The 72,089-nt window shown below is 34.5% G+C and overlaps 1 protein-coding gene and 3 pseudogenes across 1 annotated transcript in view; 2 read left to right on the top strand and 2 right to left on the bottom strand.

Moving 5' to 3' along the window:
- The first annotated feature begins 15,714 nt into the window (after positions 1-15,714).
- On the top strand, positions 15,715-17,939 carry LOC143627066 (pectinesterase pseudogene; annotated as a pseudogene).
- A 1,657-nt stretch (positions 17,940-19,596) lies between these two features.
- Positions 19,597-23,543, bottom strand: LOC143627064 (uncharacterized; annotated as a pseudogene).
- A 26,412-nt stretch (positions 23,544-49,955) lies between these two features.
- Positions 49,956-55,170, top strand: LOC143627063 (DEAD-box ATP-dependent RNA helicase 38-like; annotated as a pseudogene).
- A 14,128-nt stretch (positions 55,171-69,298) lies between these two features.
- The window catches only part of LOC143627094 (T-complex protein 1 subunit theta-like), a 5,842-nt gene continuing 3,051 nt past the window's right edge, over positions 69,299-72,089 (bottom strand). The window contains exons 4-13 of the mRNA XM_077096993.1: positions 72,052-72,089; positions 71,801-71,878; positions 71,566-71,699; positions 71,387-71,459; positions 71,234-71,314; positions 71,031-71,153; positions 70,866-70,960; positions 70,572-70,781; positions 69,657-69,714; positions 69,299-69,509 (exon numbers count right to left, since the gene is read on the bottom strand). The exon at positions 72,052-72,089 is cut by the window's right edge and continues 124 nt beyond it. Coding sequence (XP_076953108.1) covers positions 69,438-69,509; positions 69,657-69,714; positions 70,572-70,781; positions 70,866-70,960; positions 71,031-71,153; positions 71,234-71,314; positions 71,387-71,459; positions 71,566-71,699; positions 71,801-71,878; positions 72,052-72,089 — 962 coding nt within the window. The 3' untranslated portion in view covers positions 69,299-69,437. The remainder of the gene's footprint in view (positions 69,510-69,656; positions 69,715-70,571; positions 70,782-70,865; positions 70,961-71,030; positions 71,154-71,233; positions 71,315-71,386; positions 71,460-71,565; positions 71,700-71,800; positions 71,879-72,051) is intronic.

Here is a 72,089-nt window from a genome sequence, read left to right as displayed (position 1 = left end):
GCAATCAGCAGCATCGTTACCCGTGCGATTGCATGATTCACATACTTTAGGAGGCGAGACGAAATTGCAACGTCCCTTGTGATACCTCCTACAAGTCTTGCATTGTGGGGCGTTTGAACTAAATCGGCTTTGGTTCACGCCCTTTCCCTTAAATCGATTATTCCCTCCACTTGTTCTTCCTTGAGTCGTTGGTGTCGTAACCTTCTTGTCTTCTTCTTTGTTATGAACCATGCCGCTCATTAGATTACCGGCCAACTCCATCGCAGAGTCAGCGGTTTGTGGTAGGTGAGACCTTACCATGTCGCGGATTTCCCGCGGGAGTCCCCAAATATATCTCGTGACTTTGCTGGACTCGGGGTGAACCAGCTGGGGAACAAGGCGACAATACTCATGGAATTTGGTATTGTATTCGCGTAGGTTTGTCCCAACGACCTTGAGATTCAAAAATTTCGTTTGAATCTGATCGGTCTCGTGCATGGGACAGAACTTGGCCATCAACAAGGCTTTAAAATCTTCCCAACTCAAACCATACATAACATCTCTCCCTTTGCTCATCAACAGAGCATTCCACCACTCCAACACTTCACCCTTGAACATCAAAGCAGAGTATTGAATTTACTCCTCCTCGGAGCACTTGCTTGTTATAACAATAGTTTCCATCTCCTTGAGCCATCTCACAGTTGTGATGGCCCCTTTGTCACCATGGAACTCTTTCGGTCCATAATATTTAAAGTCTCTGAACGAACAGCCACTTACCTTGAGTTTCTTGAACTCACGTCTAACTCTGCCGTCGACGTTAGACTCATGCACACTTTCCTCGACACGAGATGGATTCGGTCGAGACCTTTCGGATTTTCGAGAGGGATGAACGGAAGGATTAGCAGTTCGAGAATGTCTAGATTGTCTAGATTGAGATCTAAACGTGGATTCTTCCCTAACAACATCTTTAATCATCTTTTGAATTTTATTCATATATTTCTCGGGAATTTCTTCCTCTCGCTCGTTCTCGGGGCCTTTCCCCTTGTCTTTCATTTCTTTTTCTTTACGAGCATTCTCGTTATTATTGCTTTGTTCAGACATTTTCTTTTTATCTTTTTCAATTAAGTCTGAAATTTTAACAATATTTCTTTTTAAAACACACATTTTATTACACACACATATATATATATCATAAAAGATATATATATTTTCTATTACACATACATATATATATATCGTTTCAACGATATATATAAGTGGTCCTACTATTACAAGAGAACGTTTCACACGTTCTTTATTGTACACACATTACATACAAAACTATTTTACACATATAGCTTCACATCGAATTCCACCATCTTCAGTCCTTCAAGAACTTCTTCACAACCTTCGTTAGTTTGTTGCACTTACGAAGGAGTGCTTCTCCAACTTTCTTCTTTTTCTTCTCTTCCTCATCTACCTTCTTCCTCCAGTCGTCGGTCTCATGCAATGCACGATCCAGATGTTCCTCATACGACTGCGGGACTATGTTGGGATATCCGTACTGTGGAGGTGGGTCGCGATAACCCAATGTTACCATCTCGTAATGGTTCCGCGGTTCAGGATATGAAACATAAGTCTGATCAGATGCAAGGTAGAGGTAGGTCTTGGCAGCTTGGTTTTGCTCGCGAATTTCATCGGCTTGTTCTTGAATTGAAGGAATTCTCCCTTGAAATGGCGGGAAGCTTGACGAAGCTTGGTTCCTTAGTTGCTCCAGATATTGGATATATGGATCGACGGAACCATAGCTTGGATTCTTGGAAGTGAGTGATCCATTCATTGAGCTTGACATCTCGTTAGAGTTCTCAGGATGCTCTTCTTCCATTTCTTCCACGGACTCCTCCACAGGGTCCTCATCTTCTTTGGGATCTTCTTCTTCATTAAGATCCTCCTCTTCATTGGGTTTTTCTTCCTCCGGTTCATCTTCATATTCCTCCATTGGTTGTGCAGTTTCGTTCTCCATTGGGGGCATCTTGAAACTCTCGTAGGGCATTATTACCCTCATTTTGGGCTTGCGGGACGACCCTTCGATATTGTTCGGTTGCGAGCTAACATCATTGAAAGTAGAGCTTCCGGTAAACCATCGACATGGGTCGGAATGACGCTGCATCCAGTCGGAGGATGGGCTTTGTGGTTCTTCCTTTATGGGTCTGGTTGAAAGGAAGTTATAGGATGGGTGTGCATTTGGGAAATATCCAGTGGGATAGTTTTGTGGTTATTGTGATGGTTGATACATCGGCATGGTTGGTGGGTGATAGCTGGAGTGTCTCGGTGGCTCAACACTTGGCTTGGGTGGACTATCGGGTACTTCTATCAGATAATGCTTACTTCCGGGGTAATACAAGGGTTTGGACAAGTCTCGTTCCACGTCTTGATCAAAGAACGCTTCATAATATCCATCGCTCATGTTGTCTTCGGGGTAAGGTTCGGCTATACCGGTTTCCTTGGCCTTGCGAACAAAATTCTCCATAAGAGCTATGAAGGACATCTAACAATTTTAGGTGGTTTAGAATGTAGAGAGGGATAGAAATGATACCAGCCTATCTTATCCTTAAAACAAATAATCAAATAATTTCCTACACTCGGATCGAAGCTTAGGTATTGTTTTATGATACCCAATTCGCTAAAAACCTGGCTCTGATACCAAGCCTGTCACACCCCCATCTAGGGCCTAGGAGTGCGACCCACAAGTTGGTATCGTGTTTGTAAATAATTCAGAGTTGCTTAAATTTGTGGAAGACTTATAAAACTTTAAGGATCGAAAGTGTAATTTATATATACATTCAAAAAACGGGAATTATAAAATACCCGTTTAAAGTTGTTAACCAAAGATTACTTGTTTATGTTTTACAAACCATCATATTAAACTTATACAAAAGAAATCCGAGCCATCGGATATTAGTACCTCGTCATTTCCAAGCTCTAACTTTGTTCACCTGCAAAATGTAAGAAAATACGTCAGCAACGAATGCTGGTAAACACGCTAACGCAAAAATATTTCTTTTACTTTATTACCCCTCGAGACTACGCCTGCCTCGGCCCAACGTGGCTTAGGAATAACAAAGTCAAATAACACATTATAAATATGAGCCTCTACTCTAGGTCACCTCAGCAAACACGACAGCGTTCGATTTAGTTAAGTACCCATAAATATACACATAAGGTCGTACTCCCTGCAGGAGAGCGTCCTACGACCAAGGGTGGTGCGATCATGCCCATTCATCGCATAGTACCACCTATGTAAGGATCCAGACATACGTATACCACAGCCTGAGGGCTAGTTTATACCCTTATTCATAACGGTTTTAGGAACACATAGTTCCTTGTAAACAATTTCAAATAACAAGTTTGACTCATTTTAAATAAGTAAAAGTTTGGGGGCGTATTCACCTTGTCTCTTAAGGATCGGCTTCACTCACCGTCCAAGGGTCTTTCCCTTTCTTTATCTTGCATCTATAGTACGAGTATAAATATTTGTTAGTCGGATACACGATCTGGCTTAAGATCTTTAGTCTTATATCTCAATCCTCGATTGAACCTTTAGTTCAATTCTTATTTACTTGAAAACCTTTAGTTTAAAAGTAATTTATAAACCTTTAGTTTAGATAGAAACCCGACGATTCTTCTTCTCCAAGAAACGTAATCGTTTTCTTTTATTATTTAAAAATACTCTTTATTCAATAAATAATATTTCATAACAAAGAATATTTACATATATACTTACACACATATATACGTATTCAACAATAATCATAATCACACTTTCATTTGTTTCTTTGTTATGTTTTCTTTTCTTTTCTTTTATCGAGGTATCGAGTATATCCTCGACTTAAGGCTTAAGCCTTGAATATAATATTAAATTATATTGAATTCGATATTACGCCTAACCTTAAGTGGCGTATAGAAACTCTAGAGAATTGAGCAGCACTCCGACGCCGCTTTACTTTTCTCGATCAACTTTGATTTGCCAACTTCAACACTCGTCGGCACGTCTTTCGGGATTCTTTGCCATAACAACGCCTTCTTGATGAATGAGGGTGGAGGGTGGCACGCTTATCGAGTCAAATCGTTTATATGATTGTCGATTTGTAGAGAGAGGCTAGTGAGAGTGTGAAAGCAGGTTTTGGATGTGAAATTATGAACACCCCATGGCTGCTATTTATAGGTGAAATTTTGGTCCCTATCGCAATACGCGATAGGTTCCTCAGCAGGCCTATCGCGTATCGCGATATAGGCCTGATGACGCAGAGGGTAGCTCTGCCACGTGTCGACACGTGACAGTCACCGCTCCACGTGGCAACACGTGGCGACACGTGTCGGCAGTGTTGCCACGTGGTGACACGTGGCAGCACATGGTGCCACCGTGTGCCACGTGGCACACGTGTCACACTGTGTCAGACTCCCCATCGCGATACGCGATGGGAGTCTCTTCTGACTCATCGCGTAGCGCGATGTGTCAGGAAAAATCAGAATTTTTATTTTAAACCCTCAAGTTTGGAACTTGGCAACTTTAGTCCCTAGACTTTGGAAAGTTGATACTTTGAACTCGAAATTTTCATGTTGTTACAGGTGAGTTCATAAGTTGTAGTTAAAAGTAGTATATGTATTATAGATAGTATACGTAGCATAAGTAGTGTAGGTATAAGTAGATTTAGCACATTTCAAATATACCAGGGTAGCTAACCCATTTACAAGCCACTAGAAGTTTGAACCAAAGCTGACTGTCTGTATGCCTTCTTACCAGGTATATCAGAAAACGCTGGCGCAAGTATGTTAGGACAATTTACACCCGTCCGACCTACAGTCGAGTTTTAGCAGGTGGGGTTTGTCAAACCAAGTAGTACTACTTAAATTTCCACGTGATCCCGTCCTAACGGTTCAAGGTATGTAAGGACTTTAAGTGATATGTTGGCATCTAGTATACACCTGTGATATATATAAAATTACATAAATCCAAAATAAGCTGTTGCGTTTTCCTCTAGAAAACCAGTATGTAAGTACGACCGTGTTTTCAATCCAGAAAACATGTATAGGCAAATGTTTTGTGTTTTCAATACAGAAAACAAGTATACGAAAATAGTTTAGTGTTTTCAATCTAGAAAACATGTATACGAATATAGTTTAGTGTTTTCAATCCCGAAAACAAGTAAGGAAATGTTTGGTGTTTTCTTTCTAGGAAACAAGTATACAAAAATAGTTTTGTGTATTGTGTCCAGAAAACAAATAGGAAAAAGCATGAACTCACCTGATGTCGCGTATAATAGACTTTCCTCAAAACCAAAAAGATGCACTTGACTCACTAATCGTTACCTAGTACAAGTATTTAAGTTATGAGAATGTGTTCAACAACACATGACTCTAATACCCAAGTATGGACTCACACACAAACACAATCTTGACACGGCAATTCGTTGGTGATAATAAGTAATGTCAAGTGTACCAAAAAGTATTAACATGTATCCACACATCATATCACGGAAACTAAACCAAATATTCATAATACAACTTAACTTATGATCATTCAGTTCACGAGACAGATTATGACATGTACAAACTGATTTTATTCAAAATTTACCACAGAAGCATATATGAATTAGGTTTCTCAAACAATTTTTATTATATTTTCTCATACATACAAAGCTCACGATAATTCAATCATTGCAGATAGGTACCAACAGTTTAGCAGCTTGCGCAACAAAAAGTTGTTTTATGGTTCTCTCAATTTATTTATCCAAATTGTGCAAGTCAAATTGGGTTGTCTTATAGACTCAAAATAATAAGTTCCAGAACTGGAACCAACCCATTTTAACATTCCAAGAAAGAGTTATGATGTTGGGAAGACAGACCAGAATTTAACTCCCCGTATCAGCTTTGACACATGTTTTTATAAAATCATAAAAACTATTCAAAACTTGTCCAAAAATTATAAAATTTACCTTTCTGGAAACTAGACTCAGAATACTATATCCTAGAATCAAGAATCGATCAATAATCGTCGTTTAACACCAAGTTACAAACCAATCAATAAACGAGAACGAATCTGTCAGCTAACTATTGTCATCAAAACTCAAACCCTAACATGTTTATGTCATTCCTAGGGTTCTAAATCATCAATTAACATTATAATCATCAAAGTTACAGAGATTCAACATCTAGGGTTTCACAATAACTCATCAAAACATATAAATTGATACATAAAACTTACCAATTAACATTAGGAATCATGTGAATCACTCAAAGACACCACTAATTGCAAGAATTGAGCTTGAATCGAAGGGTTTGTGTGTGTGGGGTGTGAGGCAGATGGAGGCTGAAGGTCGATGGTTTATGGGTGGGGATTAGGGTTGGTTATTTTATTAATATTATAATTAATCATATTTACAAGAATGGTCCTTCTAGAATCAGTTTTGGCTTTAAACAAACTTTATAACACCCTAACCGGATTATAATGAGTCATTACGAATAAAATACTAACCCAAGTTAATAAACCTAAGACTCATTTTTCTTTCATAACTATTAATTTGCAAAAGGTGAAAACATATAAATTACGCGCAATCGATCGCAATTTCATGAAACAAGGTATGAATTAAACACGAAATCATTTAGCATGTATTTTCGCATAGATAATATTATTAACATATGCTCGAGATGTTATCTTCTTATTTAATAACTAATAGCATGTTAAGCGAGCCTAATGTACTAAATCGTGTAACACATAAAATCATCTAGCACATAACAATTAAATATGAATTATTTAAATATATCTAACTCGACCTTAATCACCAACGTGTACTGACAAAACCATGTGTGTGACTCGTTTTTGACTCGTGTAAATGTTATGTATAACGTGTAAGATAACGGAATTTGGGTTAACGGTGTTTACATGAAAGTGCAGGGTGTCACACATTTGACCTGAAATCATGGGTATGAGTTTTATCAAACCCAGATATTCGTTAAACGGGTTATAACATATCATTAAATTAAAAATTATTCTCACCAAATTATTGATGTAAAAATCATATAAAATAGGATATACTAAAAATTAATATCTTATTTATTTTAAAAAGATATATATATATATATATATATATATATACATATATATATATATAAACGAAGACATAAAAATCCTACATGTCGCGATGTGATCGCTTCCCCTTTTTTTGGAGTCACCAGATTTGCTTGATTTTTAAATAGAGGTTTCTCATGCATTTGACCCGAATTCACGGGTATGGGTCTCACCAAACCCATATATTCCTTAAACGGGTTATAACATCTCATTTAATTAAAACTTAATCTTACCAATATTTGATGTAAAAATCCTATAAAATAGGGATATATTAAAATTTTAATATTATGATTTTTATAAAAATATATTATTATAAATAAGAAACAATTTTATGGTATAAAAAAAACGGGTCTTGGGTCTCACCAAACTCATATAGCTTTTAAACTGGGTTATAACATCTCATTTATTTGTGAAACGTTTTATCATCAAATCATAAGTATATTCTTAACTTACATGTAATAAATAAAATAAAATTTCAGAAAATATATAAATACTAGAAACAAATAATATAAAACAACCCCCGTAATACAGGGGATAAAAACTAGTAATATATATATATATATATATATATATATATATATATATATATATATATATATATATATATATATACGAAGACATAAAAATCTAACGTGTCGCGATGTGGTCGCTTTCCCTTTTTTTTGAGTCACCAGATTTGCTTGATTTTTAAATTGAGATTTCTCATGCATTTGACCCGAATTCATTGGTATGGGTCTTACTAAACGCGGATATTCCTTAAACGGGTTATAATATCTCATTAAATTAAAAATTATTCTCACCAAATTATTGATGTAAAAATCTTATAAAATATGATATAATAAAAATTAATATCTTATTTAAATTAAAAAACCAATTTAATAGTAAAAAAATAAACGAGTCTTGGGTCTCATCAAACAATAAGTATATTATTAACTTTCATAAATATTATTTATAACTAAAAAATCAATTTTATAGTAAAAAAAATAAACGGGTCTTGGGTCTCATCAAAACCATATAGCTTTTAAACCGGGTTATAACATCTCATTTATTTGTGAAACAATTTATCATCAAACCATAAGTATATTATTAACTTTCATACAATAAAAAAATATAAATTCAAAAAATAAATAAATATTAGAACAAACAATATAAAACAACCCCCGTAATACAGGGGATAAAAACTAGTGTGTGTGTGTATATATATATATCTTTTTAAAATAAATAAGATATTAATTTTTAGTATATTCTATTTTATATGATTTTTACATCAATAATTTGGTGAGAATAATATATATATATATGATTTAAATTAAAAATCCAATTTTATAGTAAAACAAAAATAAACGGGTCCGGTCTCATCAAACCGTAAGTATATTATTAACTTTCATAAATATATTTTAATTAAAAAACCAATTTTATAGTAAAAAAAATAAATGGGTCTTGGGTCTCATAAAAACCATATAGCTTTTAAACCGAGTTATAACATCTCATCTATTTGTGTAACAATTTATCATCAAATCATAAGTATATTAATTAACTTTCATACAATAAAAAATATAAATTTAAAAAATACATAAATATTAAAACAAACAATATAAAACAAGGGTCAAGTTATTCTACAAAGGGTAATAAAAATGAGAAGTGTGAGAAGCCATAAATAATTGACATATGTCAAGTGAGGACAAAAGAAAAAAGGTATAGAGGTAATTGTACACATTTTTCTCTCCACATGCAAGACACATGTTAATACCCCAATCATTTTAGAACGTATATAACTTTTTCGTATGATATTTTTTTTTTAAAAAAATTCATCATAATAACAAACGTTTTTTTATCTTTAATATGAATATGATTTTTTTTATAAAATTTAAAACAAAAATCACGTCATTATGTCTTTTTTCGTCATCGTGTCTTTTCGTACGCCATTGTGTCTTTTCGCTTATCATTGCTTCTTTTTCGTTTTTCGTCATTGTGTCTTTTCGCACACCATTGTGTCTTTTCGCTTATCAATGTGTCTCTTTTTGTCATTGTGTTTTTTGCACACCATTGTGGCTTTTCGCTTATCATTGTGTCTTTTTTCGTCATTGTGTCTTTTCGCACACCATTGTGTATTTTCGCTTATCATTGTGTCTTTTTTCGCCATTGTGTCTTTTCGCACACCATTGTGTCTTTCCGCACACCATTGTGTCTTTTCGTTTATCATTGTGTCTGTTTTCGTCATTGTGTTTTTTCGCACATCATTGTGTCTTTTCGCACACCATTGTGTCTTTTCACTTATCATTGTGTCTTTTTTCGTCATTGTGTTTTTTCGCATACCATTGTGTCTTTTCGCTTATCATTGTGTCTTTTCACACACCATTGTGTTTTTTCGCTTATCATTGTGTCTTTTTTCGCCATTGTGTTTTTCGCACACCATTGTGTCTTTTCACAATGACCTAAAACGTAAGACACAATGGTGATTATAATGACTTGAAACGTAAAACACAATGGAAACAACATATTACACAATGACACAATGAACAACAAAAAAACACAATTAAAAAACTCATTAATTTTTTTTATTCTTATATAACAATATGATACTCATATTAAAGATAAAAACGCTTATTATTATGGTGATTTTTTTTTTAAAAATAATGTCGTATGAAAAAGTTATGGACATTTTAAAATGATGGGGGAATTGGCATGTGTCTTGCATGTGGAGAGAGAAAGTCAACAAAGGTGTGTTATGACCTTCATGCCATTTCCATCAATATTTATTTATTAAATTAATCTCAGTCATTCAAATCTAAGATCAATGGACATGATTCCTTCTCACACTTCTCATTTTTGTTGTCCTTTGTATTTTAACTTTACCCTATAAAACAACTCTCGTAATACAAGGGATAAAAACTAGTGTATAATATATAATCATATATTTATATCTGTTATCAACTCATCCATATATAGTAACATTCATAGAAGATTAAGAAAATTAACTAGTACATCTTGCGTGGAAGCAACAAGCATAACTAGTACATAAACAAATAGGACGTCCGCGAAAGCTTATAGGCCTACCCACAAATATATGTTGTGTATATTGTGTATACATTAGTTTGTTAAAATTAAAACCATTTGTTTGAGATATATGTTATATGTATATAGTATACCCACCAGTGGGTATGATATTAGTTGGCAAAGAGTATTATGTTTATTTTCAATATAAATAAAAAAAGCAAATTCGAATGTAACATGCAAAAGATATAAAAGTCCAAGTGTGTTTGTCATTATTGACTTTATAATTCTATACTATAAATAGGGTTTCAAGAAATATAATTCGAACACACACAACCATGAGCATGAAGCTAGTTATTACTCCATCCTTCATCATTACATTAATCTTCTCTTGCTCGTCCAAAACCATCACCACCACGGGTACCATAGACTGGTGGTGCACTCAAACCCCACACTACCAGACATGCCATCACTTCGTTACCGAGAGAAACACCTCCACTGTTCCCATATCCATAAACCAGTTCCTAGATTTGACTGTACATGCAGACATAGACGAAGCACGTGTGGTCCTAAAACACGCCAAAGGTATCGAGGCCAACTACCCAAATGATCCAGAAAAGAGCTTATGGCATAGTTGCGTTGACTACTTTGATGATGCCGTGTTCGAATTGAACGAGATCCTTGACCACACCCCTGATGATCTAGCCCAGAAGACATCAACACGTCGATTAGTGCTAGTTTAACAGACGTTGACATGTGTGAGGATGAGTTTGCGGCCGCCAATATAACCATGTCACCGGTTATAACTACCAATTTAACCGAACTACTACTTAACTCGGCAGCTATTACTGTTGCTATCATTGGTGGTAATCCGCCACTGTCATTTTAATATGCATCATAATTATAATAATATAAGATTCGGTTTATTTACAGCCCTGTCCATCTACCCATGGCTATATAGTATACCCATTGGTTTAATATTTGTTGGTGAGAAGTATTGCATTATAGTATTATACTATATAGTTGCAAGTAATGTTTTTTTTTTCTCTAAAATTGAACTGTTCAAATAGCAAAATAGCGCCAAGGCAAATGCGGAAGTAATATGCACAAGATATAAAAGTGAAAATGTTGTTATGTCATTAACAAGTAACTAGTTTTTCACCCGACGCGTTGCGTCGGGGCAACTGGGATTTGGTTATTTACCCATAGCGAATTCGGTTGGTTTCAGTTACGTTCATTACGATACCGAAACCACGATACAAAAATAACATGTTTAAAAGGACGTTTATACGGTCGGTAAAACCCGGATGTTGCGGTGGCGACTCGACACGAATTCAGTCGGTCTCGGTTATGACACATTTCAAACGATGTTTATTCGTTCGGTAAAACCTAAGTATTGTGGTGCGGTGACAACTCGACACGAACTTGGTTGGTCTCAGTTACAACACATTTCAAACTACATTTTTCGGTCTGTAAAACTTGAGCATCGCAAATTCAATTGATTTTGGTTACATTTGTTACAATATCAAAACTAAAAAACAAAAAATAAGTTACGTATTAAAAAGAAAAATAAAACTCTTTGCAATATTAAAAAAAAAATTCTTGTGAGCAGCCTAATACTGGACCCATCCAAGAGAAAAAAAACATATAAAACAAAGGCTTATCAATAGTTGGGATTCGAACCTACACACACAAGTCAGAAATGAATTAAAGAAACACACACAAACAAAAAAAACAGTATTAGGATGGGTTGATTAATGGGGTTACAACAAAACTGCTAATTGTGAGGTGTGCCTTTTGTATCCGGACTTTTGAAAGGGTTAAAAACCTACTGAGCAAAATTTTATAACCAAGATCTATTATGTTTATATTGGTTACCTAATATAATATAACTAATTTTTATCCCTCGTATTACGGGGTTGTTTTATATTATTTGTTTCTAGTATTTATATTTTTTGAATTTTTATTTTTTTATTGTATGAAAGTTAATAATATACTTATAGTTTGATGATAAATTGTTTCACAAAAAATGGTTTGATGATAAATTGTTTCACAAAAAAATAAGATGTTATAACCCGGTTTAAAAGCTATATGGTTTTGATGAGACCCAAAACCCGTTTATTTTTTTTACTATTAAATTGGTTTTTTAATTATAAATATTATATCTTTTTTTAAATAAATCATATATTAATTTTTAGTACTTTATAGAATTTTTATATCAAATATTTGGTGAGATTAGTTTTTAATTTAATGAGATGTTATAACCCGTTTAAAAAATATATGAGTTTGATAAGACTCATACCCGTAAATTTGGGTTAAATGCGTGAGAAGCCTCCATTTAAAAATAAAGCAAATCTAGTGACTCCAAAAAAAAAAGAGCGACCATATCGCGACACGTAGAATTTTTATGTCTTCATTTATATGTATTATAGATTCAGTTAAGAGTAACAACACCATCATAGTTTATTATTATTATTAGGGGTGTGCAAATTAACCGTTATAACTGTTAACCGAACCATAACCGACATAACCGAATCGATTTTAATCGATAACCGACATAACTGGCGGGTCGGTTTAATGAATTTTTTAAAACCGTCAAATACGGATCGGTTTTGGTTAAAGATAGTTTCAAACCCGCCATAACCGAACCGGCCCATTTACAAGATTTTCAGCTTTATGGAGTATAATTAGAAGACATTGTTGATAATTTGAAGAAAATTTAAGAATCTAACAAACTAATAATGCTCTCATTTTACTAAAAAGTTCACCCATTTATCGTTTGTTTGAATATATATTATTAATATTATGTATTATATATTTTGTTGAAGTCAAGTCATTTTTATTTATATATATTTTGGGTAATATTTAGTACCAAGTTTTAGGCTCAATTATATTGTTTTGGTCATGGTTAACCGACTCGTTATAACCTTTAAAACCGATTAACCGACACCACCATAACGGATCGGTTATGGTTATGGTTATCTATTAACCGATATATTGGTTATGGTTATGGGTTTGGCCTAAACCCGCCCCAAACCGAACCATGCACACTCCTAATTATTATTAATATTAGTATTATATATATAGATAAATATAGAGATGTTGGTGCCACAAAGATTGACAAAGTTGCTTATTGTTGGTTCTTTAGTTTATTTGTTTGAATATAAGACTAATATGATGTATTGGCTTGTTGGTTGCTTCATGTTTGTTAGGAGTTTGGTTAGTGTGCACAAGTCCAATTCTTGTTTGTTGCATTTTGCAACCAATTTTTTTGTTTCCTTTATTATTCGTATTATATGTGGACCTTTTTTATTTTTTACATTTTCAATTTATGCTAATGCTAATGCTAATGCTAATGCTATATAAGATAATGATATTAGATGTATAATTTAATAAAATTTAATAGTTAAAAATCAATTTATTTTTGCTATTTTTTTATTAGTATTAATTTTAGTAAGATACTATATAATAACATCAACCAGAACAATAATAACCAGAAGAAAAACAATAACAATAATAATAAAGACAATGGAATACTAGTTTTTAAACAAGCATGAACAATAATATTAAAAGTAAATAATAATATATAATCAAATATTTATATAAGTTATCAGATCATCCATAGTAGCACTCATAAAACTTTAGTTATAGATATTAGAGTAAATTAGTCTGAAAGCTGGTTTTCTTTACATTTTGGTTTTCTATTAACATGGTATAATTATAATTTTACTTAAACCTAACTAAATAATTAATGCTCAGAGTTTTTAAAAATGACTTTTTCAAAATGAGTTATAACTTTTTTAAAATGAGTTTTTAAAAAAGTGTTAGGATTAGCTTTTGTAGTGGAAAAACAAATAAATCAATAAGTTGTTTTAATAAGTGTTTAGATTAACTTTTGTTGGACTATTAGAGTAAAGGTTAGATAGACCTGTAATTTTTATAACTAGTAAGTAAAAAAAACACATTTTAAAAATTAGAATTTATAGCTTTTGTAAAACAACTCTTTTGTGATTGTCAAACATTTTCTTAACCTGCTGGCAAATTAAAAAAACGCAAATTTTAACTTATGGCTTATTAAAAAAGCCAATAAGTAAACAAGATGTTTTTAAACTCAATCTCAAACATACCAACACGCATACTTCATCTATTCAACCACATAATCGTATTTGTTTTCACATCAATGTAGGTGTTTGTGTTTATGAGTCATTTGATACGTTACAAAATCCAGGCATGAAAGTTTTTAATAAATGGAAAGATAGAAGATACAAATTAGCCCAAAGATTCAAGTTGAAACGTTGTTTAAATTAAACATGAGTGTCAAGAACAAAACACCTAATTTAAAAATAAATAACCACGATTTTAAAAACTCAAATAAAACCGTTACATACTAGACCTAAAACCCCGGGTATCGATATCAAGCATACATGTATGGGTAGGGTTGTAGACGGATCGAATTGAACGATGCCTTGCTTACGTTTGTCCGTTATGCTATTATTGGACAAATGAACATTTCACAAACATGTAACCTAACGAAATTTCTTGTTCGTGATTGTTTATTAAGGAATGAACTTGTTCATAACATGTTCATGAACAAACACAAATAAAGACAAATAATTAACATTCATAACCTTTTATGAACAAACACAAATAAAACACCAACATATAACTGATCACATATACTTGTTTTATAAACATTATATGCAACTTGAAACTTTAATTTTATATAAAATTTTGCAAGCTATTATTAATTTTTAATAAAATACTAATTTATTTTTAAGTACATTATATACAACTTAAAAACTTGTTTCTTATAAAACATTTTAAAGGGAAAAAAAGAAAAAAAATAATGCTTGGAGTCTTGCTCGTTCGATTTTGACTCGGTTCGATTTTGAGCCGATCGGCTCAGTTCGATTTGTAAATGCGCCAAGCAACAAGCAAAACTCTCACTTGGTTCAGTTCGGCACGTAAACATCCCTACTTTTAACCATCCTTAAATGTATATTTACCCTACTCAAACTTTTAATTACATATTTTCACATTTTTATAAAAATTCTGCATATGACAAGATTGCCCTTAGAGGATTATAATGTTATTAAAAAGTATTAAAAATTGCTAAATAATTAGGCTTAATTAAATATCTGATTAGAAAAATATTAATAAATAGTAAAATCTTTAATAAGCAGACATAAACAAACTTAAATGGATGTAAACGACGGTAAACGAATCGAACGTTTATGAAGATAATTGAAAGAACATGACCTCTGTTCGTGTTCATTCATTTTGTTAATTGAACGAGTGTGCATATTCGTTCATTTATTAAACGAACGCATATAAACAAACTTCACGTTGAACAATATGTTCACCGAACATTAAGTGCGTTCATAGGCCTACCCACGATTATATGTATATGGTATACCCATTGGTTTGTTAAAACCATTGGTTTGATATTAATTGGCAAAGAGTAGTGCATTTACTTGATTACTACACTATAAATATATAAGTACAAAAGTAAAATGTGAATGTAATATGCCGTTTGTCATTAATTAATAATAAATCTTTAACCTTTTAATGCAATTCTATAAATAGGGTATCAAGGAATACACAAATCAAACAATTCCAACACACATACAACCATGAATATGAAGCTAGTTATTACTCTCTTCATATGCTTCATCACTACATTCATCTTCTCTTGCTCGGGTAAAACCGCAACCACTGGTAGCCTAGACTGGTGGTGCACTCAAACCCCTCACTACCAAACATGCAATCACTACGTTGTCATAAGTAACACCTCCACCGCTGCCATATCCATAAACCAGTTCCTAGATATAACCGTGCAAGCGGCCATAGATGAAGCACGTGAGGTCCTGACACAAGCCAAAGGTAAAGGGGCCGACTACCCAAGTGCTCCAGGAAAGAGCGCATGGTGTAGTTGTGTTTACTACTTTGATGGGGTCGTGTTCACATTGAACATGGTCCTTGACCCCACCGACGAAGGACCTAGTACCCCAGAAGATATCCACACGTGGATTAGTGATAGTTTATCGTACATCAGCACGTGTGAGAAAGAGTTTGAGAGCGTTGGTATAACCAACAATACGTTATCACTAATATCTACCAATTTAACTGAACTATTGCTCAACTCATTAGCAATTAGTGTTGTTATCACGGGTAACAATCCATCGTCGTTGAACGAATGGAATTTTATCAACGAACACAAGTTGCCAAATTTGACGTTGAATATACAGCCAGACGTTGTGGTGGCTAAAGATGGCTCTGGAAATTTTACTACGGTTCAAGAAGCAGTAAACTCCGCGGCATACCCTAGACATGCTCATAAGTATGTGATTTACGTGAAAAGGGGTGTCTACGAAGAACAAGTCGTTATTCCACTTGAAGTTAAGTTTATTACTATGTATGGTGACGGAATTGGTAACACAATCATCTCGGCTAACCAGCATCCAGGCAATGGCTTGAAGGAGTCGTCCACGTTTCGTAAGTACATTTATAGTCTTCATATGATCAAACGTTCACTTATTGTTCTTTTAATAAATACTCATTTTAATTCTATCTAAATAATAAATTAAACCTGGACAAAAGAAAATGTTTGTTACACCGATTAATAATCATTGAAAGTAAATATCAATATTAAATATTCAAGTATTTTATATTTTTTAATTTCCTTTTTATTTATTTATAAATTATAGTAATAAAAAAAAGTTTGTTACCTTTGTTGTAATTTCTATAGTTTTATATTCAACTTATTTAAAGTAACATTAGTACTGCATTCTCGAGTTTAAAATACAAGAAAAAGTAATAAGAAGATTAGATATGGAAAGAAAAGAAAAGAAATTATATACTTAAAATACATTCTCGAGTTAAAATAAAATAAAATAAAGTGTTAATTACATTTTTGAGTTAAATCGGAAGAAAAAGATAGGAAAAAAAAACTTGTAACTTACAATTATGCCCTCATAACAACATGGAAAAAATAATTAAGATATGGTATAATAATATTGTAATGGGCTATAAATCTGCCCTTCACAATCCCTTAAATAAATTGTCGGACGAAAAATTTTTCTTATCTTTTATTTTCAAAACCCTTATATAAAAACTCAATGCAGTGTAATAGATTAACCAATTATGGTTTATTTGGTTTGCAGAAGTTTGGAGTAATAGATTTCTCGGTTTACATTTAACATTCCGGAACACGGCGGGACCAGATGGTGGGCAAGCGGTGGCGTTCCTCTCTGGCTCCGACCGATCAGCCCTCTATCGATGCAGCTTTGAAGGCTACCAAGACACACTATATACGCACCATGGGAGACAATTTTACAAAGAATGTCAGATTTCTGGAACTGTAGATTTCATTTTTGGCACGAGTCGGGCCATGTTCCAAGATTGCGATATCTCCCTTAGGAAACCGCATCCTGGAGGAGGGTTAGTTGTGACGGCTAATGGCGTAAAGTTTCATAATGGAAGCGGTGGATATTCGCTGCAAAAGTGTAAAATACACGCTGCAGATGATCTTAAGCCCATTGTAGGAGAATACAACAAAGCATTTTTAGGAAGACCATGGTTTCCGTACGCTCGGACAGTGTTTATGCAATCTTTTCTTGATGATTTGGTGGACCCACTAGGATGGGCTGATAGTTGGGGTTTTAACAAAACGGTTTATTGCGGGGAGTATGCGAATAATGGACCAGGTTCTTCTACTGATCACAGGGTAAAATGGCCTCATTACCAAGCGATAACGGATCCAAAAATCGCCAAACGGTTCACTGTTGCTAAGTTCATTGGAGCCGATTGGATTAAGGCATTTGGTATACCTTTTGTGTCTAGGCTTGAAAATTTGTAAAAGGTTACAAACCTACATATCAAAAGTTTATGTTTTTATTGAATACCTAATATAATACTTCCTCCGTCCCAATTTAAATGTCCTAGTTTGACTTTTCAAGTCTTTCTTTTACAACTTTGACCGTAAATATGTTTGTTCGTGTCATATAATTCTTGATGAAAATTATATGAATGGATTGAGTTTTAAATGTATTTTACATTGATATAATTTTCATCAAGTATTATATGACACGAACAAAAATATTTACGGTCAAAGTTGCAAAAAAAAGACTTGAAAAGTCAAAATATGATATTTAAATTGGGACGGAGGGAGTATAATATAACTCAGTTAAGAGTAAGAAAAACACCATCACAATTTACATTTATTACCAACTGGTATTCAAACCCTAGCATTGAAACATGTACCTTGGTGTAATCCAAGCGTTACGATGATGAGTTGACGGAATTCGGTGATTAGTACCACCTTAAGGTACCGGAATTAAAACAAAGGGTCGGTAAAACCTTAGTGTTGTTGGTCTTGGGATTTGTGGCGGTAAGCGGACACAAATACAATTTAATTTATTACAATTTAGGTCGTTACGATACCGAAACTGCAAAATAAAATAAAATTGAAAAAAAAAAACTTTGTCCATTGTTGGACCACCACTTGGACCAATAAGATGCTAGCGGCACTAAAATATACACCATTTTGTGTATAGTTAATGGTTTTGTCGAATGTTAAAGAGTTCACTGTATGTTCACTCTCGATATTTAACCGGTCAAATCTAGAATGTGATAAAAAGTTTGAACCACTTTGTATGTATATTAGTTCCTTTTCTTTACAATATATTAGTCTTAAACATAGACTTAAAACATATATCTATAACATCACCTTCACAATTTATTCCGTGGTCCTGATTTTATTATGCTGCCTCTATGGTCCCTAAAATGAGTTTAATTACAAAATTCTTTTAATTTGTCTCATATAACTAGTAGACGCAAACCTGCGTATTATGATGAGGCGTTAGACCGTTAAAAAGATTTGCATCAAAACACTGGTGAAAGCTAACACGAGTGTTAAGGACGCAAACCAAAAAATTAAAAAGGAAACTATGAAAACACGAAAATAAACCAAAAAAATAAATTAAAATAAAAGAACCCAAGAATACAAGAACCAAAATTTATAAAAAAATAAAAAGAATATCATTTTTACCTCGGGTATTAAGATTCCCTTTTAATGAACTTACACGGTTAAATTTTACCTGTTAAAATATTACATATTTATAATATAGTTTAAACTTTTTTAATGATTTTAACAACTTCAAAAATACTTTTATCACATATTATAAAATATATGAATATTTTTGGTATAGAAGAGGTTAGACTGACGAGTACGCTATGATTTTGGATAATCAGACACGTATCACTTAATATCACACCCGTTTCACACTGGTAAAACTTTATATTTAGAACACCAGTCTTAATTCTAGCTTCTTACGTACCCGTCTCGTTTGATTTTACCGTAAGCTAGAGGTATTGCATTTATTCAATTCAAATCTTTCAAGCAATAAATAGATGTGGATGTAATATTGCAAGAAATGGAACAACATATAAAAAGTAAAAATATCATAAATAGCATCAATTACACCTTTTTAGTACTACAAGTAACATTCTAACTTTCATGAAGTAATACACGAATCAAATACTCTAAACAAGCCATGACTACGAAGGTTAATCTTAATCCTCTCTTCACATGCACCATTTTTACACTCATCTTCTCTTGCTTGTTGACCGCCACCACGGGCAACATATACTGGTGGTGCACTCAAACCCCACAATACGAAACATGAAAACACTACGTTGTCATGAGCTACAGCTCGACGGCTAACATATCTATAAACCAGTTCCTAGATATATTTGTGAAAGTACCCATAGACGAAGCACATGTGGTCCTAAAACGACCTAAAAGGGTCGAAACCAACTACCCGAATATTCCAGGAAAAAAGCCTATGGTGTAGTTGCGTTGACTACTTTAATGGGATCGTGTTCACATTGAACACGATCCGGGGCGTAGCTTTAGTTGGGCCAGGGGTGGCCCGGCCCCCTCCGTTTTTCGCTCGGTAGTGTAAACTTATCATTTTTTGGCCGAATTTTTTTACACATAGTGTAAATTTACCCGTTTTCGAACGAAATTTTGAGCCCGGCCCCCTCGGTTTTTTGCTTGGTAGTGTAAATTTATCCACTTTTTGCTCGAAAATTTTTATACGTAGTGTAAATTTAACCGTTCCCGATCGAAATTTTGAGCCTGACCTCCTTTTTTTCGCTCGGCAATGTAAATTTATCATTTTTCAACCGGATATTTTTATACATGGTATAAATTCACCAGTTTCCGACTGAAATTTTGAGCCCGCCCCTCTCTAGTCTATGAATTTTTTTTATACATATTGAGTCCGGCTCCCTCGATGTGTATGTCCAAGCTTCGCCATTGGTGAGAAAGGGTTTAAACGATTAATATTACCAACAACATGTTACACGCAATATCTTAACAATTTGACTCAATTACTACTTAACTCTTTGGCTATTAGTGTTGCAATTATGGGTCGTAATTCTCTAGAATGGAATTTTAGCAACGAATACAAGTTGTCGGATTTGGCAATGAATGTTCAGCCAGACGTTGTGGTGGCTAAAGATGGCTCGGGCAATTTTACTACGGTTCAAGAAGCTGTAAACTCTGTGGGACGTGTGCGCATATGGGGTAAGAGGTTTGCCATTTATGTGAAAAGTGGGGTGTATGAAGAAAACGTTGTTATCACGCATGCAGGATGTTCGCTTTATTAAGTTGTACGGTGATGGAATATGTAAGACGGTCATCACGGGTAACCGACATTGCGGTGGTGATGTGATGGGAACGTCGCACGCCGGTGACTTGAAACGTCCGGCCACGTTTCGTAAGCACATACATTTGGTTTTATATGATTAATCATTGTTTGAAAAGGCAAAACTTTATCGATGATAGCACCTTGATACCACTAGCCTATGTACCCTTTGATATTAATATTTATTTATGATTACTTAATTAGAGAAAAGATAGAATACAATAATTGTTTAATATACATCAGGTACAGGAATACTTATATTCATGAAACAGATCCACGAAATCGCATCACAAGATCTCGAAATCGTCAATACATATCCAGTTAATCATTGGTTCACCGAAATAAACAGTTTCGGATCGTTAATCGATCAATTTTTTACTTTTCTTCACGAAAACTATTTTTGAGTGTTTTAGGTTTTTGGCTGAGCGTTTATAAGTTTTTGAGCGAAAACTTGTTAAGGACACACACATAGTAACAATCATTTATGGTATATATATGAACATTTAATCGAACTCGAGAAAAGAAAGAAAAAAAATTAAAAATAAATTCAGGATCTACATTAATCAATAAATAAAACAATTTTACACATTCCTAAATATTAATCAATAAATAAAACAATTTTACACATTCCTAAATATTATCGATCGATGTAACCCTGAAAATCTATTTCAACTTCCAGGTTTTGATGTAATCGATTTGAAGGACACTAACCGTGTTTCGTTGATTGTAGTTTTATTATAGTGAAAGAAAAGAAAAAGAAAAGAGAAGAGAAAAGAGGAAGTGGGTGGTTAATATTAATTAGAATATTTTTTTATTATTAAAAAATAAAATTCATTAGGTGGTTAACAAAATGATTTATCAGGTGATTAGAATTAAGTGGTTAATGTAATAATTAAATATATAATAAAAGTAATTCTATTTGATTAAATATAAAATTGTATGTGATGATGTGTCGGTTTGTAGTGGTTTGTTGTTGTGGAAAAAAGTGGGTTTTTAAAAAAAAGTTTGAAAACTGATGTGACGGTGATGTGGCTGTTTGTTAAAGTTTGTTGTTGTGGATGCTCTAATCGTTTAACTGACGTCAAGTACTTTCGAGTTGTTTCATCGTTCATGACGTGGGCCACGCTGTTGGTGTGAATCTTTTCACGGGCTGAACGTTCGTGAATACCGACCATAGTAACACCAATGGGCCATGCCGAGTTCCCTATTGCAATTCTGATGTAATGGTTCATTGCAGCCGAGTAATCGCGTTTCATGCAGCAGTTCACCACTAGCGTTAATGCTTGTCTAATATCATCACACAGAACCTACAATTTCAAATAGAAACACAATGTTAGTTTATATTATCATGTAAAGGCTTTTTAATTGTCTTGTAAACAAACAGAACCAACACGAACAGAGACATGTTTGTGTTCGTTTATTTAACGTTAACTGAACACAAACACTAACAATTAAACAAATGGATTTTCTTGCTCATGTTTTTTATGTTCGTGTTCATTTATCAAAAATCTAAACAAAAAGTTTCATGAATGTAAACCTGCACAAACGAACATAATAAACATAAATGAACACAAACGAGCATTAATGGATTTTCTTGTTCATGTTTGTTCATTAAGAAAATGAATATGTTCACGTTCATTTATGTTCGTTTATCAAAAATCTAAAGAATACAGTTCGTGAATGTAAACGGACACAAACCAACATTAATGAACCATTGAACCTAAACGAACACGTCTAATACATTAAGTATCTAGTAATGTCAATGGCTAACAAACATTGTCTAACGAAAGGAGACAGGAGACTGCGGCTGCGAACAAACACATCCAAGCATCTAACAATCCATATTTAGTTATCTTTAAAATTTTTTATAGAATTACATAGTTAATGAGTTACACGAACATACACAAATGGACATAAAAGACCGTAAATAAGCAAACATAAACTAACCTATATGAACGATCATAAAAGAACATTCACGAACATAAATGAACGGACAATGAACGAACGAAACACGTATTCATGTCCGTTTACTTAACTATTCACCAAACTTTCAACTCATTTAAACGCCTACATATATATTAACATGAATCAGATAACAAATAATACCTTCTTCCTGCACAAGTTGAATAGAGGATTCAAGCAGCTAACACACTGATTAATATTCGCCAACGTTAACTTCCCGTTCGCAGTCTTCTTCTCCGTTTCCGTCATCTCATCCAACTCATGCTTCCATTCACTCAACACCTTGTTAAAAAACACAACAATCTTATCTTCATCACACATCTCAAACAAATCCTCCATCTTCATGTATTTAAACCTCTCAATACCAGCAACATCATCATCATCATGACCATTCGTTCGCCTCTCCGTAATATCACCATCATCAACCTCAAACAACGTTGTGCATGTTGCATGCACAACGTAATTTAACCGATCCAACCGGTTACCATCACATCTGAAAACAATGTAACCGGTTGTTTTAATATCCGGAGCTGACGAATAACTTCTTGTTTTGGTAGGCTTAGTTCGGCTCCGGATTCGGGTTTGGACATGGGTTTGATCTCTTCTTGACGACGTCGTTTGTGTTCGATCTCTAAACGGTTGAAAACCTTACGTCCGGTCGTCTGTTCGGAGAGAGTTTGACGTTTGTTTAGCAACTCCTGCTTCAAGATATCCATGGTGATATGTATTTAGGGTTTATGAGTTTTTGGTTTATTTTGTGTACGTAACACTTTTTAATGTTTTATCTCATTATTATTTATGACAAAGAAACTTGACGCCAAAGCAAAATTAACCTCACATTAATTAATCGAATATGACCGACTCACACAAATAAAACAAGAAACTTACAAATTAACCCTTCAAAATTAATTTATATATGTTTTCAATGATTTTTATATATTTTAAGAAGAACTGTGAATGAGCCTACTGTCACGAACCAAATATTTGAAGATCGAGATGCTTGATTTGTGTTGAAACGATTGGGTTTGTTGGCTCGTCTCGGACTTCATCGGGCACGGCCTCAACGGGAAAGAAGACGTACATGCATAGTCGTGCTTGCACGACGAACGCATCGCTGGTTGCGAGTTGTTGTCGCTCGCCTGATGAGTCCAAGGCAGGATGAAACCAGTGGTCATGAGCAGACCGATTGGCTAGCCTTCGGGCGCCACACGGAGTCTGGGAGGATGGCTCCTTGACACTAAGCTTGGTGGTTCGAGCTCGTGTAGTACTTTAATCGAGCTAGAGCTCGGCTCAAGCTCGACTATGGTTAATATATAGAAGTCTAAAATAGGTAAAGCATAAAAATACACGAGGGTCGTCAAAGCTTGACGAACCCAAACGAGCTTCCCACGCAAGGCTCGAGTTTGGGCTCGATATAACTAAACAAACTATTATTGAGGTGTGACATTCGTTAATTTCGGGTCTCGATTTGTATTCGTTTTGTAATCTTTAATCATGTTGTAAACCGAAACCTTTGATATAATCAAAATGATGGATTTTATGTTATAATATTGTTTCACACTTGTTGGGTCTTAAAAACATCATTTTCGGTCTTTAAAACGCGTAAATATCACTTAAAACGAACTCTGGGAGTCAAAACTATCAATTTTCAAAGTTTGGAAGAATCTGGCCACCGCCCCATCGCGCCACGCGATGGGGGACATCATGAGGCGTCCCGTGGCGCGACCCCCTGCAGACCGGCAGCTCGTTTTTTGTTCATTTTTATGTAAACATGTGACTAAACCATCCCATTTTCATGCAAAACACTTTATACTTGACCATTTCTGTCACACCCCGACAAAACAGAAGCGCGGGCGAGTGACGTCATGTATATCGTAAGCATATGTTTATCGCCAACATATTAGCATTAGAATACCATTAGTTTTAAAAGCGTTTACAAACCATAACATGATTTTAAACAAAATAAGTTTGAGACAAAATTGGGATTTCTCGTATATAACCCTAAATATCAATAGGTTTATACAAGCAAACCCTTCCAAAAGGTATCATAATTATGCATTGAGGTCCCGTCTTCATGATTACTTACGTGCTTGTTAATTCCCTGAAAAACATACGTTTTAAAAGGTCAACGCAATGGTTGGTGAGTTCACAGGTTTTGATACTCGTATGAAAATATGTTATTCATAAATTTTTGAATCAGTTCGTAAACAAGTATACGATAATCTGTTGAAACAAATACGATGATCCTCCGTAGACTAGCTAATTCTACGAATTAATATGACGAACCCTGAGCCTATAACCAAACCACGGCTTATAACCGTTTGCCCTGTTCAAATCTCACAGATGGAATATACGCACCCTGTTTTGATGCAATATCGGAGGTTAGCACGACTAACCTAACAGTAGGGGGAAATGTCAACGTCAATAGTACTATTCGTATATTCCTGTGGCTAACTCCGTTAGCTAATGGTTATAGTATGCAAGCAAGGGACTTATAGCACTACATAGTTCAAATCATGTTCGCCTAAGGATTGTGTGTTTTGTTTCTAATTATCGTATATAAAAGCAGTTGTGTATGTTTTCCACCCCCGGATAAATAAAACAGTAAAACCGTAAAAAGGGGGTAGTGAAACTCACCTCATGAGTTCATTGTTTAGTTCGCTAGCAATTTCAGTTTAGACCCGAGGTCCGTTACCTTCACACGTCCTAAACGCGTAAGGTCAGTTAGTTATCGTTATCGACTCACAAGTCAATTTATGCTAGTCGCTTTCACCCAACTAGTAGTGTAGTTAATTTGTTTCTGCCGGTTGCTTTCACCAACCGGTTGTTTCGTTTATTATATTTGTGTCGGTTGTTTTCACCAACCTGACATCTCGTTTATTACATTTGTGTCGGTTGCTTTCACCAACCGGACATTTCGTTTTATTACATTTGTGTCAGTTGCTTTCACTAACCAGACGTTTCGCTTGATTTCTAGACGACCCGTTGGTGATAAATTTTTATACTCTTTCGAAAACAATTATTTATATACGTATATAAATATACTTTAACTATACTTTCATTTATAATCCACCAAAGTAATATTTATGATTGTTTTTAACAAAAAATATGTTCCCAAAAATATATTTACACAACAATTGTTATTTCGACATCAAAATTATATGTTCCAAATGACCGAGTTATTAAACCAATAAACTACACTTTATTCGGTTATTTTTATATTTCCGATTTCAATGCCTTTTAACCCACTCTCTTAGTAATGCTCGGGTCACCTTTAACACAAAAGCATAATTTATAACCCTTTTAAATCCTTAATGGAAATTCACATTTATCAATTTTAAGCATATGCTTTAGTATCATTAAGCAAGCTAATGTGTATCTCGATCTTTGGGTGTTTAGACTAGCATAAACATAACTTTATAAAAATTTAAAGACAGTTTAGAGATGAGTTTTAGCTCACTTAGTTCTAGGATTATGACTAGGAATTAATGGGACAAAAAGGCTTGTGCTAGCTCCATTTCGCGAGGCTCATTCTTAGCTTGGAAACCAGTAACAGGATCGGTGTATTCGGTTTACGGCAAGAGACCGAAGAGTTTTCGGGCCGGGTTCGGGTCTAATAATGGACCGTACGTAGGGTGGTGGTCGATGGCATTACGGTGGTGGAGAGAGAGAGAGAGGGACAGGGAGTTAAAGGTGTTATGTGATTGTTGGTTGGTTGTTATCATCTTATCCTTTCAGTAAAATAGAAATGCTAGAGTATGATAGATGTAATATAATAATATGACATTTTAGATGGTGGAGTAGTTTAAAGTTTAAACAGTTAATGAAGAAGAGTGGATCGGCCGAAGATTTGGAACAAGAAAGATGAGGTGTGGTAGTTGAGTTGGTAGGGGATTTGATATGTGATGTTTGAAATTGTGAAATGACCAAAATCTTAGTGGTATTCAGTTTAATATAATGATGAGAGGTCAATAATGGTTGTAGAAAGATATGAGTGTGCATAACGCAATCTAGTGATATCTATTATCACTATATAAGAAAACAAAATTAAAAGAAACACATAGTAGAAATGGTATGGTTCTGCAGAAGGTGGTGAATGTTTTTGCTATATAAATATCTATTACGTTTTCTTTTATTATTATTATTATTATTATTATTATTATTATTATTATTATTATTATTATCTTGAACGAAAACTTATTAGTTCACGTTTTCTAATAATAATAATAATAGTGAGCATATGTATGTGAATTTAAGATTGTAACCTGTAAGAGTTAATAATAATAATAATAATAATAATAATAATAATAATAATAATAATAATAATAATAATAATAATAATAATAATAATAATAATAATAATAATGTAACCTGTAAGAGTTAATAATAATAATAATAAATAATAATAATAATAATAATAATAATAATAATAATAATAATAATAATAATGGTTTCTTTATAATCTTGAAAGTCCAACGTACATTTATGTATACAAAGTTATTAAAAAGCCTGAAAATTATCTTCCTAATTAAATATAGCTTGGTGGATGATTCATGCATGCGTTAGAACTAACGAATGTATTTGGTTAAGTTGTTACTAGCTAGAGATGTGTTTATTTTTTAACAACTTTCCTTTCAAGAATACATTTAGGATGTTGCTCTAGTTGTTAGTGTTTGTTTAGGTTTGTAGGAAAACAGTACATGTTTGCTATAAACGCATAAATATAAAAGGCATGCGTAATGGTCTTATTTGAAACTTTTCCAACATTATACGTTTATCACCAATGTCTTTATCCGTCATATAAAATCAGAAAATTCATGAAATTTTTAAAATTAACTAGATGCAATGTATCGTGCATCTTGGCCTATTCTAGACTTGTTATGATTAAAAATAACAAAATTTAATCTTAAGGGAGTTAACGCTAAGAATTTAAGTTTTATATTTGTACGGAATTGACCGATTTAGCGGAGTGTCACAATTTCAGCTTATCCTATATATACACCACCATTTCCCTTCATTTCCCCCTGCTACAACTTCAAATTCTCTCTCAAATACAAAGATCTTAAGGTTGTTTTCTTAGTGTTCTTGAAGGTTTGACTTCCAAAAGTCAAACTGAGTTTAATCTTTTATTCTAATTCACTTATGTAGTCTTATTAACACTTGTTTATGGTTGTACAACATATATATAATATACACCCCTTGTTACCTTTGATAGTTACTTCTCCGGTTCTGATCGGTGAGGTTTCGGACCTAGTAAGGCAAGGTATCATGGAGGACTTATGTGGTCCTTGTTATATATTTTCCGCACCTAACAATCTAACTTTATTATTGCTTACTAACCATGCTTAACTTCTGCTCATGCATTTTAGTTTATTTACAAGTTCCATGGCTATAGGTTTGAGGGTCTATGCTTCGGTTTAAACGTAAATAGCTCTGAACCGTAAACTGAACTTTGCTTACTAGTTTTTGTTAAATACTTTTTAAACATGTTTAATGTTAGATCTCAGTTTATAAAACCATTTTTTTACGAGTTCCATGGTTATGGGTTTGTAGATTCTAAACTCGGTCTTAACCCGAAACTAGATCCGAACCGAAAACCGAACTTTTGTTTAAAGACTTTATTGTTAACTTTTTGGTTGTAAAACTTAAGTATTTTCATTTGTACATTATTATACAAGTTCTTGGATATTTGGGCATGTGGAAACCATCTATGAACTTATTGTGAGATGGAAACCGAACCAAACCAAACTAAACCGATTTTCACTCGCTTAAGACACACAAGTGTGTTTTTAGCTATCAAGACTTGTATATTTCTTTAAAAATAGTTTACAAACTGATTTTAATTATTTTCTTAAGTACTTGGAAATGTTGGATCCAACTTGATCTCATAACAAAGTTTGGACCGACAAAACCGAACACTCGCTTAACGTACGTTGCTAGTTCTTAAAACAATAGATCTACATACTTGGTTAAGTATTAAGGATTTTTATGAGTTATCTCATAACATTTAATATTTTGGAAAGTTGACTTTGGGTTTGACCAATTGTCAAGACCCGAACCAACAACCCGAACACTCGTTAAAACCCTTTTTAGTATCTTTATTCCAAAGGGACTATCATTCTTGCATTTTACCCACCTTATTACTTAACATAGGTTGAGTAAATATTAAGGTTAGATACTTTAACCCGGTTTCGAGCAAACTTACATTTTTAAAGGGTTATTATTATAAGTTCTTAAATAGTTACATTTTTAAACCTTGAACTTTAATTGTTTACATTTCTCAACATTTATTTTATTTAAAGACTTTCAAGACAACCTTTCTAAATCCGAAACTTCTTTCCTTTTAGGCATTGTTCGTTAAACCCGTCGTTCCGGAAAATTTTCAAATTATCATCTTTCAATTTTATTACTTGAATGTGAGTATTTTCATACCCCGTTTTCCATCTTTTGTTTTTTGAGTGACATTTCATATTTATTCAAATTAAATGTTTTATACTTGAATCTTAAACCACAACCGTTATTGTATACTTTACTTAAATAAATGCTCGATTTGGTGTTCTATGCTTATATGTCTATATGCTTATGTGTTGTTTTGCTTTTGGAAGGTTGATTCATAAATCCGTGAACTATCTGGTATTCTCTTATAGCACGGTGCAGTTAATGTATTCTTATTAACGACCTCATGAAATCCGAATCTATTTGGTATTCTCTTATAGACGGTGCCGCTAATGTATTCTTATTAGCGACCTCATATTATCCAAATTATTGCTATTTATTTATTGTTTCGTATACAAGATTGTGGCTTTTTCTTATATATACTTATATGCTCAAACTTATGAATTACTCAATAACCTTTGTGTTTATAAATTTTCTTTTATGAAATGATACAGGTTTGCATCTTGGTTGATTTGGGCTTGTGGAGAAAACGTTGTCAAGACCTCTAGCATATTAGCAAAAATGAACAATATTTATTTGCTATATTTTGTTATGTTTATCTTATGAACAAGTGTAAAATTTCGGGTTTTCCATTTCCCTTTCGGTTTTTGTAATCATTACCCGACCCGGGTTCGGGTTCGGGTATTTTATCAATTAAGTTCTTTGTTGTTTAACATTCTATTTATTTATTTATTTTAATTGATTATAACTATAATTCATGTACAAAACTAACCCCTCAACTAACTTTAATATACTTTTGAACCATCAACCATTTATCAAGGACCAAACTGCAAATATTATTTAAATTTCCTTCTTCCTCTTCCTCACTTGCGATCAGCCGACAAGAACCCCCCCACCCTCTATCTTGGACCATAATTTTCGGACTGATTTACGCGTAATTGACCATGCACATATTACTCCTTACCTTAATTCGACTCTACCGACACTCCAAACATGGAAAACGTTAATCAATTGACATCTAACATAACAAACTCAAACCGCGGACAAAATCACGAACTGAGCCTTCTCATCCCTCACATGGTCACTCACCTTGAACGTTCAATCGACAAATACATCTCGGGTTTGCCTATGCAAATCCAAGATTCCGTCCTAAGTCGTGACCCTCAAACCCTCACCGAAAACCACGTTAAGGCCGGGACCTTGACGCGGAAAAATTCCAAGAAGCCAAATGATAAGCCTGCATCTGAGCCCACCAAAGAACCTAAGCCTGAATCTCCCAAACCTGAGTCTTCTAAGCCGAGTCATTCAAGCACAACAACAACTCTCCCCACTACCGCAACAATAAAAGAAAGTCCAATTCCCAAAACTATGTCTTGGCCTAATTGCAAACCCAACCCACAAAGAAACCCTACACAGGTTCCCACCCATTATGTGATACGTGTAACTTTCACCATTCTCCTTCTAACACCCCGACCAAAGGCGGATTATACATCGGGGCGCCACATATTGTTTCATTACTCGTGACACTATTGGGTGTCAATATTTAATAAATATATTCATTCGCGCACGCGCAAAGTAAACACAAGATAACATAAATCATCATAAATCAATATATTATAAATCATAATATTCGAATAGCAATAACTTGTCTTGATACATTTTAATCTAGGTCCAAAAGTAAAAACGTCCTACGTGTCCTCGAACTCCAAAACAGCTACTGCAAACCTGAACATGTGTTAAAATAAACGTCAAACACTTGCGTGTTGGTGAGAAATCAAGTTTAATACAATACATAGATAACAATAAATCTGCGCGCAACATGTGTATGTCTGGTTTTCAACAAGGGTGTAATCCGATCGGGACCAACTCTAAGATTCATAGACTGCCAGTGCTCACAATTGAGCTCACAAACAAGAAAGACTGTGCAAGTGTAAACAAAAGAGAAAATCATAAACGATAGTTCTCCCGTGTTCATCTAAAGGTACCATGAGAACTGCGGAATAGACCGACAAGACGGTTAATGATCCACACATACAAATAAACAGCCAAGTCTATGTCCTCAACACATGGGATACTGCGCGACTAAAGTTCATAAACAGTTTAAGACTCTAAGTTTGTATGAACACATGAACATCCCAAAACATTAAAAACAAAAAGGGATTAGGTACGAGATTACTCACTTGATAATCGGTGCGGTGTAAGATAAAGCAAGAACCAACTTTAAACAAGCACAAGTTAACCTATAAATAAGATTATTGTTTTAATGATTTGTTTTAAGTCTTGATTATAAGTTAGCATAATTAATAAGTAAATTATTATATATAATATATATTACCGGAAAAGCAGGGCAGAACAGGGAGGAAGACGGAGGCAGAGAGGAAGACGGCAGAGGAAGAACAACGGCAAGGAGCAAGAGAGAATAGGAGAGTTTAAGTGCTTTGTGTGTGTAGTGTTAGGAAAATAACATTATTATTTATAGAGAAACCCTAGGGAACACAATCCCTAGAAAAGAGGAAAAGATCTCCAAAAAGTAAAAGATTCCAAAAGCAAAAGACGAACCATGTTAATTAAAACAGTTTCGCCATTAGCCAATTCAACTGAAAAATTTTCTTTTAAATCGCTGCGCGGTCGCGCAAGCTTCTGCTCAAACGCGCGAGAAATAAAACTTCGATCGGCGCCAGTATCAAAAAGTACAGAAGCATAAAATCCGTTAAGCAAAAATGTACCATTAACTACGTCATTATTCGCTTGCGCTTGGTGCGCGGTTATGTTAAAAGCTCGTCCGCGTGTCACTTGGTTCGAAATCTGGTTCACCGGATTCGCTTGCGTAATCTGAACTTGTAGCCTCGGGCATGCGTTCCGGAAATGACTGGGATCACCGCAGTTATAGCACGACCTGGGTCGTGGATTAGGGTATGTTGGTTGTGGGTTCTGCGGGTAGACTGGTGGTGTTGGCGCAATTGGATTGGCGGGAAGGACTCTACAGTTTTCTGCAAGGTGACCAGCGCGGCCACATCGGTTACAAAGTCGACATGGGACTTGAGGTGGGTGGTGGAGTCTACAGGTTGGGCAAAATGGGTGGTTTCCTGTGTAAGGTTTCTTGGTCGGCGGGGCAGGGAGTGCGGGATTGGTTAGGGCATAGTTGTGGACTACAGGAGGTGTTGGGTAGGTTGACAGGGGTTGAGGGGCGTATACTAGAGGTTGGTAGGCGGGTTGCTGGACTATGGGCGGGCTGGTAAGCGCGTAGACTTGTCTGCGCCTACGTTTCTGGTTATGGTTTGAGGGTTCTGGTTTGGTTTCTGCGGGTTCAGGGACAGTTTTGGTGAGTTTGGTCTTCTCAGTTCCCCGCAGGAACAGGGTTCCTGCTCTGACATGGTTGTCGCTGAGCACAGCGGCCAATTCGATGGCGTCAGAGAGGGTAACTGAGTTTCTGGCCCATACAGAATCTTGAATTTCCATGGGGAGACCCCAAGGAATTTCTCTATGGCTCGGCGGGAAGGGGTAACAAGGTGAGGGACAAGCAGGCTTAGTTCATGGAAGCGCGTCGCGTACTCGCGCGCTTCACCGCTGTATTGCTTCAAGTTCCAAAATTCTTCCTCCAGGCGCTTAACTTCGTTGGGAGGGCAGAATTCTCGCGTCAAGAGATCCTTAAATTCCTCCCAGAGCATGCTGGAAGCAGCTTCTGCGCCACGCGCATGAGCTACTCCATTCCACCATGTAAGCGCCCTTGCTTCCAGGACACTGGAGGCATATAGGGTTCGTCTGTCTGAGGGGCATTGGGTGTGGAGGAAAGTGTTTTCTATTTTCTCAAGCCACTGGAGCATCACGGTGGCTCCTTCAAGGCCTGTGAACTTTGGAGGGTTACCCGCGTTAAAGGACTTAATGTTGTAACCAGAGGTGTTAGCATTGTTTTGGTTTAAGGCTTGGGCTATTGCGGCGGCCATTTCCTGGGAACGTTGCTGCGATCGTCTGCGCGAGGCTTCTCTCCTCTGATGGCGGGGAGATAGCGGTGGCATTCTATAAAAGTTTTAATTTTAGTTAATATCTTGGTTTTAGCGCAAAGTATAACCTCGAAAAGCTTGGTTTCGCGGAGTCAGTTACTGTCAAAAATTAAAGTAAAATAAATGACCCTAAATGCAGACTTAATAAAGGTAACAAATTCGAATCAAGAATCGACAATTCATGTATCACCATGACTTTCCGAATTCCCAATTTAAAATATACGAGCAAACGAGTATTGGGGATTGACGATTCATGTATCACCATGACTTTTCAATCTTCAATATAAAATATACAAGAAAATGAGTATTGGAGGTTGACAATTCATGTATCACCATGACTTTTCAAGTCTCCAACCTCAGAACATAATCGTAAATGGAAATTGAAAATCAACTATTCATGTATCACCATGACTTTTGGGATTTTCAAATCCAACAAACGAATATGTAAGTAAAATCAATAAAAATCGAAATTCAACAAAAATCGAAATATTGCGGAATAAAACATAAAATCATATACTGCGTCTGCGCAAGCATATTTATAAATAACGAGTAATTAACAATAAGCGCGCAAACATGAGATTTCTCTCATGTGCGAGAAGGGACTCTTAGGTATTCTAGGCCGTTACGTCTAACCACCTATCCTAAAGTCAACGAGCTCTGATACCAATCTCTAACACCCCGACCAAAGGCGGATTATACATCGGGGCGCCACATATTGTTTCATTACTCGTGACACTATTGGGTGTCAATATTTAATAAATATATTCATTCGCGCACGCGCAAAGTAAACACAAGATAACATAAATCATCATAAATCAATATATTATAAATCATAATATTCGAACAGCAATAACTTGTCTTGATACATTTTAATCTAGGTCCAAAAGTAAAAACGTCCTACGTGTCCTCAAACTCCAAAACAGCTACTGCAAACCTGAACATGTGTTAAAATAAACGTCAAACACTTGCATGTTGGTGAGAAATCAAGTTTAATACAATACATAGATAACAATAAATCTGCGCGCAACATGTGTATGTCTGGTTTTCAACAAGGGTGTAATCCGATCGGGACCAACTCTAAGATTCATAGACTGCCAGTGCTCACAATTGAGCTCACAAACAAGAAAGACTGTGCAAGTGTAAACAAAAGAGAAAATCATAAACGATAGTTCTCCCGTGTTCATCTAAAGGTACCATGAGAACTGCGGAATAGACTGACAAGACGGTTAATGATCCACACATACAAATAAACAGCCAAGTCTACGTCCTCAACACATGGGATACTGCGCGACTAAAGTTCATAAACAGTTTAAGACTCTAAGTTTGTATGAACACATGAACATCCCAAAACATTAAAAGCAAAAAGGGATTAGGTACGAGATTACTCACTTGATAATCGGTGCGGTGTAAGATAAAGCAAGAACCAACTTTAAACAAGCACAAGTTAACCTATAAATAAGATTATTGTTTTAATGATTTGTTTTAAGTCTTGATTATAAGTTAGCATAATTAATAAGTAAATTATTATATATAATATATATTACCGGAAAAGCAGGGCAAAACAGGGAGGAAGACGGAGGCAGAGAGGAAGACGGCAGAGGAAGAACAACGGCAAGGAGCAAGAGAGAATAGGAGAGTTTAAGTGCTTTGTGTGTGTAGTGTTAGGAAAATAACATTATTATTTATAGAGAAACCCTAGGGAACACAATCCCTAGAAAAGAGGAAAAGATCTCCAAAAAGTAAAAGATTCCAAAAGTAAAAGATATGGCAGCTGTAGGGGACCAGAGAAAGCTGACAGGGAACAGTAAACAGGCATGGGAGGGTCAGATAAAGGTACTGGTCAAGCATGGAAAAAGCAGATCTCAAAAGATAATGTCAGTCACATTTTCTGTCAACCAATGGGGTTGGTGCGCATGCTGCGCCAAAAGTGGCTTTTCAGACATAAGATAGGTCAGGTCAACAGCACAGAAGATAAGACAACACAAAAGTAAACGGCTGGATTAAACAGAAGAAAAGACTCAAGACATAGCGCGAGAAGGCTGGAGCGCGCGAGCGCGAAGGCAGACACAGAAGGTCAAGAGTGCGCGAGCGCGAAGGCAGACAGAACCAACCTTAGCGCGCCGCGGAAAGAACTACAATTCTAAGCGCGCCGCGGGAAGAACTTCAATTCTAAGCGCGTCGCGAGAAGAACTATATTCCTTAGCGCGTCGCGGGAAGAACGGTATCCATAGCGCGCCGCGGGAAGAACTAAAATCCTTAGCGCGCTGCGGGGACAGTTCGTCTCGCGTATCGCAGTAACAGGTGGTCTTCACGCAGGCTTCCTTGTAAGGAGTCTGGCGCGTGGAGCTGCGCAGACAACCTTAGGCGGGAAGAAACAAAGGACAGCAAAGAGTAAGGAGAAAAAGAGGGAAACAAGGCTGAGGGGTTAAACAGGAGGGCGGGACGGCGACAAGAGAAAAGAAGGCGGAAAGAAAAGAGGAAGAAGGAAGAGGGACGGGACGGCGGGAAGGAAAATATATTATTATTAGTAAAATATAAGTATAAATAAATATTAAATCATAAAAGAAAGAGATCGGGTCAGAGAAACGGGTACCTGGGTCGGGTCGGATCGGGGCAGATGTCACACTCCTAACCTCAAGTGTCGACATTGCACCCATTGCAATCGATTTGGTCACCTCTTTACCACATGTCGTGAACGCAACCAACTTTTGATGCACCCATTTACCTCACCTCTTACCCAACCCTTACCTTATGCTCAACCGTTTACCCAAGCACCCTCAACTATTAGAGCTTGCTACAATTGTGTAGACCCGAGCCATTTTTGCAATGCATGCCCAAGACTTGGACACATGAACCAAATTCAATCCTACCCAACTCAAACCACTCAATATCAAGCTTACCAAGCCCAAATAAATAAACTTCAACCAATCCAAGCTCAACCCATCCAAGCAATTCAAGCCCAACCCATTCAACCAATTCAAGTTAACCAAATCCCAATCAACCAACCTCAAGTTAACCAAGCCACTCAAGGTGCTCAAGGACAAGTGTGTTACATCAACGGTTCCCAAGTCTAAGCCTAACCCTTTACGAAGACATGCTACGCAAAAGACGTTTATTTTATTTACTTCTTTTCTTTTAAAACTAATGTATTGACTTCATTAAATATCCAGTTTTGTTATGAATGGGAATTATGGTTAATTATAATGGTATTCAATCTCTCGTTTATTCATATTATGTCGTTTATTGCACTATTTATTGTTACACAATTTATTATCATGATTTAAGTGGTCTATGACCGGTTTTTTTACCGGGACTATGTGCATGGTGATGTGCATAGTTATTTAATAGTACCGTGTTTGTATCATAAACTACCTATGACCGATTTCCTACAAACGTTTTGGAAATTGGGACTATGAACATGTGTTGTACATAGTTATCTAATAGGAGTCACATGTACAAATTTTATTTTGATATTTTAATACAAGACTACCCAAACCCTCCAAACTCACAACATTCTCATGGTACTCTTACATCATCTCATCGATTTTATAATCTTGGTTTCAAACCTCATATATTATTATATGCATAGGTCATGTGATGCGTTGTTGTGTGAACCTATTTATTATTGCGTGAACTTTGTCGTCGTCTCAAGTATTTTCTCTACATCGTTGGTATAAGTTACTTAAATAATTTCAAAATTTTCCTCTATCTATTTATTTCATTTTGTTGTTATTACTCTCGATGGTTAACTTCAACAATTTCGTCATTTTTTTAGGATTATTTTACTAGTTAATTTTGTTCATCAATTTTCATTTAATTTTTACTTCATTGCTCTTGATCAAGTGATTCCATTTAAATATCAATTTAAAAAGTTTTCTTTAACCCCTGTTTTCATACCCGCACAATGGGACGAACCATGTGCATCATGCGACGATCTAAATAATTATGAGTGCACGCATAATTATCAAAATCCTTGCATGGAACACTTGGTGAATACGGTTGTGTGTCATAACTCGGAACCTAGGGTGATTTAGGGTAACGGTATAAATATAGATGTGATAAGGGCATGGTGGATACGCCGCTGGTACATCCTACATATAAGTGCCCTTATCATACCTTCCATTTGTAGCGTTAAACAGTTCATTCGAAGTTCTGTGTTATTATTTATTATTATAAAATAAATACATAAAAAATTTCTCTTCATTTTTGTTTTCCTCCTTTATGTATTTTTTTTCTTTTCTTTATTCTTTAATTTCGGGACGAAATTTCCAAAAAGTTGTGAATACTGTAACATTTCGGGTTTTCCGTTTCCCTTTCGGTTTTTGTAATCATTACCCGACCCGGGTTCGTGTTCGGGTATTTTATCAATTAAGTTCGTTGTTGTTTAACATTCTATTTATTTATTTATTTTAATTGATTATAACTATAATTCATGTACAAAACTAACCCATCAACTAACTTTAATATACTTTTGAACCATCAACCATTTATCAAGGACCAAACTGCAAATATTATTTAAATTTCCTTCTTCCTCTTCCTCACTTGCGATCAGCCGACGAGAACCCTTTACCCTCTATCTTGGACCATAATTTTCGGACTGATTTACGCGTAATTGACCATGCACATATTACTCCTTACCTTAATTCGACTCTACCGACACTCCAAACATGGAAAAAGTTAATCAATTGACAGCTAACATAACAAACTCAAACCGCGGACAAAATCACTCTTAGAACCCAATATAAACTCGATATTTGTGCAATTAAACTCGTCCACATCACCCTCTCTACATTCCGACACAAACCCATAAGATAATTACAGTATACAAGGCCGTCTAATACCCGTTTTTGGTGAATTTTTTTATATCTTAACATTTTTCTTAATTTTCTTGATTATTATTATTACTAAATAAATTTTATAATTACAACTTTGGCAAAACCGAACTTTCAAGTCCCTTGGAACCCGGTTTTGCTTAATTCTAGGTTAATATCTTCTTTAACATTTTTATTGTTATTTTTTGGTGTTTAAAATGTTAAATAATCATTATTTTCATAAACCAAACTCCGAAACAACTCTTTTCCTTTCATATTTCTCGTTTAAATAATCGAGTTTACATATATATATATAATTATGTACCTTAAACAAATACTCTTAAATAATAAGATGTATATATTCTTTTTACGACTCTCGTTAACGAACCAAACTGTATTAAATATACAAAATATTCCGTTTAAACTCTTCCGTTAATATATTTATTTTACTTGTCAAACTCAAACGCAAATCTAAATATTAATAACAATAATGATAATCACGTTAATGATAATAATCTCAACAATCATAATAAAATGACAACAAGATTAATAACCTCATCGAGACCCAAGATCCGTCTTATTTTATATTTAACTCACTTTATCGTTATCAACTAGGATTAATTGTCGGCAAATCTAGAGAAGCTTGACCGTTTTCATCCTAGCCCTTTCTTTTATCATCTCGTCCTCGTTGATCCTACTCTATAAGTTGAGTTTACATATCCCCCTTTTTCCTCTTTTACGTTTTGGGGGTGGCATGTATACCCTATTTAAATTACTCATTTTTTTTTACTTATTTATCTATTCACAACACAATTCAATATATGTTTATGTATGATTATTGCATGATCAATGATAATGCTCTATGTGCTTAATTGTTTATTTTATGTTTGGTGGTTGATATCTCATCCTCATCTATTCTCATCTAGTATGATTATACATTTACCCAAGTACATTGATTTTGTATCAATAGGAACGGGTCCACATCTATTTAGTTGTTTACATTTTCATAGGAACTGTAATGCTCAACATTAACATATGAATTGTGGTTTTTATCTATATATATCTCAACTAAAACTTATGTATTCTCACCAACATTCATGTTGACAAACTCTATTTTCATACATCTTATAGGTACAAGTAGTTGATATTATTCGAGATTGAAGACAATAGTTTGACCTTAGGATATTTATTCAAAACCCAAAAAGTATAATGTATTATTCTGTTTATTGAATTTGTGTACTTGATTTAATGTTAATGAAATTAAATAATTATTGTCACTGGCTATAAGATAGGTGGTTAGATATAACGGCCTAGTAGTATGCTTAGGGTCCATATACGTGATATGCCTTTACGTGTTTGCACCCTGGGTTATATTGTTGATTGCAGTAGGTTAAATACTATTTAATGACTTAATGTTATTCTTGTACACAAAATCACACAATTAATCCGAGGCTATGCCTCACTCTCAAAATTGTTTTCAAAACTTTAGGACGAGTTAAAAAAAAGGGAAATTCCTTAAGAAATCCCGCCTTTTTACTCCCCTCTCTTTGAGGATGATTCGTGGGGACGGATATGTAGTAACTGTAAGAGGAACGCACTTGTTTACCGAACTCTTGACACCAAGGCTTGCGAGCCTAAGGAAGTGCAATGCGCATAAATCTCAATCAACCGCGGACCTGGTTGCCTTCCTGGAGTGTTCGGTAAGGGTGTGGAACTTTTTAGGCCAAAGCATACCACACCAAACGTACCCGAATCTGCTACACTCATTGTATCAAACGTGGTCATTTGACGATCACACTCTTAAATCAACGATGAGATTTTTGTTTAAAATTTTCTATTTTGTTAAGAACGAACATTTTCTCAATTTATCAATTTCATCAATACTCTTATTAAAGTTATTAAAAATTTATTTTTGTTCGTGAATTTTCACAAAACTCGAAATTTCACATAGTTATACAATTCTCTTTTTTCCCAAAACATAATAAATTTTCACGTGTCGTCATTGTAGCATGTCTTCTTCCCGCCTTCTCAACCGTAACCGTCGCACCAGCAACTCGGGCCGTAGCATTTCATCCCGAATCGCTAAGGGAATCGTGGAAGCCCTCCCAACGATCATCTCTCAATTGCAAACTGCGAATGCTTCTTCATCATCCACAACTCTGAACCGAATTGCTTACCCCCTCAAACAATTCAAGAGTGCTAACCCGCCCGAATACTTCGGTATCGACGGTGCTACCATTCTCCTCTAATGGTTCGAAGAAATGTTGAGCATATTCCTCCATTGTGAATGTCCCGAGGATAAGAAAACCACTTGTGCCTTGAGCATGCTCAAGAAGAATGCCCTCAATTGGTGCAACGGTTAGAAGCGCACGCTTGGCGCTGAGGTTGCCATAGCCTTGCCATGGGATGACCTCAAGAAACTCATGCTCAAGAAGTTTTGTCGAAAACATGAGCTTCGGAAGTTGGAAGAGGAGTTTTGGAATTTGAAACAAGAAAGTGGAAATGACGCCATCTACAATGATCGGTTCCACGAACTGAGCCTTCTCATCCCTCACATGGTCACTCCCCTTGAACGTTCAATCGACAAATGCATCTCGGGTTTTCCTATGCAAATCCAAGATTCCGTCCTAAGTCGTGACCCTCAAACCCTCCATGATGCCATCACCTTAGCCGGTACCCTCACCGAAAACCACGTTAAGGCCGGGACCTTGACCCGGAAAAATTCCAAGAAGCCCAATGATAAGCCTGCATCATAGCCCACCAAAGAACCTAAGCCCGAATCTCCCAAACCCGAGTCTTCTAAGCCTGAGTCAATCAAGCATAACAACAACAACTCTCCCCACTACCGCAACAATAAAAGAAATTCCAATTCCTAAAACTATGTCTTGGCCCAATCGCAAACCCAACCCACCAAGAAACCCTACACAGGTGATACGTGTAACTTTCACCATTCTCCTAACCTCAAGTGTCGACAATGCACCCATTTCAATCGATTTGGTCACCTCTTTACCACATGTCGTGAACGCAACCAACTTTTGATGCAACCATTTACCTCACCTCTTACCCAACCCTTACCTTATGCTCAACCGTTTACCCAAGCACCCTCAACTATTAGAGCTTGTTACAATAGTGGAGACCCGAGCCATTTTCGCAATGCATGCCTAAGACTTGGATACATGAACCAAATTCAATCCTACCCAACTCAAACCACTCAATATCAAGCTTACCAAGCCCAAATAAATAAACTTCAACCAATCCAAGCTCAACCCATCCAAGCAATTCAAGCCCAACCATTCAACCAATTCAAGTCAACCAAATCCCAATAAAGCAACCTCAAGTTAACCAAGCCACTCAAGGTGCTCAAGGACAAGTGTGTTACATCAACGGTTCCCAAGTCTAAGCCTAACCCTTTACGAAGACATGCTATGCAAAATACGTTTATTTTATTTACTTCTTTTCTTTTAAAACTAATGTATTGACTTCATTAAATCTCCAGTTTTGTTATGAATGGGAATTATGGTTAATTATAATGGTATTCAATCTCTCATTTATTCATATTATGTCGTTTATTGCACTAATTATTGTTACACAATTTATTATCATGATTTAAGTGGTCTATGACCGGTTTTTTATTAGGACTATGTGCATGGTGATGTGCATAGTTATCTAATAGTACCGTGTTTGTATCATAAACTACCTATGACTGATTTCCTACAAACATTTTGGACATTGGGACTATGAACATGTGTTGTACATAGTTATCTAATAGGAGTCACATGTACAAATTTTATTTTGATATTTTAATACATGACTACCCAAACCCTCCAAACTCACAACATTCTCATGGTACTCTTACCTCATCTCATCGATTTTATAATCTTGGTTTCAAACCTCATATATTATTATATTCATAGGTCATGTGATGCGTTGTTGTGTGAACCTATTTATTATTGCGTGAACTTTGTCGTCGTCTCAAGTATTTTCTCTACATCGTTGGTATAAGTTACTTATATAATTTCAAAATTTTCCTCTATCTATTTATTTCATTTTGTTGTTATTACTCTCGATGGTTAACTTCAAAAATTTCGTCATTTTTCTAGGATTATTTTACTAGTTAATTATGTTCGTCAATTTTCATTCAATTTTTACTTCATTGCTCTTGATCAATTGATTCAATTTAAATATCGATTTAAAAAGTTTTCTTTTACCCTTGTTTTCAAACCCGCACAACGAGACAAACCATGTGCATCATGCGACGATCTAAATAATTATGAGTGCACGCATAATTATCAAAATCCTCACATGGAACTCATGGTGAATACGGTTGTGTGTCATAACTCGTAACCTAGGGTGATTTAGGGTAACGGTTTAAATATAGATGTTATAAGTGCATGGTGGATACGCCGCTGGTACATCTTATATATAAGTGTCTTTATCATACCTTCCATTTGTAGCGTTAAACAGTTCATTCGAAGTTCTGTGTTATTATTTATTATTATAAAATAAAAAAATAAATAGATAAATAAATAATCTCTCTTCATTTTTGTTTTCCTCCTTTATGCTATGGTATTTTTTTTATTTTCTTTATTCTTTAATTTCGGGACGAAATTTCCAAAAATTTGTGAATACAGTAACATTTCGGGTTTCCCGTTTCCCTTTCGGTTTTTGTAATAATTACCCGACCCGGGTTCGGGTTCGGGTATTTTATCAATTAAGTTCGTTGTTATTTAACATTCTATTTATTTATTTATTTTAATTGATTATAACTATAATTCATGTACAAAACTAACCCCTCAACTAACTTTAATATACTTTTGAACCATCAACCATTTATCAAGGACCAAACTGCAAATATTATTTAAATTTCCTTCTTCCTCTTCCTCACTTGCGATCAGCCGACGAGAACCCCCCCCCCTATCTTGGACCATAATTTTCGGACTGATTTACGCGTAATTGACCATGCACATATTACTCCTTACCTTAATTCGATTCTACCGACACTCCAAACATGGAAAATGTTAATCAATTGGTGATTTTTTTTATATATTAACATTTTTCTTAATTTTCTTGATTATTATTATTACTTAATAAATTTTATAATTATAACTTTGGCAAAACCGAACTTTCGAGTCCCTTGGAACCCGGTTTTGCTTTATTTTTGGTTAATATCTTCTCTAACATTTTTATTGTAATTTTTGGTGTTCAAAACGTTAAATAATCATTATTTTGATAAACCAAACTCCGAAACAACTCTTTTCCTTTCATATTTCTCGTTTAAATAGTCGAGTTTACATATATATATATATAATTATGTACCTTAAACAAATACTCTTAAATAATAAGATGTATATATTCTTTTACGACTCTTGTTAACGAACCAAACTGTATTAAATATACAAAATATTCCGTTTAAACTCTTCCGTTAATATATTTATTTTACTTGTCAAACTCAAACGCACATCTAAATATTAATAACAATAATGATAATCCCGTTAATGATAATAATCTCAACAACCATAATAAAATGACAATAGGATTAATAACCTCATCGAGACCCAAGATCCGTTTTATTTTATATTTAACTCACTTTATTGTTATCAGCTAGGATTAATTGTCGGCAAATCTCGAGAAGCTTGACCGTTTTCATCCTAGCCCTTTCTTTTATCATCTCGTCCTCGTTGATCCTACTCTATAAGGTGAGTTTACGTATCCCCCTTTTTCCTCTTTTACGTTTTGAGGGTGGCATGTATACCCTATTTAAATTACTCATTTTTTTTACTTATTTATCTATTCACAACACAATTCAATATATGTTTATGTGTGATTATTGCATGATCAATGATAATGCTCTATGTGCTTAATTGTTTATTTTATGTTTGGTGGTTGGTATCTCATCCTCATCTATTCTCATCTAGTATGATCATAAATTTACCTAAGTACATTGATTTTGTATCAATAGGGACGAGTCCACATCTATTTAGTTGTTTACATTTTCATAGAAACTGTAATGCTCAACATTAACATATGAATTGTGGTTTTTATCTATATATATCTCAACTAAAACTTATGTATTCTCACCAACATTCGTGTTGACAAACTCTATTTTCATACGTGTTATAGGAAAAAGTAGTTGATATTATTCAAGATTGAAGACAATAGTTTGACCTTAGGATATTTATTCAAAACCCAAAAGTATAATGGATTTATTCTGTTTATTGAATTTGTGTACTTGATTTAATGTTAATGAAATTAAATAATTATTGTCGCTTTAATTAGTGTCTTTTGAGCTACTGTCCAATCAATACGTTACACCCCGGCATATTCCGCCACCTTTGGTCGGGGTGTGACAACAAGTTTGTTATGTGACATTGTCGATGTTGCAAAATGAAATGAGTTTGTTAAATATTGTCGCTTTAATTAGTGTCAGGTGCTTATGGGAAATCGTTACATCCCGGCATGTTCCGCCGACTTTGGTCGAGGTGTGACATGAGGTCCCCGGATCTATTAGAATTCACCTATCCCAATAACAAAAACACCTAACTTGAATGATCATGTATTAAGAGCTAAATTGGCTAAAGGTATGGGTCATAATTATTACGGGGAGCCCGCATGGCCCAACGATCTTTTAGATATTTTTCCGGTAGTAATTATAAGTACTATTGCATGTAACGTAGGATTAGCGGTTCTAGAACTATCAATGATTGGTGAACAGGCGGAGGGATACGTGCATCTAAAAGATCTTTCATATTATGCCAAATCCCAAAATTTGTTCTATACATATGCCTAGCAATGAGAAAAATAAATGCAATAGCTAAATGATGATGAGCCATATCAGTCAGCCATAAACTTTGGGTATGTGGATGGAATCCCCAAGAAGGGTTAAAATGGCAGTTCCTTTCCGGGCTTGGTCGGCTCAAGCTAAAAAAATATGAACTCGTTTTGAGCTTTTAATTGATCCGATCTTGAGTAACTCGTAACCAGCTCGGCTCACATGCACCCTCATCTCGTCCATTGTTATCTTCTCCTGGAGACATGTGTGCCCCTTCTCTTTCTTCAAACGCCTTGGTCTTCAAATATGTGACATGATGTGTCTTCTCCACGTCAACCACGAAACAAATACATATACCATGTTCGAGCTCATACATATGTATGCTATTTTCAAATCGGTGCAACAGAAATTTGTTTGTTTTATGTTTGACTCACATACCAACATCACCTGTCAACAAGTCTAACTTGTTAGGATTAGCATCATGTGAGAACTATTTTAAAATTTAGAATTTTGAGAACTATTTTATACCAAAAAAAAAACTCATTTTATAAAAATAAAAAAAATTATAAAACAAAAAAAAATGCGAAAATAAAAAAAGTTAAAAAACCGAGAAATTTATTCTTCATCCTAGTTTCTTAAAAAAATTTAAAAAATATCGGTTTAACAAAACTATACACATATGTATAATACTTATTTTTTTTTATTTTATTTATGTTATTATTTATACACATTTACAATTAAGATAAACGATGATGCACATATGTGTACATTATGTAAATCGAGATTAAATACAAATATACATATGTGTATAATTAAGTTTTTTTTTATGAAACCTGGATGAAAAATAAATTTTTTTGGTTTTTTTACTTTTTTAAAATTTTCGTTTTTTTCATTTTATAAATTTTTTTAATATATTTTTAAGAGGTTTTTTTGTCTCAAAATGGTTCTCAAAGTTCTAAATTTCAAAAAGTTCTTATAGGATCATCACCATATATGTATATATATATATATATATGGGGCTACAATATCATTACACTTCTAAAACAAAAATCCATCATTTGTTGACTAGACGCCATACGGCGCAAGTCGTCTCATATTGTAGCCACTCCGCTATACATAGCCTTAGTATACTAGTTAGTGGGACCCTTGCAACATTGTAATGAATCTAAAGACTTTATGAACCAAACATGACAGGAACATCCAAATAATATGGACATGTGACACTTAAGTTGAGACACGTTTATTGTATGATAAAGCTCCTTTATTTAAATCTATACTTTAGTTCTTATTAAATATACGTACACAGTAGGATGTGAATGATTCCAATGCTTTAATCTCCTCCACAATCACAATAGTTGTTTTTAGTCCAATATAGCGCACATAACCAGATTTTGAACTTTAACTATCTCCATCAGTGTGATGGCATCTGATTGAACATTTTATTACTCATGAGTCATGACCATAATAAAAGTTGACTTTTTATAGAACCCTTCAGAATCAACCGATGACTTTGACTACTTTCATCCAACATTTTTCAAATCCTAAATACCAATATTATTGATTGGGCTCATGGTTGACATATCAAAGTCAGCTCGAGCTTAACTTTAATCCATGGCTACTAGTGACTCAAAGATTCAACAACGCGTGTAAACACAATAAACCAGAAACAAACTACGACTCTACCAAACTGACCTATTGTTCCGGTCTATTGAACTCATCCAATAAAGACCCAAACAACAAGCCAGACTCCTAATCAAGCTGACCTATTGTTTCAGACTACTAAACTCTGCCAATAAAGACCCACACAACCATAACGAACCGGACTACTAGTCGAACTCGTCCTTAGGGACAGGCAAAGAACCATCAAGTCGTTGCCTCTTTGGTTCAGCTTCTTCAGGCACGGGCGGTGTAGGTTGGGGCGGGGTGATCCAGGTGGTGTGACAGGCGGTGTCGAGTCGTAAGACATGTTCGGAAATAGAGAATTATGTAGCTGCTCCAACTCCTGATCGACACTTTCAATCTTTGCTTTAACCGCATTAAAGAACTCTTCAGCCGTGGGCCCTAAAAGATCGGGACGTGACCGAGCAAGCCAATCAATGATTATATAAATCTGGCCATCTTGGGCAAGTGTGGCGTCTCTAACCTTGGCAAACCATTTCTCCTTTTCTTCTTTATACCTCGGGTCTTGCATATGTTGAGATATCTCGTAGACCGGAATCGGTTGGCCTGTAAACGGTGAAACAACTTCAGTGGCAGGCCTTAGACTAAACCTTTCAATATCTCGGGAGGAGGATCTGTAATCCCACCCTTGGAATCAGGCAACATACCTATATGGATTTGAAAAGTGATTAGACTAACTACTAAAACTTATTGTTAAGTTTGTAATAATAACTCAAAACAAGCTTTGTAAACAGGCAAAACAACACAATCAAACTTTCAAATTTGAAAGTAATCTGATAAACCTAACCCAAACAAACAACCTCCTATTCACCTTGTAACAGTTAAAAAAGATAAAAAGCAATTACGGGTGATAGCATTAAGTTGATGAAGTAATCAATCTAAAACAGAAAGAAAGAATCAATGTTGCTACTTTAAACATAATAGCCGGAGGATATAATATAATCACATCGATCAAAATCAATACACCAACCAAAATGATACGATATATATATATCTCTTTAAGAAGTCTAATAATTCAAGAACATATTGCATCACAAAACAAATACAAGCCTTAATAGCATTAATACCAACAGAACAAACAAAAGATCATGCGAAATGTCTACTAACCTTTCAATCCGTTGCGGTGTCACGGACAGATTGATTTGGCTTCTTGATACGTAAATCCTTAAGGGTTTTCAACGGTAAAGAAACACAATGTCGATTGCCTCGTAATTCGTCGTGAAGCCTACCATGCAGGAGTTTCAACAGGCCATTATTTTTAAATTGGAAAATTCATAAAACTGTACGTTTTCAATGGAATTACTTTTATTGATATTCTTCTTTTGTCCAACCGTACGTATTCATGGAACGTGAGTGTGCCCTTTGATATGGCCTAAAATGTATTTGTCTTGTGCTTTCGGACCATTTCTAATCGAACTCACCCAGTGTTGGAAAAATCGACCTAGGCAGTCAATTTATCGGGCACCAAGTGCGCCAATTTGGCCCCAATCGGTCAACATTGGTTCTAGCCGAATAAAATCGCACCAAATCAACCCAATACGTCCAAAACCTTTTTAAGTAAATTCCTTCCCAAACGATGTTACATATCAAAATAGAATGATCGAAGATTAAGAGAAGAAGAACACAATCACTACAAGAAATTTGAGTTTTAGCGACGACTGTTGGTCGCCGCTATAAGAAATAGCGGTGACATGTCTCCGCTAATTGGTCGCTGCTACAACCCGTCGCCGCTAATGCTTCACCGGAAAGTTTGCAATAGACTATTTCTAGATCTTATACTCAAAAAAGTGAACTTGAAAATGAAATTAATCAAACAAAGTCTAAGAAAAAAAAAACAAGATTAATTTCTCATTAAAATTAGTCTAAGATTACATAATTTCTACAAACAAATACGACATAATCTCTCCTAAATTTACAAGATATAGAAACAAAGGCCGGAGCTTGCAAACACGGCGGACAAGCTTGACGGTGGTTTGCGTGGTGGTGAAGATATGTGGTTGACGTGGTCGGAGCTTGCAAATACGGTGATGGATATTAACAGTGTCCGGAGCTTGAAAACATGGTGGATGAGTTGGCCGGAGCTTGAAGTGGTCCCGAGTTGTTGGTGCGCTGCTGTGTTGAAGGGTTGAAGACTTGAAGATGATACCAAGGCGGTGGCCGGTTGCAGATGCGCCGTAGTGGTGATACCGACGGGTTGAAGACTTGTAGATAGGGTTAATTTATTTAATATTTTTATTGTAAGGCTATCTCGACGACAAGTCCCCGATATAGGAGTAATTAGAAAAATAATAAAACTTTATCTCGACGACTTTTCCTCGAAATAGGGTGATTAAAAAATAATTAATCATTTTTTAATCACCCTATTTCGAGGACATGTCGTCGAGATAGGTGACTCTATATCGACGACTCTATCTCGACGACAACTTTCAGCTATTACGACAATTATGCAACGATGAGGACAAATAGGGCCTATGTCGACGACTTTTGTCTTCGCTAAAGCCCATGTTTGTTGTAGTGGTGGTGCATGAGTGTGCATGTGATCGTGATCAACTGGCTCACGTCGGTGAAAGTTATATATGGTGGCAGCCACACACAAAGCATTTTCGCGAGGAGGGTTCGTGTGGAGTGCATGTTAGCGATGGTAGGAACTCGCCACAGCCGTCCAAGGATTGGCTGCCTAAGAGACTCTTCGTTTGTATGCATTGCACGACTCGTTACTCTTATTTTTAGTTCTGTTATCATCTCACTGAGTAATTCATATCATTTGACATTCGACCATTCGTTCCATTAGAAATTTGGATTCCTTTTTCGTTACTTCATTGTACGGATTTGTTACAGTTGTTGTTTAGTCTCAGAACATTTGTCTTATCAAAATTCGATCTGTTTGATCTTTTAACATCCGTTATGTCCTTGGAGAAATTCGCACTCTGACCTTGTTATGAATACGATATAGTTGATAGAAATGTATTCATTATTGCATGTTTCATTAATTATTTTTGACTCATGAGATTATTGTAACAAACCTTTTATATACCAAGGATTATGACAATTTTAAGTACGTATAACCAAATCCTTACCACACATTATGAACTAGTTGATACATAGACAACTTTCGCCCATATGCATTTTGGACAAGAATTTATTAACTTATTTATTTTATTAGCCAATAACTTGGAATCTTGGATATTCATTTCGCAAACTCAGCTTGCGTATGAGCCGGTTTCAACCCGAACTGATTGATGTGATTTCTTCACAAGAAAAAAGGAAAAGAAGACTTAATTTAGAGAGAGAGAGATTAAACTTGAACAAACTTTTGTGTATAATTTCATTAAAGTGGAGATGGCCAATATATAGCCTACAAACCAAGGAAATGGAAACACACGACTACTGTCACTAACAACTAACTACCTAAACATAGGATCTAAGATATAGAGAACATGGTAGCTAACTTACCCATGATTGAAGTAAATAAGAAAATACTAAATAACATAAAATAGAAATAAGAAATAACATAGATAAATATGCATAAAATATCATGTAGAGATGCCAACCGCCAACCGGGTCACCCACTTGTCCCGGGTACGTAACACTGATATAGGCCAAAGGCCGGTTTGCTTTTAAAGATAATCAAACCTTTAAAAAAGCCGGCTTTAGCGGAGGACTACGGTTGCTTGGCTTGCCGAAATTTCCGCAAGTGTTGCTTGGCTTGCCGACACACGCCCTCGTGGTTTTGGGACTACACTGGAAGAGTTATGTAATGCAGTCAAGGCACATATTCAAAGCACCACGCTACGGGGTGAACTGATTCCTGTCAACGAGATGTCTCAACATATGCAAGATGACATAATTTCCTCAACTATTGCTTGGATTGCTCGGACATGCTCTGATCTTTTTGGGACCCAGAGGAAGAGTATGCTAACGCACTCAAGACAAATACTGAAAGGGCTGGCCAGTTCTCCAACGAGGCAACGGCTTGATGATTCTTTGCTTGAAATGTTGAGCTTTATATACATCTAATATTCTTTCTTCTAATTATGTTTACTCTTTTTCTACATTCCTTATCATGCAAATTAATGACCAAAACACCATTTGGTTTATTTCTTAAATTTGTCCATTTTTCGACTTATAATATCACTCAACGTACATGCCATGGAAGCTAAGTATATATGTTTTGCCATTTCAGGTGACAGCTGAGGCTGACGAGGACATGGAAGCATATATATATATATGATGAAAAAAGTTGAAGACTACTCTAACTAAGCTGCGTTTCTTGTCATTTGAAGCACTTAAGTGACTTTTATATGTTTGATATGTTTTTTTTACAGTCTCGTTGGATTTTAGATACGTCATGTGTTGGCGAGTTTTTTCATTAAAATACGGTTAGCGAGTTAAAGAACTGGTTATTTGAGTCCTTGCAATTTAGCCAAGCAAGTCAGCAGATGTTAGGTAAAAGTCAACGTGGACTGACTGTTAGGTTTACGTGTGTTTCCATTTCCTTGGTTTGTAGGCTATATATCGAACATATAAAAGTCATCAAATGACAAGAAACGCAGCTTAGTTAGAGTAGTCTTCAACTTTTTTCATCATATATATATATATGCTTCCATGTCCTCGTCAGCCTCAGCTGTCACCTGAAATGGCAAAACATATATGCTTAGATTCCATGGCATGTACGCTGAGTGATCGATATTATAAGTTGAAAAATGGACAAATTTAAGAAATAAACCCAACGGTGTTTTGGTCATTAATTTGCATGATAAGGAATGTAGAAAAAGAGTAAACATAACTAAAAGAAAGAATATTAGATGTATATAAAGCTCACCATTTCAAGTGCCTCAGCAGGTTTTACTTGGTACAAAACTGTTAATCATAAGCAGAAAAATATTAACATTTTTCCAGGTATATTATATTATTTACATGTGTAAATAACCAAAGGAAATGAAGATCAGTCTAGATTCTAGAGCATGTATCTGCACAAGCTTCACCATAAATGTATGTCGATTAAGTAGGGACGGATTAATGACAAATGATTAACTACAAGGATAGAAGAATGGAACGATACATTGCATTGCATTCCATTCCATTCCATTCCATTATCGTGCAAGTTTCACTCAAGCAAGAATAATTATAATTTTCTAGCAAATATAGGTCTAACAAAGCTTTTGAGAGATTATATAGTTTTATTGAAGAAGAAAAGAGACCAAGTTGATGACTTTCATTCTATTCCTAGAGGGATGGAAACAAAGCACCCTAAGAAATATATTGAGCATTATATATATATATATAGAGAGAGGTGCAGAATGTGGAGGTGCTACTGAAGATGGGGAAGTGTTCTGGCATAACATCAGAGTTGTGTCTTCCTGAGGCTATAGCTGATTATAGTCCCGTGACAGGTTCACAGGTCATTATTGGCACACCGGGTACTATTAACAAATGGATAGCAGCCAAGAAGCTGTGTACATCTCATTTGAAGGTCCTTGTGTTTGAGGAGGCAGATCTTTTGCTCGTAGAGGTGATCTTTTCGATATGTGCTTGCTTCTTTAATTTCTGTTAAAACTCTATTTGCTTGTTTGGTACTCTATACCCTAAGGGATTCTTCACTGTATCCTCAACAACACATAACGAAAACTCACACATTCTAAAAAGTTGATTACCTAGCGCTTTCTAAAAAGTTGAGAGGTCGTCTTAGTTGATATATAACCATTGCATTATAATAAGTTTATATATATACTTTTTAATTTAATCGATGCGCGTCACTACTATAGGAGTTGGTAGATTTATTATTATTGTTTTTTTATCTTATGCATAATGTAATCAGTAGTTGATAAGCGACTCCTGATTTCCTTTGCAACATCTTGTTGTCTGAGACATTGCTAGTAAGTTATGATTGATGTAGTTTATGTTGTTCAGGGTGGTTTTAAAGAAGATGCTGTGAGGATGGTGAAGGAAATTGTCAGGTATGTTGTCATTATAATTATAATTAATTATGTTAATCGAGTTCTATATATGTTTTCCGACTACACTGATTTAAACAAAAACAATGTACGTACAGGTTCTACTGTCTTCGGTTACATTCGATGACACCGTCAAGGCTTTTGTATCAACAATTGTGAAAGATCTTTTTGTACAAGAATTCCACCAATTGTTTGTTAACAAGGAAGAACCGTCTTTGGATTCTGTCAAGCAATATAAAGTGAATGTACCTGACGAGATCTCAAAGATTATATTTGGGGGTGCAAACAATTATATTTGTCGGATCTAGAGAAAAGTGCCGGCATGTTACATGAGGAACTTGTTACGTGTGGTATGCGGTGACAACTATTCGAGGTGCTCTTACACTAATAGACGGGTTGACTCAGGTTCTAATATCAACACATTATCTTACTCGGGGGTTTGATCAATCTCAGGTTAATTAGTTGGTATCCTCGCTTTCGTATTTTATACGATTTTATTGTCTAGTAATTGTATTTTATTCCACAGGTTAATCTGGTAGTTAACTATGATCTCCCAGTTAAAAGTTGTGAATATCCTCCAAAGCCTGACTATAAAGTATACGTACTTGCACCGCGTAGGCAGAGCAGGACGGTTTGGTCGCAAGGGTAACTTTATTGATTTGTTTCATTCTCTATACTTTTGAGTGTAACAAACTGTTTACAATGTTACAGGAGCTGTATTCAAATTACTTGTGTGTGTGTGTATGCCTGTATGTGTGTATATATATTATTTGTACATGACGAAACATAGTTGCTCATGAACGTAAATGGTCGTTTAAAAATATTGATCATGGTTTTTTAAAAATTGAACAAACCTCCAAAGTCCAAACGCATGGTTTGTTTTCAGCACAGTAATAGGGTTTTTGGGAATATATATCTAGTTATATCAGAGGATCATTGTATGGATCTATTATAGAATCGACGCATATTTTTTTTTCTAATGTTTAAATCTTGTAGGTGTCATGGACAAGCAATGTCGACTTCAAGAACGCGTTGAAGAAAGCTGGTGTGATGTAAATCGTTTGTATCAGTCCTTAATTTCATGTCGAAATTAAGTTCGTATTGGTCCTTAACCTAACGTTAAACTTCAAAGCCGAACTAGTTTTTTATTGGATGTGTGATATTGATTTTGCTTTAGTAGGTTTGGGAAACCAGTTTTGTTTATGAATGTAGAACTTCTCTTGACCTAGCAGTCTTTTCGGATTCAGGTTCATGAGGGCCGATCCCTGACAGCGTATGTTAATTTGTTACGTTGAGACCTAGAGACAACTTGATCCTTTTATCTTTATTAATATTTTTATTACTATTTTTCTACTAACTCAAATTAATTCTTCCAACGTAATTAATTTGTTACGTTGAGACCTAGAGACAACTTGATTGTATTTAGTGTACACTTGTTATTGTTATACATCAGATGGATGTAATTGTATATAATTAAAGAGAACTAGTTGCTTGCCTCTCCACGTGTTGTGGTGGAAACGTAATGTGAACTCAGTCAGTATCGGGTTGATCGGTCTGTTACGCCATCGGTTTGATTTATTACGGTATCGTTTTGGTTCTTACGTTGCCTGCATAGTAACCAAAAATGAAATTCAAAAAGTGAAGAGATACGACCAAAAAGGTATACACATGTGAGTGTATGTTTGATAAACAATTAACTCGCGTGTTGCGACGGACACGCGACCGAAACTCGGTCGATTGGTTACATAGGAAATAATGTGTGTAATTTATCTATTTTTAAGTTTTTGACGTTTTAAGTATTAAGTGTTTCAAATATATTGTTAACAAAGTTCATACATTTGATGAATAGTAAATAGTGGTTGACATTTTGGTTTTTAATATATATATATAATTATATAATGGGGGATATGATTATGTGCTTAACAACTAATTCTACACTTTATAACATTGTTTGTTGCTAACATTTTTAGGTTTAATGTCAAGCTCAAACTCTGCCTCGTTTAACATGTTTGGTGCACTTGAACCGGGCGGGCTTACCGATCTGCGATTCAAGAATTTGCTGCGCTATTTGAGTAAATTGTCCAACAATCAGTTGAGAACATTTCAAAGGGTGAATCAGAACAGAAACTAGAGATGTTGACCAAGGCTCTGAAGCAGCTTGAGGACATGTTTAAAGTCTTTGATAAAGAATACACCGGTTACTTGGATTAAAGGAATACGAAGGTGCAAAAGTTGATAGGCAGTCGCGGTGCAGAAATGCGAGGTTATTATGAACATAACAATGCCTACGACAATAGTCAGAGATGTAAGATCTTTTAGAGCTCATAGATATACAATTTAATAAATGTGAATTTCTTTATATAACCTAATCTAATGATCCTGTAACAGAGATCTTTTACTATGTTGAATATTTCAAAACCTAGATTAATAAGACCATTTGCTTTGACACTACTACGGTGGAGCTGCTTTTTAAAGGGTTTTCAACTCGATTCAACGCTTACTTTAAAATGATTCTAGATTATCATGGTCTTAAAGGTGTTGATATAGAGGCACGCATTGCCCACATAGGCTTTCTCAAGGAACAATGTATTGAGATGTTTGAAATATGTAAAAAACATGTTGAAGATCAAGAGGTTGAACTTCAATATTTGATTGAAGCTTTGAACCTAAAAAGGAATCACTTTGATGATATAAAGGAAAAAGTTGTTTCGAGAAAAAACGAGCATACTCTATCCGAACTTGAAGGGTTTAAACTTGAAATTGGAAATTTGGGTATTCCATCAATGTTGGAACGCAACGAGTAAAATAAAAAATGGTGGGAAGATCAATTAAAAAGCGACATAATGAATTTGAAATGACTTGCAAAAATACGTTATGGATATGAACTTTCACATGAGTCCATGGGGCTGAAGAACAAGGTAGATCTGAAGAAAATTAAAGTCTTGAATTTGAGTGATGAAAATATTCATGAACGAATTGATAGGGCCACGGGAGAAGTTGATTGTCTTGTTGAAAGGACCTTGTCATTGAAGAAAGAGGTTGGTGAAACACTCAGGAGGATAAGATATTAAGCCCGAAAGATGGAGAAATGTTAATTATAAAGTGACAAATGAAAATAAGAAACAAAAGGTGACATACTATCATATTTTTTTGTTTGAGCAATCCTTTAGCACATTGTTTTGCTATTTCAGTTTCAAGTACTTTTAAGATTTGATTTTGGTATTGATATATGCTTATATGGATGTATTATGCTTTTATATAGAGATTGATATATATATATATATATATATATATATATGTGTGTACGCTTTTAAGATTTTGATGTTGATATATGCTTTATCTAACCGGTATTACGGGGGTTGTTTTATATTTTCGTTTCTAATTTTTATTTATTTTTTGAATATTTATTTTTTTATTATATGAAAGTTAATAATATACTTATGTTTTGATGATAAATTGTTTCACAAATAAATTAGATGTTATAACCCGGTTTAAAAGCTATATGGGTTTGATGAGACCCAAAACCCGTTTATTTTTACTATAAAATTGTTTTTTTTAATTATAAAAAATATATTTTTTTAAATAAATCATATATTAATTTTTAGTATATCCCTACATTATAGGATTTTAATATCAAATATTTGGTGATATTAATTTTTAATTTAATGAAATCTTATAACCCGTTTAAGAAATATATGGGTTTGATGAGACCCATACCCGTGAAATCGGGTCAAATGCATGAGAAGACTCTATTTAAAAATCAAGCAAATATGGTGACTTCAAAAAAATGGGGAGCAACCACGTCGCGACACGTGAGATGTTTATGATTTCGTTTATATATATTATAGATATATATTTTGATATTGACATGTTTTTATCTAAATAGTGTGTATGATAAATATGTAACTACACTTTATAGAATGTTTGTAAATATTCAAATAAAGTACTACACTCTATTTTAAAAATAGCATTTAAAGAATAATAGTATAATACATTAATACCTTCAATACTTTAATTCCTTAAATAATATTTTAATAAAATTATTATATTATACTATTATAGAGGGATGAAGAACAATAATGTATAATATATAATTGAACTATAACTTGATTATTTTAATTGCATTTGATCGAGGAACAATTATAATGATGCTTTGAAATGTTGGTTCATAAGGCGATTATAATGATGCTTTGAAATGTTGTTTCAGAAGGCCTAATGTCTTTTCGATGTGTAGCTAATTTTTGTATCCAATTTTCTTCAAAAATACCAAATATATATATATTATTGATAAGTAACTTCTTCTTTCTTAAAAATGTAAAACATACAAGGTATACGACTAACTTTCTTTTTGAAAAACCAAAATTGTTCCTAGATGGTAAACGACAAGCTTGTGGTCATGCCGTCAATTAACTTTACGCTCTTTTAAGAGTTTTTTTTATCAAAATGGGTGATGGGGAAAAATTATTTATCATAATAGGTGATTTTGAAAGTATTTACCAAAATAAGGTTTTTTTATTCATACCTATTTTCTAATAATCTATTGTTTTTTTTTTTGAACTACCAACTAAGTAACGCCAGATACTTCGTACGCGGCCCTCATTGGCTAAAGGTAGCCCGAGCCGGCCACTAGTCCGGACGGACGGAGCCCCTAGCGGCCCACCTATTGAGGGATTCACCGGATAAAACCCGACCCCCACGCCCGTCAAATGGCACGACAGCGAGGAGCCGGTAAAACCGGGTGAGATCAGGACTCGAACCATGGCAAACCATGATCATTCTTCATATCTCCCATATAAATAGGTAATAGTGAGGTTTGAACCCCATACCTCTCACTAATAAAGTGAGTGCTCTACCATTAAGCCACAACCCATTTATTTTTCTAATAATCTATTAGAGTTTATTTTACTTTTATTTAGTCCATTAATCTATTATATCATCTTTTTTAATTTTGTTTTTTTCAATCAACTAATTATATTTCTTTTCCCCATAACCAATTTCAGTTGTAAACATGATATCCATTGTCTTTGTATATAAATTTGGATGCAATTACAAATTAATTCGAGTGTTCTGAACATGTTTAATAGGTCAACAATTGATCGGTCGCTATGACATTAAGACAGTGATATAGTATACATCGATTAATAATTTAGTCATACAATGTATACAATTTGAGTCAAAAGGTATAATATACGTTTGAAAAAGTACAAGTTAATAAACATGAAAATAAAAACTAGCACGGTAGGTATGGAGAGGATAAACTCATAAACCGATTAGTAGTTTTTTTCTTCTTTTAAACCTTAAAAATAAAAGTAAATAAGTGATAAATAGAAAAAACCTAATTTTGTAAATACTTTCAAAATCACCTATTATGGTAAATAATTTTTCCTCACCACCCATTTTGGTAAAAAAATCACCTATTATGGTAAAATCTTTTTCATTATTGTTTTTTCTTTATTTAAACATTTACTCCATGTTTGAACTATTCATGTTTTAACCTTCATATACATTTTTTTTAATTGAACGGCAAAAAAATAAAAGAATGTTATGTTGAGGAAGTAATTTCGTTCATTTTTAAGACTAGAATTCATAAAAAATAATAGTAATAATAAATAAAATTAAAAAATCAACCACCCCTTTGTTTCCAAATTTCAACGTGTGTTCGAGGAAGCCAAAACAACGATGGATATACACTATTAATTACGAAATAATCCTTATAAAATCTTTTTTATAATGGAATGTAAGTATTTCGGTATTTATATTTATATAAAACTCGTTTAAAATAATAAACAAACATATTGGTATTTCATAAAATAAATTTTCAGAGAAAGACGAGATAACTTAAGAAGGTGATTATGGTACGTTCAAGCGTGTCTAGCTATCAAGTTAACCATGTTGTTTAGACTTTCCATTGTCCTTACTATATGACTGTTCCAGCTATCAAGTTTATCGGCATGAATCTTGCACATGCCTTCCAAACCCAAATCACTAACTTCATCAGCAATGTATCGCAGTTGTACAGATGTTTTTCTTGAGATTTCGTGTCTTTGTCTGTCAAGCTCTTCATTCAGATCTTTCAACTCTTCATACGCCTGCGGAATGTCCTCTTTTATCATTTTCTTGATATGACTATTCAAGTCCGACTTGATATTACCAAATGTTTCTTGTAAGACATCCAAAGCATCATAGGTGTTTTCCACATGTTCTTCCATCAGTAACCGAATATAGGCTTGGTTGGTGTGCTTCAATGCCATTAACTGCCTTTTCAAATTCATTTTGTAAGTGTCATATAACTCTTCTGTCAAGCCATCATAGTCAACCATGTTGTTTAAACCAACTCTACATTCCTGGTATTGTTCGTAAAATCCTGTTTTGTTAGCATAACCAAATATTTAAACAAAATCAATGTTTGTTTATAAAAATATATGTAAAAAATCTTACCATCAGCCAAGAGATCCGTCTGATTTTCTCAGGAATATTATGGTATTTTCGTATTTGGTACGGTTCATCTCATAATATTCATTCTTGTCGATAGCCTCTATCAACTTATCTACTTCTCCACTTATCATTTTTTGACATGCACTAAGGCAATGTGTAATGGGCGAGAAATGGGGCGAATTGGGGCACTTTTTGTGGAGCACACCGCCCCTGGGCGAATTTGGGGCGAAAATGGGCGGTGGCGAGGTGTATTTGTCGCCAGAAGGAAGAAAGATCTTATTATTATTATAATACTATGTGTGTGTTATATACATGTATATATATATATATATTATATGAAAAGGGTTCAAATAAAAAGAAAGAGTTTCCTAAGAATGGTAAGAACCAATAGATTTTTGACAAGTGGCATGACAACCTATGGTGAAAGAACAATTTTAAGAAACTATGTCGGTTATAGTGGTGAAAGAGTAATTATAGGAAACTATGTCGGTTTTTGGTAATTTTAAATCTCAACCATTGATTAACATGATCCAATGGCTATGATTTATTTCTAATCTTCCTAGTAAACTACTTCTTTTTAGTATTACCTTCCCCTATATTATATTACTATTTGTAGCCCCTACACCCTTACACCCTAAAAACAAATTCTCACCTCTTGCTGACTGGGCGCCACACGGCGCAAAACGCCCTAATTTGTAGCCTCTCCACTACGCATAGCCTAACAAACGTTTGTGTAATTAAAGCCACCGGCTTGTACTTGAAACATGTTAAAACCATGTAGCTTTGACAACTTTCCAAATTCCCATCAACTTTTCTAAAAAAACAGAGACAGTCTCATTAGTAACAAGTGTGAGAGCATAAATCGGATGAGTATGATCCGTTAGACCCGTCTAACCCATTTATTGATACATAGGGTATCGGGTTTTGTCTGGTTCTAGAAACGGGTCTCACAAATAGTGTTACAAAAATGGCTAATTAGTAATTAATTAAAAATATGCAAGCTGAAATGACAACAGAAAGATATAAAATCATCAAAATATGTCTTTGTTCGATTGATTATAATCATGAGAAGCCAGTGTAAATATAAACTAATTCAACTTAAATTTATAAATACCATTGAAAATACTTAACTGTGACTAATCTTTGAATCTGATATATTAATTTATATTTATGGATATCTAGTCAACGTGGGTTCATTTCAAAGAAACTAGTAGTTCATTAAAAGGTGATTTTTTTAGTAGAATTTTTAGAAAATACTCCCACATTAATCTGGAATCTCAAGTTTTAAATGAAATAATAACTGTCACATGCTAATAATAGAATTGAATAGATTTATTTATTAGTTTTTTTTTAAATCAAATCGAAGTTTTATATAATTTACTATATAAAACAATCCGACCAGTGAATCGATAAGACGGCTAGTTCATAGTTCGGTTCGGTCTTGATAACATTGCAAAAAAAAATTAAAAGAACCACAACACGTCTTATCATTCGGTTCTAAATTGGGTATATGGTCAAGTTCGGTTTTAGAAACGAGTAGCCCACCATAACATATGTACATTGTTGGGTATCCTGAGCACAACAATGTACATAATTGGTATGCATTTCTAGAAACGGGTCCCGCAAGCAGTTTCAGAAAGTATCAAATAATGTTTCAAAAAAGGGTTTCATGAAAAAGAAGGCTCTATAAATTGATAATGAAAATGATTGAAAACAACAACTGTTTCAATGTTGAATGTTACTAGTGATCTAAAACCCTTCAAAGACAGAAATATCTCAATAAAATCGACACCAAAATGGTTTATTCAAAACGAAATTTTAATGTTTTATAAAAAAATTATTATAAAACCACCCCCCCCCCCTTTTAAATATCTCATAAAATATTTATTCGGTCAAACCTTTTTTTATTAGTTTCTTTGATTTCACCTCCTAGCTGATATTTTGTAGTTTATCAAGCCATTAAAAAAGAAAAGCTTATTTTAGTAAGTTCTTAAACCATTTCAAAATATGGTTTGCACGAGTAGAGTCGGGGTGGGTTCAGGTAAACGAGCCAGGTCAACTAGGCTAGAGTTTGATCTTGAAGCCAAACGAGCCTAAGATCGAGCTAGCAAGCCGAGCTTGAGTCGAGTTTGTCTCGGTTACAAAAATGAGCCTGCTCGGCTCAAATTGTTTCAAACAAAATTTTTTGCTAGTTTTATTCAAACGAGTTACAAGCCACGAGCCTTTTTGAACATCCCTAGGTTTTAGGAAACTTTATTAGATTTCAACATTCATGAATTCAAAGGGTTTTAAAAAATTCGCTAACATTTTGTTTAGAAAGCCCTAATCTCAAGAAAACAAATTCAAGGTTTAAAATCATTTTAAAACCCTGTGTTAATAAAGGTAAATGTATTAAAAAATATATATATACTTTTTGAAGAAAAACAAGGTCCGATTTTCAAGTAAACATAATATTTAGAGAGAAATATAAATAAAATTGATTAAAAAACAAGAACATTCATGTTACTAACCTTTGGAGATCCTCCTATCTGGCGTTCATTGAAGAAATCATGTGGAAAGTGAAAACACTCTCAAAACCCTTACAAAACAATATTTAAGGAAAAGGACAAGAAATAAACTTGTATTCACTTTTTTTACTTTTTATTTATTTATTTATATTTATCGTTTATTCCTTTTTATATTTTTGATTATTAAGTATTTTTAGATTTTGAGTATACTTTTCACTAAGTTTGTCTTAAGTTATTCAAAACATGTATTTATAGTATTTACTTTACATTCAATTTGGTGTTCTTTAACACGCTTATTTTCGTAACAAGGTGAATACTATTGTGTCGTGCTTATTTATGTAACCCTTTGTCATATTTTAATAATTTAAAATATTTAACGTTCACTTTCGCAAGAATGTAATTATTCTATCGTGTTTATTTTTTCCATGTACAATATGGATGAGCCGTGAGCATAGTAATTGACCCAGCTTTGTGTTTAGTAGGATAGGTTATGCTATACGATTAAAAGAGTGTTGCGGCGTAACTTCTTGTCCGTTTACTTGCTACCTAATTGTAATCGCTTATCTTAACAATAACATGAATATCAAATACGAGTCACATCAAAACCTTAACTTTTTATACATTTTACAAGTAAATGTACCATACTTACAAAAAATAATAATAGTTTGCTTTTGTTGTTTCTAAATAATCACTAACTTCTTTTATAATACATATCGAGTTTATTAAATCAAATCACATGTTCATATTTTCAGAAAATTATGTAAGATAGTGTATCATTTCATCATCCGTATGTAATAACCAAAAAGATTATGAGATCTGAAAACGGTAGATCATTTTCAAAGTGATACCAATTTATTTATTATAATACGAATAAGATGTATTTAAATAATTTTTGTGTTTTTAACAGGGAACTTTTATAAAAAAGGCCGAAGCCCAAAACTCGCTCCATAGGCCGGAGGAAAATCAACAAAACTAACAACTTGCTCTTCGGCCTATTTTTGAACCAAATAAAATCCAGAGATATAACATAGTTAATAATACCATGGATAAAACTGATTTTCCAACTCTTTGTTTTAGAACAACTTTTTGTTTATAGCATTCCAAATCTTCAACAAGTGATCAACACTAAACCATGAAATGCTTTCTTCTCCCCAACCCCGCTTTTAAATAAAACTCTAAAATGTCTCTTACCGAAAAAGCATAAGGCAGAGGAACCTTGAACCACAAACTTAAAGCAATCCAAACCGCTGAAGAGACGGGTCAACCAGCGAATATGTGATCAGTCACAAAGCACGCAAAGTCGGTCCAGGACATGAATGTTTTTTTTTTACTTAGCACTGATTTGTTTATGATTTTATCCAACTTCGTCCTCCGATCATTAATTTTAAATAAGTTTGTTAGTAATTATAACTAAAGATTGCAAGCTAATTTGTTAGCAATTTTTTATTCGTTTTAAATCTATTAAGTTATATTTCAAACTTTTTTAGAGTTTTTATTAAGAAAAATATTAATATCGGTTGGTATTTTCTTTAGCTCCTTGAAATGGTACCTGGTACCGGTTACAAGTTTTTAAAAAAATCGGGATCGATACTGGTATTTACCAAATTTTTGCCTACGTAACCGGTCCCGATAACAATACCAAAGTTTTGAGAAATACTGAGAATTTGATATCCCTACTCGTAGCTCCTTTTATACCATATATGAGTTTGCATTTTATCCGGACGTCATATTTTATAACAATTTATATTTCTTTTTTTTTTAATATTTAAATATGAAACTAGTTATCACTATAATAACAATATATATGTACTCTGATGTTAAAATTAGAATTAGAAGTTGTTTAGGTTAATTAGAATTAAAAGTTGTTTAGATTTCCTAATTCAAGTATGTTTTGTTTTCTAAGTTTCATGTCTCCTGAAAATATGGCATAGTTTATTTGTTTTAATTATGTTCTATTCTCGTTTATTATTGATAAAAGAGTCACATATGGTTTATACGGTTTTGGGTTTATTGATTCACTTAATTGAATAAGTTCAACAGACAAGTGGATGTCCATTATAGTCGTGGATGGTCTAAATGTGATAATGAAAGCCGTCATGGACAATCACTTATTAAATATAATGATTTTGAAACTGAGTTCTTGTTCATTAATAATACTATTATAATATATATAGTATCAGGGATATAAATTATAAAAATCGTTGTTGCATGTATTAATAAGTTTAATATATTGATTTTGAGAAATAAAACAAATAACATGTATACCACTCATAGTTGCCGTTCTCCCTTCGATAGCTATTCAATTCCACAACGTAAAAACAAATTATCAATGTGTCTAATCTCTATGTGAAAAACAAATTTTATTTTAAAATTAAGAATACTACTTTGTTTATGATACCACATGTTACATAAATAATAACTATATATGAAATTTATTTGAAGATATATGAAAAAAGGTATTTTAATTAAACTTAAGTTTCTCCATGCATTACATTTAAATTTACGTATTTTGCTCTTAAGTTAGATTTGGCAATAAAATTGCTCATAACCAAGCAGTATAATTTATATAAAATGGTCAGTTGTAATGGCATCGCAACCACATGTTTGGCTGCCCTAACTAGTCCCGAAGAAAATCTACTGTTTTACATGGCGAGCGTCTCTAAATTGTATATTGACGTGAGTCGCTCTTTCGGTAAGAGGTGTTGCTTTACATAATGTGCAATGTTATACATATGAATCGAATTATATTGATTTTCTAATCATATTTAACACAATTATCAATTATTATTGAAATATTAAAAAAGGGTTTAAAGTGTCTATGGGTCGACCAACCCGACCCTATACGTTAACCAAGCATTTGGCTCCAACTAAGGCGCTAGCCTCAAAACCATGTATCGTCAGGAACAAAGAACTTTAAAAACTATATTTGGAGAGAGAGTTACACCGCTAATATGGTTTAATGTATAGAACGCACATAAGATCATACAAGTATCTCTAATGAAATCTTATACATTAAAGTTTCACTAGACGCTTGTTTTGACCCTATATCTCCTAAAAATAAAAAACCAAACGTGTGTTAAATCGGGTTTCGAGTTATCAGGTTTAGAATTTAGTTATTTGGTTATAGGAACCCTACCCGTTTACCGACCAAAATGTAATTGTTGTGTCTTGTGTAAGTTCATGTCAAAAGGTCATGTTGGCAGGGACGGATTTATTTAATTGAGTACCGGGTCAAGCGAACCAGGTGTTTTTCGAACCGTAGTGGAGCATTTAATAGCGACTTTTTTAGCGAACCAGGTGTTTTTCGAACCGTAGTGGAGCATTTACTTGACCCGAACCGTTAAACCAATCCGAATTGTCAACCCGACCCAATTTTTTTATACGCGTTCTTATATATTTAGAGCATCTTAAAATAGCGAACCAGATAAAAAAAAATTCTAAATCCGTCACTGCATGTTGGTACCAACAATTGTATTCTCGTGTATGCATGTTCTCGACAGTTCTCCCATGCGCAAACGACACGTGAAGCTTATTTTATATGTATAATGTAGTTTATTCGTTAAATGTGTTATATTTGCCTAATATCATTTTGTGTAAGTTGTCGTATTTGAATATATAATGTAATCTGTTTGGGTTTCTAATTAATATTTTTAAAATCTTCTATAAATCTTATTGTATGTGTATATAATTAAAAGCAACTTATCTGAAAATGAATGCATTAATTTGTCTTTGCTCAATTAAGTAAAGAATCTTTCATGTTAATTTGTAGTAAGTAAATTATTTAAATTAGTTTTGTTTTTAATTCATAAAAGTATGTTTTGTTGTAAACTTTTAGTAGTCTTTATGGTCGGGTTGATATATTATTTGTCATGATAATGTGATAATGATTAAACAGAAAATATGTGTAAAAATAAACGAGTAATTAATTATTTTATTACAAAAACCTATATAAACGATTCGAAATTTGTGAAGATAATGGGGTTTAGTATTGTTATAGAGATAAGAGTGTAGATCGAGAACATCATGGATCTAATTATCTATCTAATATATATAATTTACAAGTTTTGTGCTGCTAAGTCGTCATTGGGTCACTTGGCGGCACCTTACTTGTCCACACAATTTTATTTTTTTTCATTTTGTTTCCGTGACGAAAACCAACCCAACTCGCATAGACTCAACGTTTTAATGTCCGAGGCCAACAACGCTCGGTTTTTTCAACGCTCGAGTTTACTGACCAATACCTCCCCACTGGTCCACTCAAATTTTATTTAACTTTTATCCCTTTTTAGCTCTGGTACCGTAACGTACATAGTCGAGACTGACCGAATTTGCGTCCAGAGACTGCCTCAATGCCGGACTGATAATGCTTGGGTTTTATCACCGTCTGGATTTACTAACTAAATAAACTCCGTTTTAAATATAATTTATTTTTTTATATGTTAATTTGACGAATATGTATTTTTTGGACGTTAAGGATTTACCAATGGTGTTTATATCATTAAAAACGTAACGATACTAACTGAATTCGCATCAACCCACCGACGTTACACTCGGGTTTTATATACCAACACCCAGGTTTTAACATTGATGTTTTACAAATTGTCACGACGCAACGCACCCGGTGAAAACCTAGTTCATTCTAATAAAGGGTTGACATATAAAAGGTTTCACATAGATCTCGACATTTAAAAACGAAAAACCATTTAAAAGTATTTCGCACATTTTAAATAACATTCTTTAATTACCAAGTTTCATACTAAAGATGCATAGTGTTCCAATCAATCGGTTAGGGTGGAGGGTGTCCAACTATAAGCGTACTCAAAATATGTTAAATCCTGACCAATCTTATACCGTCACTTTATTTTACCATAAACTATCTTAGACAGACCGACGACACGTCACTAAACTACCTTAAAGAATTTTAATTCATAATATTTTAAACACAATAAAATTAAAACTTACATAATTCAAACTAAAAAAACTAATCAAAAAATCATAAGACAAACCGTAATTTTCCTCTATCTCACGTTTACGCTTAAGAATTAATAATTCCAATAGTGTGCCAATCAAACGTGTGTGTGACTCCCTATACGCCTTCATGTCGATGTCAAACTCTTGTCGCGCCACTGCCGCCCCCGTTGCTCATCAGTTAAGCGCAAAGTTTTTTCTCCTTGTTTCCTTTTCATTTCCATGGCCTCATTGTGTTGTTCTCTCCTTAATAATGTGTAGGATCAAGTGTGTCAACGAAGCTGCTTTTCCTGACGACTCAGATTTTTTCTTGGTTTTCTAGTTGATCTTGAAGGCGTGGGATCATCATTGAGGTTCGGCATCTGAGCACTGGAATCCTCGGCGGGTGAACTGGGGTGTAGTTGCTGTCTGTTGCTGGCTTTCAATGAATGCCTTTTTTTTGTCGAGGTGAGTATCGAACGATTCACCTATCAATGGGACTTGAAGCCATTTAGGATGTTTTCTCATAGCCACCCATGCTTTGACGTGTTTAAAACCACCCTTAACGTGAAGCTAGTAATAAAGCTATGGCAAAGATGCTGAATGATGCAATCGCTCGTATGGCTGAAAGAGAGAAAGCTGCAAAGAAAGCTTGCAGAAAGTTCTTGGAAGAAAAGATGATTAGTGAGGCGGACGCTGCCAACGATCAAATCATCGTTTGTAAAGAGGCTTCTGAAGGTTCGGCCTTTTTTACTTCTTTTCTTATATAATACAGTCGATCCATAGTGCGTGCAGACAACACCTTATGTGCTTAGATTAGTGGTATATACATTTAGTCTATGTAAATTGGCATATTTTGCCGTTTCAGCTGACCGCTGAGGCTGAGGAGGACATGGAAGCATAAAGGGTGCGAAAAGGTCATCAATGAAAGACTGACTACTTTAACTAGGCTGCAGTTCTTGTCTTATAACTGGCTTTTGTATGTTATATATGGTATTTGACTTTTCTTTCAGTCATCATTGGATTTAGTTTAGAATGATGCTTAATGTGTTGGCTTTTCATTAAAGTAGTGGTTATTTTAGTCCTTGCAAGCCTGCAAGTAAGTCAACAAATGTTGGTAAAAGTCAACATGGACCGACTGCTATCGAGGAACTCCTCAAATAATGTATTAGATACATGTCGTTAAATAGTCTAATATGGTATAACTGGCAGCATGGTTCCATCAACTATCCACTTTCATTTTGAACGGAAAAGTAGTAACATTAACCGATAGAACTAGCAAGTAAACCGGAACTTCTACACGAGGTTTAGACCAAACATGTATGCTACCAATTAATAAGAACAGATGTGTATTATTAATTTTATTAAAGAACACCAAGGTTATACAAATGATCATCAACCCTATTTGTAGGTTGCGAGTATTCATAATGAACTGAGGCGTGATTCCATAAAGTGACGCATCGATTTGATAGTTTTACAGTTTTACACAACTAACGAACCACTTATATAAATTTCATTCCGAACCTAAACTTTTAACTTTGAGAAGTAGTCGGGATTAATTCAACAACATCCTAACGCGCAACCCAACTTTTTGTACATAAGACGCTTTTCGTACAAATGGTTCCTTTGCTACATTAAAGTGACCAGACCTGCACCTAGGCGTGCTTTTAAAAACCAAGGCTGACAAAATCATAGATGATTGGCAATCATGTTTAGAGTTCCTTATGATCAAATGCATATGGTTCAAATTCATGGTTGACTTATCAAAGTCTGCTCAAGTTTTCTGTAAAAACGGTTTGGGACTAGGAACCGGAACCGGTTCCTAACCGGTTCCTATATTCAAAACCCCCTTTTAAACCGGTTCCAGGCTCGAACAGGTTAGGGAACCGAACCGGTTCTCCCACCCTCGGACCCCTAACCTATCTAACCGGTTCTTACCGGTTCCTAACCCGGTTCCTGTACCGTAACCGGTTCCAACCGGTTACAGTGTAAAAAAATTTTTTTTTTTTTTTCGTTTTTCGTTTTCGATTTGGATTCTAAACTACGATTCGTATTTGTATAACATGAAAAATAAAAAAAACAATTAACATAAAAATAAACAATTAACTGATGAAGAAAAGACAACTACTGAAGATGTTTGCCACTGAAGACAACTACTGAAGGTTGCCACTGATGACAAGTTGACGTTCTTTTTCAACGCCTTGCAATACGGTTTTTCGATGTGTTTCTTCAAATTTGAATTCGAAAGTGGGTTTAAATAAATCCCACAAAACTTGCACCGAGCCTTCAATGGTCATCACTCAATTCAACCAAATCCCAATTGCACCAAATCTCTTGATTACGATTATGAGGTACAATACGAACGAAACTTGGTTCGGCGTTGGAACCTTGACCAACCGATGATTGTGAGGCAGCCATAACAACAAATATGAATATAGAAGAAGAGAAAACAAGAGATTAGAGAACTCAAAACGTTGTAATAGCGTTTTTTTTGTATTTTTTTGCGTTCGGGTTTGCGTTTTGAGTGTTGTGATGAACCCATGACACCAAATACCTATTTATACTAGTAGTGGGATGCTTGGGGGAGCCAAAAAACGGCTATTTTTGACCCCAACGGTCAAAAAACGGCCAAAAAAACGATTTCCAACGGCTATATTCGATCCAACGGCTAGAACCGGTTAGGAACCGGTTCCGGATGGTTCGGTTCCAGAACCGGTTCCGGTTCGGTTCCGGTTCCTACCCGCCCCCACTCAGAAATGCAAGAACCGGTCACGGATCATCGGGTTGAATCAGATAGGGTCCGGTTCCTACAACAAACGGGTAGGAACCGGTTCGGGTCCGGTTCGGTTCCAGGAACCGGTTTCGTTGAACATCTCTAGCTGTAAGTAGCCTATTAGTGACTCAAAGACTCAACAACGAGAACTATACTACTAAAGTAAACACACAGAATTTCCTGAGAGTTTTGAGTCTTGTAGACATCGATGTGTTATTACTAGCAATAGATTAGTTTGGCGTTGAAAATAAAAAAGAAATTTATGTTGCAAGGCAAAAAAAACCACTCTGATCATAAATCAAATGTCCAAAAACCAAAACTTCGTTCACAAACAAACTAAATCAAAACGACAACTAATATTTCATTCGTGTTTTCAGATAAAAATAAAAACATCAGTGATAGCAGCTGCCTAATCTTCATTATCCATTCCTGCAGGTTGGTCTCTCCTGCCTGGCCCACCAGCTGGTTTTGACATTATTATCTGTAGATGTCATCCAACATTTAAATAGCATCAGGGTCAAAAATACATATAGAAAAACATATATATAAAAAAAATATTACTTAAAATGTTGTATAAGAAAAACTGCTGTCACCATTTTATGTATTTTTAAAAGCATATGTGAAGTACCTGATCAACACGTAGAACGGTACAAACTGCATCTGCAGCATACTTGATCGCATGATACCTAACAATTACACGTCCAATAATTTCATAACAATCAGTCACGTGTTCGGAAGAGGTAAGTGTGCACGTTAATGATGATCAAAACAAAAATCAGATGATCAACACAAAATAATCACAAATTGCTTTGCATATCACAAAACCATAGTTATTAAAAGCGTTGCGCTTTGGCGCCTAGGCGATTTTTTAGGCGAAATCGGTGGTCACCGCCTACCATAACTGAAGGCGCTATTTTTGGAGGAAAGTCGGCAATTCCCTATTTTTGTTACTTTATCTTTTTATCTTGAATTTATTTGATTTATCAACTTACCTAAAATTCATCATATTAACAAAATCAACTCTAACCTCTCTCTTCTCTCTTTATAATGAACTCTAATCTCTCTCTCTCTCTCTCTCTCTCTCTTTATAATGAACGACAATTGCTTTGCATATCACAAAACAAAGCAAGAGCACGATTTTATAAATAACACAATATATGCTGTTTAGTATTTAGTTTGTCATCTTTACCATAGTTTGAGATATAAAATAATAACAGTTATATAAGTATATATTAAAATTTAATATATACTTATATAACTATTATTATTTTATATATCAAATCATGATAAACATGACTAATACTATAAACTGTTTCAAGAATGAATCTTTGTTTTCCTATTAAATGTTCTACTTCAGTCAAAATTTTGTTTTTTTAATGTGTGCTTTTTTAAAAAAATCGGGCGCTTTTTTGCGCTTTTATTCTGGGCGCTAGGCAAAGCCTCAACACTTTCGAGTGCTTATCGCATTTGATAACTATGATCACAATCAGTTTTAAAACAGATATTTTTTTATAAGAAATACAAGTAAAACGTTGGAGCTTACTTGGTGACAAAAAGATCCCAAATATTCAATGTCGAGACATCCTTGCATGCTCCTTCTTCCAAGTCAATACCAACTTTAACGTTTCCGGATGAATGCTCTGCGTATAGACTAGATATGATCTCCATAGCATTAAGCCCAGCATTTTCAGCCAACGTTTTCGGTATCATTTCAAAGCTCTCACCAAACTTAGCAATAGCATATTGATCTAATCTGCAACACACAAAGTAACAAAACATGTCAAAATAAACGTCTCTCATTACTAATCAATATAGATTATGAAAGCAAAGCAGATACCCTGTCTCAGTGAAAGAAAACTCTTTCAGTTTTTTAGCTAATTCAATTTCAGTAGCTGCAGCTCCAGGTACAATTCTACTGTCCCTGCATAATGCCTGAAACAAGAAAGAGATTGTTACATGGAACGGGAAGTTATAAAAAAAAGTTATAAATAATATATACAACCTTGTAAGTATTGACACCATCATCAACAGCTCTTTCTAGATCATCCAATATGCTATCAGTACTTGCTCGTAGCAAAACAGTGGTCACTGAGTTTCCACCTTGTTCGTTTCTCACAACAGTTACCTTAAATATATAAAACTCAAATAAGTTTAACCTAGATTATGGTTGAAATAAAGAAAACCATAAAAAAAAAGTAATGTTACCCTAGCACCACCGATTTCCTCAACCGAAATGGAGTCAACATATCCAAGATCATCAGGGTTTACAACGCTTCCAAGCTTCAACTGTAATTATTTATTATTATTACCCAGTGTTCGGTTTACATAAACTATAGTGAAACAGGGGATGATTCTTACGAGAGCAACAGCGCCGGTTGTGCGGCAAAAACGGCGGAGTTCAAACTTGGACCCGATTTTTAAAACCATGAGCCTGTTAAGTAAATACAAATTTTAAATAATTGATTGATGTTGGTAATTAACATCACCAAGTAAATAATAAGTAGATTATACAATAAATATGTAAAGATTGAGCATACTTGTAACGCTCACAAAAATGCAGAGCCATCTCTCCAACAGCAGCTCCACTAACTATGACTTTTGCACCAGATTCTGCAACTGCTTTGATTAGCTCTTCAACCTTTGCTTCTTCAGTTTTAGCATAATTTTCAAGCTGTGGTGAAAATTATATCAATCAGTTTTAGATCATTGTTAATGGTAAATAAAAATGTTTGAATTGTAGCAGCAAAACAAAGGAATGATATACTACTGTACCTGCTCAGCACTGTGAATGAGGACAGTTCCTTTGGTCTCGGTTGCAGTTGTGTCAACACCACCAGCAATCACAACCACCTACAAACCCAATTAACACTGTCAGCTGAAACCTTGAGTTACAACATAAAATAAAACTGTATCAACTATCAACTACAGAATTAGAAACAAAAACATTCAAAGAAACTAAAGGTAAATGATTGAAATATGTTCTGATTAAGTTCAATGTCAAAGAAAAGAAGAATTCCACTCACCTTTGCCTTGTCTATTCTCTTAATGCTCCCGACAGTAT

Source organism: Bidens hawaiensis, unplaced genomic scaffold, assembly GCF_021521415.1.
Source record: "Bidens hawaiensis isolate Kalapana, Puna unplaced genomic scaffold, B.hawaiensis_p1.1 tig00004595_1, whole genome shotgun sequence".
Taxonomy (NCBI): Eukaryota; Viridiplantae; Streptophyta; class Magnoliopsida; order Asterales; family Asteraceae; genus Bidens; species Bidens hawaiensis.
The sequence above is the reverse complement of the archived record's forward strand: the minus strand, read 5'-3'. Positions and strand labels throughout refer to the sequence as shown.